This window comes from Patiria miniata, unplaced genomic scaffold (genome assembly GCF_015706575.1).
Source record: "Patiria miniata isolate m_02_andy unplaced genomic scaffold, ASM1570657v1 HiC_scaffold_1, whole genome shotgun sequence".
Lineage (NCBI taxonomy): Eukaryota > Metazoa > Echinodermata > Asteroidea > Valvatida > Asterinidae > Patiria > Patiria miniata.
This window is the reverse complement of record NW_024037047.1, coordinates 14,765,725-14,826,672: the sequence shown is the minus strand read 5'-3', so window position 1 is coordinate 14,826,672 and position 60,948 is coordinate 14,765,725. Positions and strand designations below refer to the sequence as shown.

Here is a 60,948-nt window from a genome sequence, read left to right as displayed (position 1 = left end):
TTTGAAGTGCGAAATATCACGCCATGAGAAATCATCCTTAACGCAAGACGTTATTTTTTGTTTATTGTAAAGGGAAGTCATTTTTTGAAAATTTAGATTTAACAATCAGTAGTCTACAAAATGTGTATTCAAGCCTAAATTAGTAAGAATCAAGTGATTTAACACTTCAGTATTACGTGGTGAGTCAGAATGATCTGGACCCAAGTTCACGATTTTTTTGGTGGCAAATAGAGAACCGGTTTACTGAGAAAAATACTGAATGTTTCATATGAGTAGTCACCACGACTAGTGTTTTTAAGCGTGTGTTCTTTGCTAGCGCTTTTCTTCAAAAAGGTACAATGGATATACATGAAACGTGCACCAAATATCATGTCCAAAATACCAGCCTATATATGTATCTCATTTGCACTTGTTTTGATAATTGCTACATATTTATAATATTTTCTTTAATTTGGGTCCAGATCATTCTGATTCACCCTGTATATCCAATAACGTGTAGGCGATTTTGAGAGATTTTTGTTTCCTAATTATTATTTTGAACATCGAAAGTTATATGGTCACGTCCTTGCATGTAAATTAACTACCTTGTTGATAGGATTGGTAAAATTAAGACTACAACAAATATGCCTTCGGCATGCAATGAACTTATCAAGAAAGGAATGTTGTTTATGACAGAACGAAGAACATTTGTGGTTTCAAATCCTTATTAGAATTCGTGATTACTAAAATAATAATTAACTGAAACAGGATACGACTAATAACCATTACAATCTGGGTAAATATAGGCTCATTGTCATCAACAAGTATCCTCTGTTGTGTATTGAATCAAAACGTGATGGGTGTTTTTGTTTACTTGAAATTGTTTTGTCCTATCCAAACATAAATACCAAAAATTCATAACCGCTCGAGGCATTTGTTTAAGTGGGTGTCTCCAGATGAAGCGCGTATGACCTTTTTCTCTTGTGTAAAAAATACGGCTGCAATGTCGTCACAGTTACGTCAAAGCGTCCCAAAAGTTGGTCTCCTGTACAAATGAAATAAAACGAGAGAGAAAAAAAAAATAAGTCATGATTATAGAAATTCATTTCAAAACAAGTTTCGCCGGTTTTATTTCGCTGCATTATCTGAAGCGGCATTTGAGCGACGCATGTGTTTCTTTTCTTTTTCTTCCCCCTTTTTTTTCTTTTTTAGATCCTCGCTGCTCTTTTCATACAACACTTTGGGGAATAACTCATAACTCTAGACAGTGAAAGACAGACTGTCTGATCTTTTAGAAGCCTTTGATACTTCGTGAAACAAAAACTCTTGTGAACTGTCGTTTTTGAAATGGTACAATCTAAAGCTGTCTTCACACGTACAGACTATGTTTTTCAATGAATAATGTATTCCGTCCTTCACGTCATGTTGAGACATAAGTTCAAACAACGCCCGATTTTGATGGTTTGAAACATATTCCAAGAACCATACCCAAAAGGCAAATGTGTAATTAACGCACCACTACGGATCGTGGCGTCAAAAGGCACCGCTGGTACCCTAAAAGTGTCGATTATTGTGGCCTACGGAACTAGAACATTAACAACGAGAAAACTGAGTGTTTAATTCAGCCTTCCACTGGCCATCTATTACACACTACGGCCCCGAGCCATCAAACTTCCAGTATGTTCACAGATTAGGCCTCAGTATGATTGATTAATAATGAAAATCTCATTTATGCGTAAAATCGTGACGGTTAGAGGGAGTTTGTAAAAGTCCTTTGCAGCGCAATATAATTTTACACTACGTTGGATTGAGGGGAAATTTACCGTCAAAATTTGAATTCCTGGATGAAAGGAGCATGAACAATATGAGAGTAAATTGTCTTATCTACATGGACATCTATTCTACAATTGGTTAATTTGATCACCCCTCATTACAGTCCGTGGTACTTAAAAGTAACATCATTAAAAAAAAAACCCAGGATGTCCCACACACAAAAAACAGTCAAACAAAAATCGGGCATGTTTTCAGAAAAGTGGAGGTAGTATACAAAATCGTGTCTAATGTTTTGCTGAGTAGAACAATTGGTCTTCCAAAAGCTTTTTAGTTGGTTTCATTGGGATGTTTTGTTCAAAAGATACAGCAATCACAATTCGGGACTTAAAAAACCACTTGGGCCTCTTTTTTTTATTTATCAACTTTACAGATCGAGACCGTTAGACTAAGTAACATGTACTTATTGAACAAAGGAAATACATCCTTTGTGTGTTTCTCTAACTGCGCTTTCTCTTTTTCAAGGAAAGTGGCTCACGACGATTTTGAGTTCTATGACTTGAGTTCGATGAAGCATAGCGTTTGATCCAATGCATCGACTTGAATGAACTAAAGTTTGTATGGTAGATTGGTTATCTGACTTCAAGAGGTAATTTGAAAATATTCCCAAACCCACATGCAATATACCTTTATTAATTGGTTTTTGACGGTTAGGTACAAACTATTTCTTCGCGTGTTTAGGTTAAAAAAAAAACTGGTCTTCAGAAACCTTTCCGAGATGCTACTCAAAAGTTGTTAGTGAATTGGAAACAAAGGTGGTCTGTTTTCACATGTGTTTTCGACAGAGCAATTAAAACAATAGCATTTGCATTGGAAATTTGAAAACAAAATACATCCAATATTTTTCGCAAAATTTGGTGTTCTTGATCATATGTTCTACGGGTAAATGTGCTGTGTCCGCCTTAGGCGGAATATTGGATATGGCGTGGGAAACTGGAAAGGGGGGGGGGGGTTGAAAATTGAAACGTTAAGCAATCAAGATTCATTATTGCAATCACTGGATTAAGACGAATAAAAGGCTAAATTCATCAGTGTAAGATACAGAAGCATTCTGGTAACCTGAAGTCCTTAAATTCCCAATTCCTTTACACGATCAACAAAGTACGACATTAACGCAAACACGTCAGTGCAGATATTTCACAAACATAAAGCAGCAGTTTTGTTTGAAATTGTTACCAAAACACAAACAGTGGCAGATCCTGAGGCCGACAAACTTCAGTTCTATACCAACAATAAAGTGTCACAGTTCCACAAAAGATTTTTTTGAGACGTTATCAAAATACCAGTGCAGGTCCTGACGTCAAGAAACTTCTGTACGAACAATGAAGTACTACATTTCCAAAAATAGGCCTAGAGCGCAAAGTTGTTACCACATAATACTTTCGGAAATTATTGTTATGAGAAACTACAGTGGTAGGTCCAGATAAACAAACACATTTAATTTCAAGTCAGCTCCGGAAATATATTTCGCCTACCTACAGCGCGTCCCAAAATACCCGTGACATTTTTTTTTTGCGAGGCGCTGGCATCGCCGCGGAAACATGTACCGCCATTGTTGTTACATCATTTTAAAGCTTGGAATCTTAACTGTATCCCTGGTAAGTTTTGGTTTGATTTTTAAAATGGCATTGAAATGCTTCAAATAAAGGCATGTAAAAAAACAAACCCGACCGACCGATTGCAAGGAAAATCAATCATGCACATTTCTTTTTCTAATGTGGAAATGCTTCATCATGATGTGACGATCTTGTTGCCTTTTACTTTCTGTGTTTCCTATTCTTTTCGATCCACGTTGACTGTTGACTAAATGAATTCACAATATTGTTCTTCGTTTCAAGTTCAAGTTTGAAATTCACGTATGTACCTATTCAAAAAGCGCGCTCAAAGTGTGGCTCAAGTTTGCATCTGATGTACCGCAACATAGACTTTCCTTGACATCGGTTGAGTGTTTTATTGGAACACGAATATTTTTAAACTCTGTTAAAGATCAAACTAAAACTCGCCAGGGATAAAGTTCAGATTCCAAGCTTTAACATTGTATAAAACTGGCGGTATGTGTTTCGGCGCCGACGCCAGAGGCTCGCAAAAAAAGAAAGAAAAATAATGCGGGTGTTTTGGGACGCGCTGTACACCAGCCGGATGAATAAGGATGCAAGTATTTGCAACTTCGTTATAGATTGACACATCAAAAAAGTGCACCATATTTGGAAAAGCACCACTGTATGTTTTGGCTTGACTAAACAAATAAGGGAACAATATCAATACGGTATTGTGGACTTTTGAACGGATAATATATTTCTGGTGCCCCTCTGTCCGACTGGCAAGACCAAAATCAACCATGAAAGTCAACGGTTTTGGAGTAGAGGGAATTGCTGGTAAGCATGGGAAATAATGTCAGTCCCACGGTTCATGCCTCCCTGGGGTTTGATGGAGAGGCGAAGTATCTGTGTATCCCACTGCATTTAATGAGGTGTATCAAGGCTATACGAGGCGATCAGTGAGCTATTTTCTAGGCGCGGTGATTAAACCTGCAGTGAAAGGCTCTCTGTCCTTACAGGCCACCGAACCGCCGCCTCGACATTGCCCATGCAGTGCTGGACTTGTCCCGTGCTGAAGTTACCTCCAGGGCAAAATGTGCGCGAATGAATAGATTTCCAAACCTTTTTTTTAAACAAAAATACTGACGCTAGTTTTACAGTGCACATTTTCATAGGGGAGTGTGGCCTAGTGGTTAGGGTTCGTAACGCATGATTAGAGGGTCAGGGGTTCGAATACAGCTGCGGTCATATGCTGTGTCCTTGGGCAAGCCACTACATCCAAATTACTTGCCTCTCTCCACGCAGGAGTATAAATGGGTACCGGTATTAGCTAGAGAGTAACCTGCGATGGACTGACATCCTATCCATTGGCTCGTGACAGACTTTACTTTTTATAGGCAAATCGCAGAACTTGCGCATAAATAAAGTGGACCACTGTCCGCAGCCCATACTAGCTTCACCAACATATGAAAACTCAAACTTAAAAACAAATATTGAGCTTGAACCTTTTCAGACATTCTTGTGCCGCTCCCACAAATTATCGCCAATGAACCGCGCCAAGCTAGCGTGCATTTTCCCAAGCGCATGCGTATGTGCTACATGCGTCAATCGATCAAACGACAAACCCAGCACGGCTCGTCTTCTGTTATGTCCACCGCACCTAACAACCACTAATTGCCTACTAGTGATGCGTCGTCACGGGTCGGAATCCAGACTCAACACTGGCACCGTTTGCTCTCTGTGTAAATGCACACCAAACTGTTTGATTATCGGTAAATATGATACCTGATTGTCGCTGCGCGCTTTGCTAATAACGTGTCAACGCACGGTTCAGTAGCTGCACTTCCACGCAAACATAGCCTCAGATATATCGCTTCCTCGTAAAGCATCGCACATTCATGACGGTCGACAAGACATCGGATATTAGTGGTCTCAGAAATGTGATACGGTAACAGTGCAATCCAAACAATTCTTGGATGGTGTAGCATATTCAGCTTGTTGTGTGACAACTTTTTAAGATTCATTCAGTGATAATTTCTCGTTTTAAACTGAACGGAAGCACTTATTGCAATATTGAGAGGTCCAGTTAATACCAGTTTTTGTGAAAGAGTTTGGTTGCGTCATTGATACGGGTATGAACGACACAAAAAGGCGTTAGCAGCACACGAGCATCTGCTGGGTTGCCGTTCGGAACGCCTATGTCTGACTGGCGTTTCTTGTAACGCACGGGAAGGCTGAAAGGGGAAAAGGTTCCCTTTTCTCACGCACTCAAAAATGTTAAATATTGATGAATTTTGTAGGAGGTTTTATATTATTTTGTCATAATCAATAGAGGGAGATTATCTCGTTAAACACATGGAGTTTTTAGTGTTTTAAAAAAAGGTTCCTTGTTGAGACAATTGTGCTGGATTCTTTAAAACGGCACTTAAAGTTGGTGTATATGTGCTTTTTGGCTGTGACACCTTGAAAAATAGATTTTTCAAATTGAATTGTTAATTTTCTAGCATGAAACATCGCACGAGAAAAATCGGCCCACGACAAGTAAGCAATTAATTAAACTCAACGTTTGTGTTAAAAGCGGGAAGCCCCAAACTGGAGCACGCCATCTAAAACCACATTTTAAAACCGTATAAAGGCCTACAAAAACAAGCAAATGTTACAGGACATTATTATTCCTTTAAATTTCGTTCGGAAAAGAAAAATCGAAATTTTGAAAATACACAAATGTATCAACTTCAACAAAATATGCGTTTATTAAAACTCGTGCCGTAGGCGTTTAGTTAAACTCGTCAATTAAACCCTGCATTATCGACCCAGAAGAAATGTGTTGGAGTATAACGCCGTTAAGTGCTTCCCACTATTCGACTGCATATCAAAATATGATTTCGGCGCAAGAAAGAGAGTTTTTAACGAAGTTACACATATGTGTCTCTGCAGTAAGCTGCCATAGGAAAGCCTATTAGTTTCCTGATACTTGTTATAAAAATTGAATCATGTGAAATGTATGTAAAAGCTTGTTATAAAATGTTTCATAGTTTCGCCAAATATAAGGTATCGTGCTAGCGTTGACTTTTTCAACTGATTTACTTCAGAAACTTCAAATAGCAAAAACATATCTAAAAATGTGTTCTTAAAGTGTGTCTGTTAAAGACTGGTTTTGTTTTTATATTTCACCGTATAATGCTGCATTTCCGTGACCTGGTTGAAATGTTTTCTTGATTATGAACAAAATCTAATTTGAGTATTATCCCACAATTATCTGCACGATTTTCACCAGGTTTCTTTACAATAGTCCTGGACTTTCACGTTGGCTATTTCGTCTTTATCTTTAAGATTTGTGTGTTTTAATTCACTGCAGCTTTTCAATTAATTATATTATTATTATTATTTACTTGACCTCAACAAGAATTCCAAACAGTGATACAAAACAAAACAAAAATTACTCAAAAAGTGGTTGAAAAAGCACAACAAAAGGAACGTGTAAACATGTAATTTAAATGTAAACAAAACAAAACGAAAATCATGAAGTTGAGGGCATGCACTTTAAATGACAGCTAAGCTTCCCTATTGTGAGGTGAACAATAACCAATAAGGCACAACAAATCGCAATGAAAACGATAATGTGGGTCGGAAACCGCAAAAGCGAATCTAATCACTGTTGCTCGGAAGCATGCGGACCCGCACACGACAAACGAACAGGACAATTAAAGAAGGACCCACGTAATGAAATATGTGTTAAATGCAATCCTTGAAACGTACCTCTGTGTTCCATTTAACTTTATTTTTAAACTTCTATTGTAAATATAAGGGCGTTTTGGTGTCTGCCTGCTGTTTATGCTCAAGCAAATTTCCTTATTCATGAGCAAAACTGTGATGTCATTCAAGGCAGAAACTTCAGTTTTACATCTGCTTCAGCATAACAAGCCACCAGAATTTTAGGAGTTTGCTGTGGTTATTTTTCTGTTTTCAGTAGTTCATTGTTGTTTCAGTATTATGACAGTAGAACAATGAGAAAACTGTATGCGCAGATTTGTTTTCAATAGGTTTACAGTTTGAAAAGAAAATCCCTTAATCCAAAGAGTGTGTTCCTAAAGCGATATCTCAGTGACATCGCCCTCAGTGGTCAGGAAAAGCAAGAAACATTTGAAATGTTTAAAAAAGTGCACTTTGCAAACATTTTTACCAAATAGGATGTCTTATAGTTTTTATACATTTCAGAGGAATGGATATTTGCTACAAATATACTCCAGTTTAAAGTTCATTTCATGAATCCTTTAATTTCCTAATAATTGTACACATTATATAAGATACGTGCCAATATTGAAATAAATATACATGTATGGCTTTACGATATAGGACAGACACACAAAGGGAGAACAAACGATCCTTTCAGTCCTCGAGCGTTGGGTCTTTTGTTGAAAACAGTCCTCAATCGTACGGTTATGTGTTTAGTCTATGGGAAAGTGTTATATTACAGGGACAAAGGGAAACACAAAGCATTGTCCTCCGGCGTATAGAACTTCACGACTGTATGTCTACCCCAACCCCCGCCCCAAACATACAAAATAAACAAACAAAAAAGTCTGATGGGCCGAAACAACGGTCATTGTTTACCCATCAGGCACATCTTCGTCATTCGTATACCCAAGCGTTGTCCTGGACTCAGAAATAATATCAAAATAAACAAAAGCCAATTAATATGTCAAATCTGTCCAAAAAAAAAGCAAACTTAACAGCCACTCAGCCGGACACATCCATCTTTTAATTTACAAACATGAATGTTTCCTGCTCTCGCTGAAAATCACTTCACCATACACACGTTCTTTGCGACTCCTACTGACAGCTGATGCGTGTGTGTGTGGTTAAGCGAACTACGAATTTCTTTTTTAAAACAAACACACTTTATTGCGGTAATCTTCCAATACTGCATGTATGCTTGATGGTTTGAGAGTAGATAATAAAATTATAGCTCAATATGGCCATTGAGATAATAGATAAGTCAATGCATTATACACGTACACACAGTGACATCGAAAGGTAGTGCCTCGTGTTTAGATAACATTGTACATGCTTCAGCAGGCTCTTGTGTACAGAATATTATTGTGATTGATGCAATATCGAATTTAACTGTTCGTGTGTTGCATTTCATTTTTATTTTTGCGGATCCCGGGGTAGCCTAAAAACATGTTCCCCCTACCTCACTGATTGACCGACTGACAGACTGACTCACTGTCACTTGTGAATAGACTTGCTTAAGTCCATCTTGGCTCGAAAGCTTGAAAATAGGAATACCCCGTTAAAGGCAATGTGGTTAGCAGACAACTAAATCTGTAAATTCCTGCGCGCGAGCTCATTAATATTTTGTGATTCCACAGGTAATTTTGCGTAAGAAGTCATTGCGGCCTATAATTGGGATAGATTGTAGACATATTTGTGGAGATTAAGAATGTGTGGCTTGTGGCTTCCAACTGGGGGGGGGGGGATTTTGCTCACAAACAAAAACACCTTGTGGGTCTATTTCGCTTAGAGGCCTTTAGACCTGGCCCAGAGATTGGCAACCGTTCTAGAGGTCGTTATCTTTAATTTCCAGTGAAAACCCATTGCTGCCTAGCTCTTGGGCGTCACCAGGTGTTTCTTTTGCTGTCCGACTTTGTGTTTATTTATTAATTACATTTCTTTACCAAGGGTTTGCCCAAACAGTTTAAAACTGGTGTCCATTGGGGGCCTGTATACCATACAAATGACTACACACATGTCCAAATACAATACACAAATATAATTCAATTAAATAAAAGCAAATGGGATTAATGCACAAGCAACTATTTTAAATATTGTAAAACTATAACAACTACATGTACATGTACAGTAGAAACAACATCGCTATCAGGCTTTTACTATAATGTGAATTAAGTGAACACAAAGAATTGTGGGTTTTTTTATGAGCCCATAATTTGGTGGAGTGGAACATGAATGGGCTAAACCACCACATTGTGTAGACCAGATGCATGAAAAGTGAATAGCCACTTTGAATCCACTGAATTTAATTCTGTCCGTTCTGGGATTGGCTTTGCCAGGCTTGCCTTGTCTTGGTTTTCAGGAGAAACGACATGAATTCATGCGATGCGACCAACCACCATCGGTATGAATGGCTCACAATCACAGTACAATGGATCCAACTAAAATGTAATCTTGTCCTCGGAGGATATTACTTAAAACAATCATCGCTTCCGCTCAACCACAAGCTTAATTGATTCCCCTGACAATGAAGACCACAAAGAAAACACTAACGAGAAAAACCAACCAACCATCACGTCCATAACTCGGTTGCTGTCAGCGTTACTTAAGAGCTTCATCAATAGTGATATTATTCAATGGACATTTTGGCGTTTACGAGACGAAGTCAGCCAATGAGGCACTCCATTAGCACTTGACTACAAAAGGCGCCGACGACGTTGCATTACTGTGCCTCTAAAGGGGTAATTAAACCCACAAATTGATGAACAACCAAACAAGGAAGATGGAACGACAAGCGGGCGATGGGCAGCCAGACCCTTGCCTCCATTTAAATAAGGAAGTGTTTAGAAAGATTTGTAGTCATGTGAATCTACGAGCTGCAATTTTCCAAGGCTAAGTTAAAGCAAATACTCGCTTTACTATACCAGATTTAACCTACACTTATCTTTATCCACCCATGAGTACAAAATGGGTACCGGCATTAGCTGGGGAGTAACCTGCAATTTGACTAGCATCCCATCCTGGGGGAATAGAAATGTTTACAGTCGTTTCATGCCAAGGAAACCAGAGATAAACGCCGGCCTGATGGGCCACATTGGCTCGTGACAGATTTTTGGCTTACTGTCTCCATCGTTTTGGAGAGTCGTTTCAGAACGGATTGTATTCTATTTTGGCTAGATGACTGGGTTTACGGAAGTTATTTGAAAGTTAGCAGAAATTTGAGGGGGAAATTCCGGAAAATATTTGGCAATGTTTACTTGATGTTAAGGAGCAGCCCTTTGATATGTGTTCAAATTCATTAAAAAGTCTAGACTCGATCTGATGTCGCTTGCGATGATACAAACAATAGCCGATCGCAAACGATTGATGAAAATTAGCCACACAAAAATACATTTGCGAATTAATTATACAAGTTATACAAGAAAAGGGTGTTTTAGCTTGATATTTCGCTACATCGTCATTAATTGTCTTTCAGGATAAACCTGCCCCGTCTGAAGTAAAGGAGATAACCATTAGTATATGACATCCTGATTTTGCCTAGTGAGCCAGTTTCACGTACGCAATGTTAAACAAACTCTCTGGAGTGTTTGAAATCGTCTCATGTTTGAGGAACATTACAGATTACCAAAGTGACAGGACTCATGTTTGAGCTAGAATAACATGTGACTGTCTCTCACATACAAGATACGTGGAAGACACCACATTGAGAGTTTGCCAAACTCACTTGAAACACTTGTTTGGCGATGATAAAGTAGACACTATGTGTTTAAGTATCATGTACTTCTGTGTTGTGAAGTACATGTATTTGAAATGTAAAACACCTGTGAATGAACGCGTAGTACATGTACATCGACATAATTCAAATCAGTTTATACTATTTTGCTCGAATGTGTTTTATCTCCCCCCCCCCAGTTTATCATGCACTAAACTACATTCTCCAACTAGGCCTACTTGATTATCTTCGATTTGGTTTAATTATGTCTATATAGACCTATATCTAACTATGACAGCGGTGTTATGACAAGGACGGGTGCAATGGCAAATCTAACTAGAAGTAGACTTGTTTCTGTTTTTGGAAATTGTCAAAAGTTATTTTTCCCAGGAAATTAAGAAATTAAGGAAAGTGGGGGACATTCTTTTCGTAATATTAACCGACGTCATCAGCCGCAAAGATTGTTTGTTACATAAAATAAACTTCTACACGAAATTGACCACGTACAGCTTTCGAACAACAGTGTTACTATAGTGATTATGAGATCAAGCCGTCCAAAACGTCTAAAAAGTGCGTAAATTGTATGAAAACCGTCTATTGGCCTGTAGTTTCGATTTAGCAAGAGGAAAAAACAGACACCCTACCGGGACCAACTGCGGTGAAGCAAAATCGGGATGCATTCGTTGTGTTATTAACGATCTATATTTAAAGGAACATTGGCATCATCTATAATTCGAGACAATAAAATTGACGTTAAGTATGTGGGGGAAATTTCAACCGAAACAACACACGTTATTTTCGAGTCTGTCTCTGTGTACATAAATATAAGGCAATATTCATTTGTAAAGCGCAAATTCCGTAACATATGTCAACGTGCGCTTAAGTAAATAACATTATTAAGTTCTTAACTCGATGCACCCAAAAGTAAATTATGAAAAAAGATACAGTTAAAATGCACAGGAATAAAATAAATAAATCATCGAAAGAAATCAAAAATAAAAGAGTAGTAAAAATTAATCATTGACATTTGTCAAAATAGAGATCTATTTCAGGATTAAATGTTAAAATAGCACGCATACGTTTAATACAAACGGTTTGTATCATTCGTCAAGTCGGAGGAAATATGTCGAAAAGGGGCTACATCGGCACCGTGGTGAACGTTTCGACGCGGTTCGTTTGGTTTAACAAATCTCTGTGGAGTGGCCGTGAAAAGTGTGCCATTGGTCTCAGTAGAGAGTTCTATACATCCTGTCAATGAGATTAAAATTTGACAACGGTCTGTACATTTGGGAACGCCTTCTCCGAGATTTAAAATTCATTAAAAAGATTCTGTTTAGTCTCTGGGCAAGTCCTTAAAAAGATTGCCGTTTTTATAAAAAAAAAATCCCAAAAATCCTTAGATAACCACATCAAATTAGCCTAAAAAAAACACGGAATATTTTGCCCCAGAGGCATGGATAGTTCTCAATACCGATGACCCTGCTGACGATCCACGTCGGTAATTTCAAAATAAATTGGGATTGAATTATTTCATGCATCCGTTAACCTAATTTCAAATTAAAGGCCAAAGTGTGTATTTCACATCACCATCTTTTTTTTCTTTTCTTTTCAAACTTTTATTGGTGATTATTTTCAGTGTTTGTTTAGTTCATTGAAAGGGTCGTCTTTTATGGGTTCTGTTCCTATAATAACTCCCAAAAAGGGGGAGTTGGAGGTTCTTAGTAATACTGTTTTTCTCCAACGGGAAGCGGCTTTGGCGGAGCGGAACCTTTCGTTTTATTGGGGATTATGATGATACGTCCTACTGGCGGAGATCGATAAATCTTCGCGGTCGTGCCCCGGGCGTATTATCTTTCACTGCGTGAAATTTCGAGTAAGCCTTCCAATGACGGAGGGTAATTTTTGATGCAAAAAATACATGCAGTATGCATGAAATATTATTAATGATCAGAGAATCCTTTCAGTGCCCGCTTCCAACGCCCCAAATTTGAGTCAGTATCTTCGTCCGCCGCACCTAAATGGACTTCAGTGTTTATTGTCTATGCCGTGCATCTAAATTAACGACAAGTTGCCGTGCACTTAGCTTAAATAAGCACTAGACTCCTTTTTGAGGATGTCGTTTCTGCCGTCTGCTATTCAACGAAGTAATTCTTCTATCCTGTTCGGCTTGGTTTACCTTCTTGTTTAATATCATCTCTATAACCTTACTTCTTCTGTTCGTTTCCTTGATGATTATTGTTTTTGCAATTATGGTATTGGGTTGTGCAATACTAAACTGAAGAGATGCGAATGAACTTGTTTTGACTAACAAAACAACGGAGCGCAGCATTCTACTCAATGGATTCCGAATGGCTATTTACTGGAAGTCTTTTAATGCATCGGGTTTGCACAATGGATTAAGCCCAATTATTGGTGTTAAAGGGTCAGCCCATATTCATAAATACCTAAGACAGTTTACCCATTCCCATTGGTCGGGAGCCCGTCACGTGGCAGGTCTTAACGGATGATTAAGACCAGCATGTGTTTGCACACAAATCAAATTAAAGCTGTTTAATTTTTTTGGGTTGGCCTATGACTTTTGGGACTTTATGATCACCCTAAAAGTAGTCCTGAAGCCCATCGGCATTTTGAAAAATAATGCGTACGCTCCATTGCAAAATTGAGCAACTGTAGGGCCCAATTTCATACGAATTTCACAGAAATACTAGCTCGCAGTCTAGTTCACGGCTTCCGCCGTTCTTTGTTTACAAACCCTCCAGTTCATAGCCCATAAAATGCTCTAATAGCCAAGAAATGAGGGCATTTGTGCCGGCATTGGCAATTTCGGGCTATTTACTGGTCTGTAACCTCAAGACAGATAGAAACAGAACACTTAGCTGGCCCTCTAGGACCACCCAGAATAATGTTTCCCGCCTATCATGTGATATCCTGTACAAAACCGATTGCCTGGAAAACGGGAATGAAACAGAAACTATGAACGTCGTTCGTAGTCAACCGAGTAGTTTTCCTTCAAATCTCATGACGCATGCTAATAGCGCACGCCTTTACCAGCCAAATAAAATGCCCGGGGATTAAAATAAGCAATTTTGCTTTCCCATCTTGCGGAAATTGTGGTAACAAGCGATCTTTACACGCACACCCCGCGCGAGAGCAAAAACGGTAGCGGTCGACATTGTCACCAAAGCACATTAAAGTGATGGGTTAGCCCCTGGGGTAGTCATTCAATCGGACGGCAGAACGTCCTGGAATGACACTTAGGGAGGAAACCAATTCGAGGGCGATACTTCAGTCCCGACACACGCGACATGAAAAAAAATCGATGTGACTGGAATACACATATTTACTCAATTGTCAAAGCGCAGACTTTGGCATCCGTTGAGAAACACGTCAACGGCGTTGGTTTTGAGTTAACAAGTTTCGAGTTAACAAGTAATGGTAGTTTGCAAAATGCACAGTCGGTTGTGCATGGCTCTTCTGTAAATGGGTGATCATAATGCCTCAGAATTGATACCTTCGAGCAAATTAAAGTATTCATTTTGTTCAAAGACACCGCATTGCTGCTCGTTTAAGGACGATTTTGATAGTTGCACATTCCGCCTCTAACTGCCCCAAAAGAGGCGCGTGTGGCTTGAATGGCAACTAAGATTCCGTCAGACTTTCAGCGGGATAAGAAAAGGCTGAAGGGAACAGAACATTTGAATATTATGCAGTTTGAATTGTTGATGGCACTGCTGGCCTCCTACGTGACTTAAATCAATGATATGTGCAATAAATGCTCCATTAATCAGTTGTCTGTGTCAGACCTGCGCGCCCCTTTCATTGGACACGCGTACGGCAGTCGATATTTAGTTCATTCTGTCAAAATGACAGAAAGGCCTCACTTTTGCCAGTTCCTGAGGGTAGCCTAGTGTTCCCTTTGTACTATCTTACCGGCAAAAACAGTAAGACCGATGCACGGGCTGAATATCGGCCCATTGTGTCGACCACATGCGCGTAAAGACTTCCAGTGAACAGCCATTCTGCATCAACTGAATACCATTTTGTGCGCTCTGAGTCAAGCTTTCCTATCTTGCCTTGTCTTGTTTTATCGCAGTTTACAAAACGGACAGCTAAAGCCAAGAGACAAAGCAACTTAAGTGCTGTAATAACTGAAGTCGTATACTCTTTAATAGTGAAGTCATCTAACACTAGAAGAGTCTTAAAATTTAGCGCATTAATGTTGACGATTTGTCTGCGACAACATGTTCTCAAACGTACACGAGTGGACCATATCAAATTGAAAGCGAGGTAAATTCTTCAATTTTGGTTCTTGCGAGTTGAAATTAAAGCAACGAAATTATAGTTAATAACAAATTAATACCAGTCTGCTCTGATGAATAATTTAAAGATTTTGATAACGACATAACCTAATGTTTTAAGCCACGATAAACAGAAATGAAAGTGAGGCATGGAACGCACGCCAATCATAGTCTGGCACCTTCCCATTCAACAGTTTACAGTAAAAATAGATGCAGGGAACACGATCGAAAATGGCTACCTTGTGAATAAGGTCTATACAGGGTGAGTTAAAAAAGGAAACCCACATAGCAACCCCTATTTGTAAAATAAGTTCTGCATGTAGCGCGTTCAAGACCTATGATATGAAAGTCAACATTCTGGAACCATAATTTTCGTAGAGTCATAAAGGGGCTAATCCGCGAAATGTCATGCCAATGCCCCCATCTCCGCTTTCTAATTTGTTCCAGGGTCGGAACAAAAATAGCGGCGGAATTTCAATTTGTGATGACACTCACTATTTGAAATTGTGACAGCGGCGACCGTTATCATGCAAGGTCATACTTAAAATTTGTATCAGGTCAAAGAATCGGAGATTAACAATTTAACTACAATGTCAGATTGTGATATCTCAGGTATAAGATCTGTATGTTCTTCCGTAAGAATCGATAGCAATCAATTTTTTTCATACGGGCAACTGTGAAAAATACCCTTCAAATTGACAAGACAATCACTAGAGTGAATTAAACACATACAGTGAGATTGTAAACTACAGACTAGTCTAGTGGTGTCTCAAGGCCAGTGTTGCAGAGTGAATTATTTTCGCACCGTTGATTTTGAAATGAGAAAATAAAACAGTTAGTTTAACCCCCAGCTGTCATGGATGATGATTTCAGGCGATACACCGAAGCTTTTAGTTAGAAAGATTAAATAACTGACGCGATCGAAAACAGAGTTCATAAAACTCGCAATTCTGTTAAAGGACTGTTTCTTGTAAAACTTTTTGAGCACTAAACCTTTTGAAATGAAGTTGTGAAAGTGAGGACTCTCCACAATCAGTGAATAATTTTACACAAATCTGTCCTGTGACTTTTGAAAAGCTTTGTTATATCGTGTTGTAGATACTGTAATTCGACTGGACGAAAATGGTCACGTTGCGAGTTGAACAATAAGCAATAAATATTCTTATTTTGATAATTGACATCTTTGCATGACTGCTTGAATACGATTTGAAACTTTGCATGACGGTAGTGTGAACTAGTATGGGTTGGCGGTAACACCACGTCGAAGAATCTCTTTTGATATGTGATTTTATTTGAATGTATTTTTTTACAGATATCATTTCTAAAGCATGAACCGCTCAAAATTGTGGTCATTACATGAAGTATTGGATAGCGTAAGCCAGGGGCAATGGGTGTAAAATGACGCCACTGTGGGCAAGTCCAGTCTCTCCATGCGCGAAAAATTTAATCGCATTAAATTATGGCGCGCCTAACGATTCAATAAACTCTCGAATAAGCATTAAGCTGGAATGGTTTATATTAAAACTACCGGATACGTATATTACCCCGCAGTAGTAGTGTTCATTGCGTGCACGACCAATTGCGTATACAGTATACATGACTTGCGTGCATAGGCTTTTGTGCTATTGGCGATAATTCCTCATGCTAGAGGAAAAGTATTTGCTATTTACAAACATTTTATAAGACCAAGTGGAATAAAGTAAAATGTTAGTTATTATTCAATTCAATGGATTTCCATTGAACGCAACCATTTTGACTGCATAAACGCTCTCTTTTAACGCGTCTATATAACGTCCGCATATTTTCCACATTGACGTCAAGACAATAACTTGTTGTTGGGCTTTTGTTAACATCGTGATGTAGACGCATTACACAAGATATCGTTTTAGTAACATTTCGTCTAAATGGAATTGCGTTCCCGATCCCTCTCGTAATTGACGACATGTCGTATCATTCGCAATTATAACTTCTCACGGAGAAAATCAGACGAATTAATCCTTTATCATGAAAGGTTTGCAAAAACACCATATGCGAATCATTTCTCAACTAAGAGAATGGTTCTGAAAGGAATCAGAGGTATAAACTCGACGTTCCGGTCAGTATGTTCTGACCGTCTTCAGGAGAACGTCAAGTTTATACCTCTGGTTCTTTTCAAAACCATTCTCTTAGTTGAGAAATTATTCGCACATGGTGTTTCCGCAAACCTTTTATTATTTAGAATTAATCCTCGTTTGCAACATTTCTATACGAATATTTTCTACCACTTTGGGATTACCGTGGTACTGCATGTTAATAACTAGTCCGAGTAACTAGGACTCTACGAATCGCCTTTTTTAACATTTGGCATTGGCGGCCTCCAGGAAAACGGGGATCGGTTTCCCAACTGAAGGTGAAATTTCTCTTTTCTTCCCAAAGGTATGTGAACCTAACCACCACAATTTATATTCTCAATTCCCACTGAAGCCTACAGGGCGCATCAGTCAGTTTGAGGACTGTTTGGGGGTGAAATCTGACGTTTTTGATTGAGGTTATGATGAAAATGATTGGAATTTGATTAATGGTACTCGCGATAGAGATATGATCCTAGGACCCATCTATTGCCCGACCATGTCTAAATGTTAAAAAAAAGCGATTCGTAGAGTCCTAGTTACTCGGAGTAGTTAATAACAGGATTAACTGACAGATGATTGGGTCTAGTATGTTCCATATTGTAGAACTAAGACGATACTTTAAACGGCAAATGACGTCAATGGTTTTTTTGTGTTGGCTGATTGCCTAGTTTAAAATTAATTGCCTTTTTCTAAATATCTATTTAAGTGACTTTGCATCGCGTTATCAATGGCCATATTTTTCAGCGTTTATGTTTGTGCCTTTACAGACCCTTCGCATGTCTTTCTAAATGGGAATCTTTCATCACAAGGCCGGAAGGCCACTCAGTGTGGGGTCTATCCGATGTTCCCCAATACCTATGTTCCCCAATACCCATGTTCCCCAATACCTATGCCTATATTCCCCAAAATCCTTAGGGTTAGGGTAAGGGTTAAGGTTGGGGAACAATGGTATTGGGGAGCATAGGTATGCACCCACTCAAGGTGCGGGCTACAATGGAAAGTATAGAGCAACAAATACAGGGAGAAAAATTGTCGATTCACATTGCTTCTGAACAGTGATAGATTATAATTTGGTGGCAAACAGGATTCAGGTACGGAGTTCCAAAGTGCAGCAGTTCGAGGAAAAAAGCTGGAAGTATATCTCACAGTATAATGACCTTTGGAACGGGGTCCGCTCATAAGTCCGACGCCTCATGGGTCCGACGCCTCATGAGTCCGACAAAATGGCATCCACTAACCAAATAAAGGCCCATAAGTCCGACGCCTCATAGGTCCGACGCCTCATAAGTCCGACGCTTCATAGGTCCGACGCCTCAAAGCTCCGACGCCTCGTACGTCCGACAAATTAAACGCGTCGTTTTTCCGTTGTCGGACTTGTGAGGCGTCGGACATATGAGGCGGAATAAATAAATGTTATGCCTCATAAGTCCGACGCCTCATAAGTCCGACATTTCGGACTTATGAGGCGTCGGACCTATGAGGCGTCGGACTTATGATACGGCCCCTTTGGAACAGATACAGTGAAGGGATGAGAGGAGTTTGCAAAACGTGTGCTGCGAGTGAAGGTGTGAACAGAAGGGACAACATGTGAGAGACCTTCTGAGCACGTACCATGATAATATCCATAGTACAGGCTATGAGAAACAACAGAACGTCTAACAGAAATAGGTTCTACACCCTGCTACACCCTGAAGAAGAACAAGTGTCCGAACATTTGGAAAAGCAATCACTGGTGAGCACTACTTTAATTTATATTGTCTTTTACTAGGTTCTAGAGATGATGCCAGGTCCAGTCCTACCAAATAATTAGCCCGCTGTTGGAATTTCTGTCAAGAAGGGACAAGTATAGCAGACCGGAGCATCATCTCGTTTGAGCCAAATGTGAGTTTCCTACTCTTGTTCCGCAGGAGTACGCACGAGTAGTCTTGTGCATTGGTAATCATTGATAACATCTTTTAAAATCAACCAAAACACACCGAAAATGGTGGCTGCTTATTGCAAAGCGTCCATTAATTAATTTCTCGGATCACAAGAAAACAGTATTGAGGGGATCTGGAAATTTCCTAGTCAGGTAACCTTTGAACTTTATTTGCATATGGCATTTTGACCCACACGGGTTGAATTACAAAAAGTTTTCTCTCGACGACACTCCCGTCGGCCGGAACCGGCCGGAAGTGGCTTACATTGTATACATTTGTATACATTTTGTATACACTGCCCTTGCAAACTGAAGTCGCGTTTGTACGGAGACGCCTAGATCCCACGCTTGACATGCAGCTCGGAAACAAGGCCTGTTTGCTGTTATGGCTCCTTGTGGAATAACATAGAGCTATCTGATGTTTCTCGTACTTTGTGTACCAACTGTAAGACGTCAGGGTAAGATCAAACTAGAAAGTTAATTCATGTGTTTATTGTAAACTCATACTAAAAGTCTTGCTTTCTGTTGTATAAATTATAGCCTTTCAACGTGTGAAATGTACACGCTGAGGAAAACTCAATATAGTATTTTTCTGTTTCTTTTTTTTTTTTTTTTTGGTTTACTTGCGATTGTAAGTTTTGCCTCATTCTTGATATCTTGGTAATAAATCATCAACTAATTTAGAGCAAATCAAGGAGAAGTGTCCCTTTCAATTATTGCCGTGTTAAATGGAGCCTCTCATCCTGCTGGTGGACGGATCTCCTCCCTGTGCCTAATACAGCAGGACCGAGCACAACAGCATCATTGCCTATGTTGTAAATGAAACAGGGAAATGGTGCCACTTAATATTAAGACCTCTTCTATACAGATCGTCGTGTTAAAATATAGACATACGCGGACAGCGCAAATGTGACCTCGATTTTCGCGAGGCAAAACATGGCCAGGTCTTGCAGAGGCATGGCTCATCTTTGTTCCGCTATTGAGGCAGAAGCAATGCAATAAGAGGAATTAAATGGACAGTCTGGTAAAAAAAAATCTCACAATTTTAGCTGAGAACTATATAAACTGTTGGGTGTAGGATATTATTTTGTTATCGGTATTCTTAAACTCTTAATTTATATAATAAAAAACGGAGGAACGGACCGCACTCTCGAAAAGCACATTACTGAAGTGACAAACACAACAAACTAAATCCCAAAGAAATAAACGCTGAATATTAAAATAACATTGAAATATTAAAATGTTGATATTGAAGTGGCTTAATATTGAAGTTCATTGAAGTAGCTCATATTCCAGTCTCCACACGGAATTGGGTCAACCCTTTTTTAGATGTAAATCTTAAAATTAATGTGGCCTGACGTTGCGAACTTAGCAAGTTCTTCTTCAGAGGCTAAAACAGAAATGACAGAGGTACATACATTAACATGGGGGTGCACACAAACATGCAGGGCTGAAAGAAGAAACACAAAAGGAGGATTAAGTGGGAAAGGTGTAGAAAGATGCAGGGGAGGGTGGATGAGAGAACAAAGAAACAAAGGGAGATGGCAAACCACAAGGGGTCTGGTGTGAACAGGGGAGGGACCAGAAGTGTCAGATGTGTCAAAAACTTTAAGTCGGTCTCCATGACTACGTTTTTATTTATTAGACTGCTTCACATCAGTACGCGATTTCAACTAATTTGTTGAACAATGGAACCATGGTCATGTGTGTTTTAGTGTGAAATCTTTGCTAGGACTTTTCTTCAAAATGGATATGTTGTACTTGAAACCACCAAATGTGTCCAAAATAACAACTTATAAAATGCGTCATTTGCGCTTGTTTTGATAATTGCTACATATTTTTTTAAATTTTGTCTTTAATTTGGGTCTAGATCATTCTGACTCAACATGTAGTGCCTTTGTTTATCGGGGTTTTTTTTCTGCATCTGCCGTATAGCCCCAAGGGCAGTGACAAAATCTACTCATCAGCCCTAATGACGAGTCTCTGTGGAATCATGCAGGCATATATTTCTGGCCACTCATTGAAGCCCTGACCTTAAATCTTCGTAATTGCTAAAAGAAAATAGGTACAGGCCTCAAAGCGTTGCGATATTAGGTTAGAACTGCGCGCTGAAATTAAATTGGTTCCACTTCAATAGCTGAGTACGGGATAACGTGGACATTCTCAAAACAAGAATTTCAGCATATTTTGAAGTATTGGATTGAATGGTAATCCTCGGCTCTACATAAGGTTTGTTTACTCAATTCTTTCTTTTCAACTTAGGATCACGGTAGGTTTCGTAGGGTACCCTTTTTGCTACCCCAATGAAACAATCGAAAGTCTTTGATTCAACTAGTCGAAACTGCACAAATAAAAATGAATGGAGTACAGGCAATGTACTTTAGTGTAGCCTGTATTACGTGCTATTTTCATTAACTCGAACATTTGTTGGGCAAACTATTTTATATTCTACAAGTTTCTCATTCTAACCTAACCAAAAACTTTAAATTTCCGTGAACCTTTTGCTAAATAAATAATCTGTAGTAGACAAACAGATAAACAAAAGCAAAATTCAGGTTTGCAACGACAACCCTGCAGAATAGAAAAGCAATCCCGCCCCCATAAAAAACAAAACTATTCAATTTCATTCCTTGAAATTATTACTTTCGGCAAATAACTTTCAGGAAAACGACAAAAGTCAGTAACTGATACAAATGATATCGTTCAGGGCTAAAAGTGATTCCTAAAATAATAACACCCAAAACCAAGGCAGGTGTTCCGAAAATATGACCGTTGTGAACATTTAAGAAAAGCTTGCTGGTGTAAAATAATCTGCAGTGAAAACAAAAGACGAATTTTGTTACATATCGGCATTAATGTGAAATCAATTCCTGAATGGATAGGCTCTAAAACTAAAGACGACTCTTGATCGAGAAAAGATGGAATATAATGTAAATAAACACCTAGATACAGTCGTAACACCCGTTCCAACTAAAAGTGTTTATACGGCATTAAGACTCCAGCCCAGTAAAAACAAACTAATACGAAGGATGAAACAACCTGCCGCGTTTGTGCATAAAATAATGACCCGCAAACTATCAAAGGACTTAAAAACCAACGTCAGAATAACAGGCTGGTATTTACGGAAAGCTTCCGACCGTAATTGAAGGTTTTAAGCGACTGCACGCAAGAGCCTTTCTGTTTAGTTACCACGCACTACCGTGTTTTGATACAAAAGATGCATGTTTGTATCGAGGTAACTTTAGCTAAGTTGATTTGTTGGTTGGGAGCAACGCAAACAGGCCGCTAACCATTGCAAAACATAATCTTGGGAAGAGTTATCAACCGAGTAAATACATTACTCCCTTGCCTTTTCGTCGCGAACGCCAGACTTTTTTGAGTTAGGAATTCAAATTTATACTATTAATAGCGATCAATTCACGTCAAATCCCTACAACTTTTGACTGTCGCCAATTTCAATGTTGTTGCTCCTACGTAATTACAACCCAAACAAATGTCTCGCCAGGCCATCGCTTTAAACAGCCGTCGGGTACAGCTCAGCGTTTAATCCGTTAAGTGTTACGCCGCGGGAACATTGAATGTGCTCTTCAATCCGATAAAGTTGTGTTGTGACATGAGAATGCATTGACACATACCCCACATTAGTGTCACACTGAGGAACGCACACCCAATCCACCGCTACGGTTTAAAACTATGCTTAGAAAGCTGAAACTAATTTAACTCTTCTCATCAAACTGACATTTTCCGTAATGAGACAGTGCACTGTTAAACTGGGGATTTATAACGATTTGGGTGAAAATCAAATTGATTTAAAGTAAAACGAAACCCACTGATTCAATTTAGTTGAACTCGAGTACAAAATCGATCTTTTCGATTCAGTGATTTCACTCTGAAGCGTTTTGTCCCTAGTTTAAGCCAAAGGGAGTGAATTTTGTCCCAAACGGATTTAGAACATGGGCGTCGACAGGATTTATTTTTCTAGAGGGGGCAAAGTACATTATTTCCCAAAATCCTTGTACTTCATCTGGAATTTTCTCAATTTATAATTTTTCGAGGGTGGGAGGGGGGACATTTGCCGACCCCACGCCATTCACATCTCTGCGGACGCCCATGTCTTTAAATGTGCATTAAATAAACAGCAATATTTGTTCCTCCTTTTTTTGTTGCTTTTCTAGAGGGAAGGGGGGGGGGTGCCCCCCTCGCGACCCCCATGATTTAGAGAGAGCATGTACTTGTAGAAAAAAAAAATGGTGAAAAGTGAAAGTATCCATATTGACACATTTACACTAAATTACCGGACAAATGTGTCATGGAGGTGAAAACGCCGACAGAATTTTCACGAAAACATGTAAAGGTGTGTAGATTTGGCGTTTCATTTAAAATAGACTGCGTTGTAAGGGGAAATTAGAGGTATATAATTTGCTGGTAGGCCTACATGTAAAAAAGAAAGTGAAGTTTGTAGTCAACACCCTTTTTTCGTTGAAAATATGTCCTCGAAAACAAAACCATGTCATGAAAATCCGTCCATAACTTTTTGAGTTGTCTTGTTAACAGACAAACCAACGCCGGTGAAAACCTTAATTGACATTAAGGTATGCCAAACAAGGGACTTGCAATTTTTTAATATTGAATTAAAACAGTAATAAACAATCTATATCCTCTTAAACCTAACTTATAACACTTGTAGTTTTTATAATTGATACGATCAATGGTGTTTTAAAAATATATCCTTAAAAAAACAATTCTGATAAAAGCCTACCAGCAAGCCCACAAATAAGACAAAATGTACTGTTGTTCGTGTAGCTTAGAAGCTTGGTAAGGTGGATTTATATAATATAGGCCCATGCATACAGCAAACGCATACATGGAATATTTGTTACGCGAAGCAGGTTTGTCATCTAATGATAATCCTCATTTTGAGAATATCTCATTACAATCTTAGAATGTACGGGATCACTTCACCTTGCGAGTTCTTCGCGAGTGCGTTGGTCCATCAAGCATAATTATTAAGTACGTTCCTTGGGATGGGCTCATGATGACATTTTCATGGTCAAAAGCTTGTTATGTCTGAGTTTTTGATTAGTTTGTCAGCGTTTTTAGCAGTAAACAAATACAGACTACAAGGCAAGCCTTATAGAACTGATCCCAGCGCCCAACAAAATTCAACTCGACTAAAAAGGCTAATCTGGAAATCATGGAAGTTTTGGAAGCCCTTAAATTTTTTACCGTGCACTTCTGTTATACAGCTGTGCCAATTGAGGCCATCAAGGATTACCATATACAAGGGTACTGCCCGGTTTTCTTCACCAGCCAACAGCCAGGCTAAGTCACAAATGAAAGTGAGCGAGTCCGTCAGTCAGTCACTTTATCAGTCAGGTACAAATATGACTAAAGGCACACCGCTCTGTGAGCAGCAACAATAATTACCACAGCTAGATTTCAAGCAGGTAAAATCGATGTCACGAAAGTGGCATTTAGTGATAGCCATATATTGATGTCGTGACTGCAAGTTTTTATCGGCTTAATTGGGACCAGTAGGAACCATGCCTCCTAAAATTATATCGATTTAAGTGCCTGCGACTTGTCATTGTACTCTTTTATATCAAAAGAGTGGGAGTTCATGCACTCCATTCGACTGAAAGTATAGGGATCACTAGCCTTAGCTAATATTCAGTCAAATTGATAGAGTTTTCACTCGCGGCTCCACCGGGTTTATTCGTTTTGGTTGACCAGCTGATCCCGACTAACGGTCTGGTCCCTAGTTTCAATGGTAGTGCTTATACACAGAATTTAACCAGCATTCTAAGTGAAGCCAACGCCTAACACAGATGATATGCTTTTGACAAACATTCGTACTTCTCAGATAACTTGAAATTCAAATCACACCCGCGAGTTGTCCTTGTTGACCAAGATTTCCGTGTGCACTCAAATTTCAATTTTTAAGTGAATTGGCAATGGCAGAGAACATTGTGGAAACGAAATCTTAAAGGAAACAAAATTCGTGCACCGGGTTTCAGCCAATGTAACGCTGGAACTTCGGCGCTCAGGTTAGATAAACCACTTATTGTCTATTGTGGCAGACTTTTGACCTGGGCATTGTATACATAGGGGATGTTTTCTATTGGTGAAAATACCTTGAGGTGTTTGAAACAACACTAGTAGAGTAAAGCGTTAGTTTCTGTGCCATAGGTGGTGACCGTTTATACACCATGTAGCTCATTATGTCTAAAATTAGCATGTAACCTGGAAAGTCGGTGCATTATTATCATATATTGAGGTGCGTTTTGATGGACTCGCTACATTAATTATACCTGTTAATGGTACCTTTCGGATACATTTTGATGGAGCAATTTTGCGCACAAGGCTATGAGAATGTCTCCGTAATATGAACAAATATATCAATAGTATAGGTTTAATTTAATCCATATTACATGGAGCAAAGACATTGTACTATATCGGCATTTGAACTTTACATGGCTGTAAAACTCAGCCAGCTAACTCCGGTACGGAGTTATGATGGTCGCCGGCTATAATCTCACCACAGGCAATTTCTTCGCTCAACCGTTTGATGAATCTTGAACTATTTGAAGATTTAAAAGCCTTTAACACGGCCAATGTGAGCAGATTGACTCCGTGCAGGAAGCCAGAATGAATAGAAAGATTGTTCGATGCTTACCTGTTTTATTATAAGGTCTTTGGTTTCGTTTCGATACTCGTAGTTAACAAAGAGAACCCGTTCGAATATTTTCACCACCCAAGTGCGAGTGCACAATATACTCTGGCCGTGTTGCCAAAAGTCTTGCATGAAATCGATCTAATCGATCCTTGGCAGAGCTTAAAAATGCGACGCCGATGGCAGATATGGAACATCATACTTTTGGTAAATGTTCTGGGGACAGACAGACTGACCAACCGACCACCAAGTGACATATAGAAGCTTCTGCCCGAGCTTAAAAAGTGGACCTCTTAAGTAAAAGTGGACTTCTTTTGGTATTAAAAAGAGGACGGTAAATGTCGTAAGTGCTAGAAATCCAAACATGCGTACGAGACATAGACCCGAGCCATCCACATCATTTCAGTACACATCTTCAGCCTTAATCGCATGGTATTGCATTTGACTTCAGCATCACATCACACGCTGCATTTAACATCATTTCGTGATAGCACACCTGACTGAGAATCGACCTGCATGGAGCGCAGCACGGCCAAATTTGCCTGAACTACTCTTCTGTCACTAAAGCGTCATTTTACTATCATACTTTCACTCAATCTAGAATATAGGATACCTTACAATTTTTTTCACGTAGAGGGGAAACCTTTTTTTGCTGATCCAGATGGTACAGGATCCTCTTTGTACGTATCTCACTGACTGACTATCTGTTACTTGAGAATTGGGCAGAGCTATTGTGAAGGATTACCCCGTAACGCCAATTACCGAATGAGCTAAATCCTGCCTATTGTGTATAGACCATTTTATAGAGTTCGCGCGCTCTCGAGCCAGGTTTATATGTCTAGTCCTTGTGCTTTGTGCATTAGCTTTTTTATACTGATGTGACGGGTTTCTATGCTCTTATGTTGCCATCTCGCCACGAAGGGTGAACCGTCTCTTTAAAAGAATAGTTTCATTCAGTAGCTTGTTAATTAGTTATCAGACTTTAATTTGAGAATGAACGTTAGGTATATGCGCTAAAAGTGATTCATATTAATTTTGACTTATTTTCAATGAATCGATTTCAATCAAGGAAGCACTAATTGCGTGGATGCCTTCGCTTGTTTGGCGTATTGAATATAATATATTTCATAAGTAAAACGAAGTCACTCGATTTATTTCAAACCAGGCACATTTGAAAGTCGAAGGTATACCTTGTTGGTATTAAATGTCACAATTTAAACATGATCAAATGTCTACTCGTTTAAAGGGTAAACTCTATACCAAGCAAAAGTAGCCTATATTTCAAGAGTGTATTTTTAATTTAAATGTACCTCAACCAATTACTGTTGTTCACTTCTGGGGTCCTATTTACATTTTCCACTATTATAAGCTTTTCAGAATTCAAAATGAAATTCCAAATCGTTGCAAATTTTTATAAAAGATAAATCTGACAAAAAATTGCGCCTTTGACATGTTTTGAAAGTGGCATAAGGGGCCTGACATATTTTCAAAACAAATAATGGTGAGCACGAAATACAAAATTAGAAAAACAATGACACAAATTGATAAAATGTTTCCAAACATAACAGTCAGTGTTCATTCATGTTAAAGCCCTAAGCTTCCAGACAAGTTGCAGCGTGATCTATTACAGACAACGCAGATTCATCAAAATGATAATGGTTTCTATTTACTTCGTTGATTGGATTCCCAATAAAGTCGTTACGTGGTCGTCTTGTGCGTCAGGTCTTTAATGATGTTGGAAACATGAACCATTCATCTCGATGGTATTTTATTTGCTACTCAATCTTGCCAGAAGTCAGCAAGGCTGATTGTCGGTAGGAGAAATCGTGGTCCCGTGATTATCCACTGAACGTTTTAAAGGGAATATACATCATTTGCTTTTGCTGTAATTTTCAGAAATGGATGGAATTGGGGGGTTGGAAATATATAGCAAATATAGTTACACTTACTTTTTTGAGGTTTTGGGTTCGAAAATGCTATAAAAACCAAGAAAAACAATCATTTTCATGTAGTCTGGTTCCCTGACTCAATTTAAGAAGAAACAGAGCAGTTTACATATATTGGGGAATTGTAAGGTCAGGGAACCAGTCTAGCTGGCTTGTACCCGTTCATAGGTGTGTAATCAATTGCAAACAAGTGCGATGGTCAACTGGGGCCAGTATTTGAAAAAAAAGCCAGTTTTTTCCAACGCTGATCGGCCGATCAGCGTTGGAAATTGATACAAAAATACCACTTTTCTTGAAAATGACAGTATACCAGGTGCCATGATTTTACAGGATGCTTTACACTGTCATTCACTAACAGTCCAGCAAGGTATTTCAAAATGATTTGGTAGTTTTATTTTTTGATGTTTGCAAATGTTGTATTTTCCCTTTAATTGCTTTTTGGCTATGCAAAATAGGACCTACTAAGGCAATGGTTTGAAAATGAAGGGCGGTATCATTGTTTCGTAATGTCAGGCGGAGGAGGGATGTGTGTTTATGATCGGTTCCTTTAAATTATAATTCGGTGTAACTTTTGCATGTTAAAGTTTTTACCTCAATAGAAGTAAATCTTACATTAAGGCAAACATCTGTATGTTTTCAAAGAGTGAAACTATGGGGATGGGACTAGACAATTTACAGGGAAATCACACTAATGTTTGATTGAAACACGTTGAAAAAGAATCACTCCCATAGATACTCGAATAAATGAATTTTTAACAATCTTTTAGTTTGTATAGTTTCGTTCCGATGGAGTGATTTTCAATCGAACGGGGTGAATTGTTACCCAAACAGGGTAACCTTCGAACAGGGTAAATTCTCACTCGAACAGGATGAGTCTTCACCCGAACAGGGTTAATTTTCACTCGGCCGATGGGTGAATCTCCACTCGAACAGGGTTAATGTTCACTCAAACAGGGTAAATTTTCATTCGAATAGGGTACATTTCACTCGAACAGGGTAACTTTTTGCTCGAACAGGGAATTTTCTCTCGAACAGGATGAGTCTTTACCCGAACAGGGTTAATTTTCACTCGGCCGATGGGTGAATCTCCATTCGAACCCTGTGAATTTTTACGCAAACAGGACGACTCTTCACTCGAACAGGGTACATTTTTACTCGGCCCCGGGTGAATTTTCGTTACTTCAGCATTTTAACAGACGCTATGGGCGCTGTTGGTATATTCCACAAGTGGGATTTTACAAAAATGGTTTGAACTTTAGTGTGAATGGATACGTACCTATAGCAAACTGCAGAGTTACTGGAATCTCGTCTACCAATTTTCGGCTGATCGTTTGCCAAAGATACCCCCGCTCTGAAAGACGTGGGGGACGCCTCCCTTGCGTCTCTGCCGGCCGAACTCGCTCTCCTCCGCTGACCGCTTCACGGTCCATCTCGGAGGTGTCTGTCCCCTGCCATCCTCCCGCTTCCCGAAGAGACCCGACTGCTGATTGGCCCAGAGTTGCCGCTTCTCTGGGCTCATCCAATGGCTGCCGCGCTTACCATACAATCCAGTTTTTGTGCCTGGTAGCCAGGCTCTCTTGCTAGCGGACGAGTATTTGGACTGTAGGCTGTGTTTGAGGGCGGCCAAACCGGCGTGCAGCTGTTGGTCATTCCAGTTCGGAATGTCTCCATCCTTGTCTCCATCTACCAATGCTGTTTCGTCGTCATTGGCCTCCCCTTGAGGTTGGTACTCCGCTAACCCTTCTAGGCCCGGTTTCGTCTCATCCCCGCTACTGAAATACACGTGAGCCCGGCTTGATGAAACTCCAAGTACCAAAAAACATACGATGAAGAGCATTCTTGTCAACTGTCCATTCGATGCCATTATTCTTGCGTTTTACAAAATTTGCGCTCGACTAAAACTTGGAAACCGACTTGTGGTAAATTTACCGCTAACTTCGCCCTCCCGCTGGTTATATACACTTTTTACGCGTGGGTTTATTGGCCGCACTCGACGTCATCACCAAAAGCAACGGCACAGATATAAGCTCCGCCCATGAGAAGTATCATCCAATGGGATGATGAGTCTTTGCTACCGCGTTGTGACTTTGAGTGACGTCTTTGAGCGTGGTTTGCCATTGGCGGACGGTGATCCCTGCGCGTGTATGCACACTGATTTTGATTCCCAATTCACCACCTACGACCTTGTTATACGATTCACGCCATCAATACATTGGTGTCTTTCTCTGTTGCATTACGTGTGAAACAGTTCCGGGTTTTATCGTTGCTTACATGACTAGAATGATTACGCAATGTTTGCCGTCATTATTTTAAAGACTACGTATTTTTTTGTTCTCTGACTCCTAAATTGCGTAAACTTTATTGATGATTACAAATCTTCTTGGAATTCTGCTTTAGTGGCTTTCTTGACAAAAGTCATCGTTTTCTCCACAAAATACATTTTCTTTGCGTGAAAAATGTTTGTTTTTATAAAAAAAAGAGGTATACTTTCATTTCATTATTTTTCGTCGGTAACTGCTGATTTTAAGTATTGCGTCAGTCCGTCAGAAGAAAACGTACCCTTCTTTCAGCTTATCCTAGCCAACTTAGCTCTCAGACTGTTTTTGTTTGGTTCACTCAGGGTTTTTTAATTATCGAACAAATTATATTTCTACAGTGTGAGTTAGAAGGATCTCGACCCAAATTAAAGACAATATTAACAAATATTTAGCATTTATCGAAACAAGTGCAAATGAGATATTTGTTATAGGCTGGTAGTTTGGAAATATTTGGTGAAAGTTTCATGTATACCCTGTCTAAATTCCAAAGAGTGAAAATTCACTACATTCGCGCGAACATTCACTCCAACAGTCGGAAACTAGGGACAAGACGTATTAGAGTGAAATGTCTTCAATCGTTAAGATCGAGTTTTCACTCGAGCTTCGACTGAAGTGGTTCTTTTTTCAGACTATTTCAATCAAAAATGAGAGTGATTTTCACTCTAAAACGTCTAGTCCCTTATTTCACTCTTTGGTATTTAGAGAGTCCATTGTACCATTTTGAAGAAAAGCGCTACCAAAGAACACGCACTAAAAAAACACTCTGACCACGTTGCATGGTTCAACAAATTGATTGAAATCGCCTACTGATGTGATGCAGTGTAATAACAAAATAAAAACCCAGGCATGGGAATGACTCACAACAGGCAAAACCAATTTCGTGTTCAGACTACAAAATGAGCCACTTCAATGAAAATGGCATAACACCTCACCACAGTCACTAATTTGAAACATTCAAAATTCCTGAAGCAGACAAGGTAATAACCATTCACATGAAACATTCATTTTTTTCCCAATATACTCTATTTGCCACAAAAAAATGGTGAACCTGGGTCCAGTTCACTCTGACTAGCCCTGTAAGTGACCACAATAAACAATCGACTTTACAGAGGAATTTCAAATTGGAACTATAACCGAAGGCCCGAGTGTTGCCTTTCGTTGAGAGCATCAACAAAAATCATGTCATACAACGGCTTAGCATTACTAGTGATTTCAGTTCAGCGACGGCGTATTCACGAAAGACACAAGGGACACTATTTCAGACCTTTATTGTCTTTTGTCTTAAATTGTAAACAGTGGGTTGGGCAGGGCACACTATCCATAAGTGCCTATTACAGTATTTAAAACCGGTGTCATAATTTGTATGAGGTTTGGACTGATACTATAATTATGTGGTCTCCTTTTCCTTATTTGGATTTTAATCGTCACACAACTTGTCGCTTGCCTGATTATCTTCACTTAGGCATGCGCAATACAACCAAGGAGTAAGTATGCCATGGAGTCAAAACTTTCATACCACACTGAATCACATACATGCATCTCCCACTCTGTGTTGTAGAGAGATCTACAGTGGATAGGCAGTTTTTCTTCATTTTAAATATGTCCATAAAAAAAAACTCGCCTTTAAGACAAAAAAGGAGACTGAATTTAAGAATTGCCGTTCATCAACTTTCAATTTAAATTAGGGTAATTGTATGAGTGCGTGTGGGTGCCTTTTTATGATTTAAATCGAGGACACACATGTGAAGCATCATCGAGTAATTAAAGCTATAGTCCATCATTTGCAGCCATCCGAAAAGTAACTGGCGTAATTATTGTTGAAAAACAAACTTGGTTGAAAGATAGTAAGGGAACTAAACTCCCTGTGAAATTATTCTTTCTGGGAAGCTGTCATTTTGAAGTAATCAACGAAAGAAGGCGTAGGAAAATTTAAATTAGTAGTTCGCTTTGTTATTCGGCGAAGCGCGCGCAAACATTGTCACGACGCACACACGCGCGCGGTTGCTATAATTCGTCGGATCAGTGCGCGACGTCACGTATCCGCTCCGTTCACAAGCACCCCCTCACCGGCAAAGGAAGTACAGTTGGGGGTGACCGACCGACGCCATCTTGCCTGACTGCAATTCATTTGCCGCGAAGCGCGGCCACTGCGTGTAAATAGAACAAATCCCCTGGTGTACGTGCGTCACACACAAGGAACGGTTCGCGTCAACCAGCGAACGGGACGCCGTTGTTAGGTAAAAGGGCGCCCTCTTTTGGTAGCGCACGGAGCTCATACCTGCAATTCAAAACAATTCAAAACATGATATAAGTTTTGATTTGAAATTGAGATCCTAGAATGCTGTTTTTCTCGGAATATACAGCTGAAGCTGAGCTGAAACTTCATCAGGTTAATTGTTCAGTTTCCTTCATTAGATTTTGAACACTTTTGTTGCTTCAAACGAACAAAATGCACAAATTACAAATGATGGACTATATCTTTAAGGACAGGAATCATAGCGAGAACGACTTCGATAAGAAAACGCAAAAAACAAATCTGAGATGTTGCAAAACAGTTAAGCGTGTAAACAAAAGAGCGATGGTGAGGAACAATAGAAAAATCATCGATTTACACCATAAACATCCTAGTGTGTGAGTATGTTTTTACATTCAATATGGGGACGTTGAACAATAGAGGGCAATAGTGTCCACAATCCCCGAAGGTCCACAATTGACGATCGTGTACAAGACATATAAGAGGTTTTCTTAAAAAGTTGGGGTACAAACAAAAGAGGGACAATAGGGGTCCACGATTGAAGGTGTTTATACAATATGTGACCACCCCTTTACACAATTTGTGACCACAGGGAGCCTACCAGGGATTGTGAAGTTTCAAGATGATGACACCATATCAATTCGGCAAGACACCTGTGCTCTTAGTTATTAGCGCGCTGACAAAATGTACGTCACACTAGTTAACCAACAACGGTTGTTTCTTTGCAGAGCGCCCTCTCTTGGAATAGCTATGACTACTCGTGCTACCAGTCTGTAAATTGGTCTCCAGACCTGACAATTCAGACTATTCTGAGAAATCTTAGGTCTGTAGCCATCAATATAATGCGAGCAAACAGGGCAGGATTCTAATCCGTAATTAAAATTTAACACAAACCCAAAAATATAGTGTGGTGAGCGCGAAAAATGCAATCCGAATTTGATAATGTCAACTTTAATGGAACAAAAACAACATACTCGTTGTCCAACAATAGCTCTATAAATACCTCATGTATCGAGCTGAAATAACATCGGGTGTTTTAACACGATATATAACAAGCCTGTTGAATGTCCAGAGAAATTGCCAAACATTACAAACAATATAAGCGAAACAATGTAGTGTGCTTAGGACGAAAAATGCAATTCAAATTGAAGTCGACTTTCATGGAACAAAAACAACACACTCGTTGTCCAACAATAGCTCTATAAATAACTCATGTATCGAAATGAAATTACATCTGGTGATTTAACACGATATATAACACAAGCCTGTTGAATGTCCAGAGAAATTGCCAAACAATAAAAACAAAATAAGCGAAACAATGAAGTGTGCTTGAAATTGAAGTCGACTTTCATGGAACAAAAACAACAAACTCGTTTTCTGGACGAAAACTCATAAAGCACAGGATGTGTTGAATTGAAATTTCCTCTAGTGATTGATCGTAACATATTATAGAAATCTGTTAAATATAGAGAAAAAAGTCATAAAATGCAAATAATATAACCAAAACAATGCAGTGTGTTAAGCGCGAAAAATACAAGCCGAATTGAAGCCATCTAAAATGTTATTTCAAATGAGGGCGCGCTACACAAACAGTGGTGACAGCTGTAATGACTTTTTGTCAACATGAAGAAAAAACTGCCCAGCTGACGTCAAAATCTAATGAAAACCTGCCTAACAAAACCAACAAGGAAATCTGTCGAGTATTGAGAGTAATTTTCGAATACTACAAATAATATAACCAAACAAATCCAGTGTGTTCAGCGCGAAAAATGCAATTCTAATATGCTTCGTTTGGGCAGATCGTGATCGGCGTTGACAGAAGTCTTTACGGTGGTGACCAGTATTTGTGTAGCGCGCCCTCTTTTGGAAGAAATTGATGTTGATAAAATTACGGAAGTCCCTTACACACTGTAGTTTTTTTTTTATCTTGTTCTTCAACGGTTTCTGTCGAATTTCAGGTTTATTGTGTCGTATATAACGACCAATTAGTGGACGTAATTTGAATTCAATGCAATGTGTTTTTCTTGAGTTATCGTCTCCACAAAGAGTGCTTTTTTGTTCAATTAGAAGTGACTTTTAATTCGGATTGATTTTTTTGCGATTAGTACACTGTTTTTCTTAAATTATATTAAATTTATTCTTCAAGGGTTCTCGTCAATTTTTGACAGTTTTGTGTCCTATATCCCGAGCAATTAGAGAACAAACTTTCAATTCAGTGCAATGTATTTTTCTTGAGTTATCGTCTCCACAAAGTGTGTTTTATTTTTGTTCACTTAAAGTCGACTTCGTTTGGGCTGATCGTGATCTGCGTTGACAGAATTAGTCTTTACGGTTGCAGACCAGTAAGTAAATTCCCAGAGTCCCCACTAATAAAGGCCCCCACTTCAGAAATCCAAGAAAAAGACAACTCTCTGGGGTGTTCAAAATGTTCATCAACTTAAAGCTTATTTCATCATCTGCAAACAAGATGACTCAAAAAACGTTATGGACGGATTTTCACGATTTTTTGTTTAGGGTACAAGTACAAATCGATTAGATTTCGGCATATGTTGCATAAACCCCAAGAACGTTTATATGCTCCGTCCAAATCCCCATTGAAGTCTATCGATACTGAATGTATCTTTGAGTACTCGACGTGCAGCACCAGCAATGCGCTTCAAACGTTGGAGCATGTTTTCCAGGAGCGTAAATCGGGGGGGGGGGGGAGATGGGGGTATATAGCCCCCACTATTTGACAGGGGGATGGGCTATTGGATCCTCCCCCATTTTTTGTGGTGAAAAAAAACCCCGGATTTTGAGGGATTTTTCGAACTTCCCTACAACAAAAATGTGTTCAATAGTACTGAAAAGGGAGACAAAGTACAAAAGCTTTAAATCCGCAGTTTTAATATAATGCTAATACATCATAAACAGCGCCCCCTTTTTGTCATGTGGTGTCTATCGAGCCCGACCCCCCCCCCCCCCCCCCGGTCGAATTTTCACGGCCGGGCAATTTTTTGGAATTTAGTCATCACCCCCCCCACTGTTCCCGGCACAGATTTACGCCCCTGAATGATCCAGGAATTTTTGCAGGTGGGGGGGGGGGGGGGGGGGGGGGTCATCAACAAACATTCTGAAATGTGGACAGGGACACGTGGCCTCCGAAAATCAACAGGTGGGTGGGGGTGGTTTGGGGGCTCGTACCATACTTTGATTATGAAGTTCGAAAAAAAAGTAAAAGTTTTGATAAAGAATATTGTTTTACATCATTTTCAATGAAATTCGTCTGATAGGAAAGAGAATATGGCCGAATAATAAAAGGTTGCAAGGAAATTTCGCCTGCTCGCGCTGGCACCGCCCACTAGCTCATGCACGAGATGAACGTGATGCAGCTACCACGTACCACCTCAGTCCAAGTACACACAATTCACCGACTCGTTAGCTCAAAGCAGAATTGTATTATGCCCATGCAAAGACAGAAAAGCTAGAAAAGCTTTATTTGTTTCAGTCAATTTTATTTTGAGATGTTGCATAATCGCCAAGAACATCGAAGGCTCCGTCAAACTCCACATTATTGTCTATCGATACTGAGTCTATCTTGAGTACCCATACGTGACTGTTGCACCAGGAATGCGCTAAACAAAATTAGACCTTGTCTTCTATTGGATATGCCTACATCGGCCGAGGCAGCAGCAAAGTCCGAAGCTTGTTTTTTGAAAGAAAAGTCTTCAATAAGGGAATAGCAGTGTTAGGAGCCGGTCTTCACCGGGTTTGGGTGGTGACCGCTGTTAATGGACCGAGACGAAGTCGAGGTCCATTAACAGCGGTCACCCCCAAACCCGGTCATTATCACGCAGTGAAGACCGGATCCTCACACTGTTATTCCCATTAATAAATACCTTTTTAACGAAATAAACAGTTAAAATGCTCCAATTTTGTGACTTTTTCCGGCGATATTTCCAGACTGTTTTGTGTTCATGTTCATGGGCCATATTTTAGCTTATGCGTGGTACCCTGTCTCTTCAATAAGCGTTGTTATATACACCACAGCCGGGCCCAGGCTGCGCTGGACAATTGCAACGTCTTCATTGCGTACGCGTACGACTTCTGCTGCCGTCGCGTAGCCAAACAAAATAACAATGTGTTCATATTTTTACCTTATGGAGGAAGCTGAAATTTTGTTAACACATTCCTTGTGTCCAGAATTACAAAGATGCTTGGTTTACGAAAGGTAAATATGTCGTTGGGCGAAGTATTTACAGAAAATAAATCGTAGAACTTCGCTTTCGTCGTAACATCCTCAGTATAGTGCACTGCCGCTGTACGATGTCGTTTCAAAACTTCTTTACGCGCGCACACCCATAGCAACTGTGTTGCGTACGCACGCGTCAGTCTCACGCGAATGTGGTTGAGCGCATGTGCAGTGCTGTATTTTTACAAGCTGCCGTATGACTGTTGTAATTTTGGCCAATCATTGCCTTCCATGGGGCTGGCTCAATGCTGGTTCAGGGGCCATTTATTCGCTTGTTCTTTGAAGCCGGTCATTATCACTGTTAATGCCCGCGCCACGTAATCGAGTCTCGACCAATCAGAAATCATCAACTCTCCAAGGTATTTATTAATGCAAATTAATATTCACGACTACGCAGCAGAAAGAACACTGTCCGCCTCCTAGGAGTCTGTCCCCTGTCATCTGCTAGCTTCCCGAGGAGAACAGTTTGTTAATTGTGGCAGAGATCCCGCTTCTTTGGGCTCATGATTTAATAAGTGGCTTTCTTGACAAAAGTCCATTTATTCTCGATAAAATACTTTTAAATATGGGTTCGCATGAAAGACATTTTGCTTGTGCTTTTTCGTTCATAATAAAATGATAAAATCTTTACTTTTTTATCACTGTATTTTGGGGGATAACTGCTGATATTAATATATTATATATATTCGTTGGGACAATGTTGGAACAAATCACACGGATTTCCTCTCATAGTAAAGGGCCCATGCAGTGTATTTTTTATGCAATCTTTGGAAATGCACACATTTGTATCCCATTTTACCTTGTTTTCAATTTTTCCCTTTGACCATTTTCAAGGGTATGGTGTGCCCTTTTAAAATTTTATGCAAATGCAAGTTTCCATATAAATGAGCAAAAGCTTGATGTGTTTTCAGGCAGAAGCCTCAATGTTACAGTTATTTCAGCACCAAAAGTTGCTAGAATTTGGGATATTTTTCTGTTTTTTGCTGATTCCTTGAGTCAGTGCCTAGCAGTAAGACAGTGAACAAACTTGTCGCACAAATGTTTTCAATGAGTAATTTTATTGGTTCACAATTTGAACAGCAAAAAGCTATGAACTGAACGGTGTCTTCCTGAAATGACATCACAGCAACGGCGCCCTCAGCTGTCCGGATAAGCATGTACAATTTTAAATGTTGATAAATCTGCACTTTTCAATAAAATTAACCGAAAAAGGGATGTCAAATAGTTTCCAAACATATTTTAAGTGGAGTAGAAAGTTGCACAAAATATGTATCTCAGAAAAATTTATTTCATGGACCTTTAATTTAGAAAAAAATATTGTGCACAGTTCAGCAACGCATTCTTTCGATAGAACAGAGCAGAAGTGTATTATGCCCATGAAAAGACAAAACAGGTAAAAAACATCTATTTTTAGATAAACTATTTTGCCTTAACTACAGGGATGTTACAGACGCCGTCACGATCCATATGGAAATTTTGATATTGATTCTATTTTCAAGTACTCGTACGTGCAGGACCAAAAATTCATATGTATAGGCAGGAACAAGGTCGAACTAGGGTGATCAGCGATCATTTTATTTTTTTTACATAATTATTTTGGTTTGACTGCATGTCTTTTGAGAAAAATCTGTAATGCAAATTCATAATAATGGAGTCTTAGCGCACGTATCTACCAACAATTAGGTACTCAAGGCGCTGGAAATTATGTATACTAGTAAAGAAAGGTAAATAAAGTTTATTAGAAATATGAGACCCATTATGTAGCACCTTATAAGGGTTTTATACAAGGTGCTGCGGCGCATATTGCAGCCACTGCCAGGCCGGGGCAAAGCCCTTCTCTTAAGTGTTACTTAAGAGTGTTACTGGGTTCTTTAACGTGCATTACACAACACACGGGACCTACGGCTTTACGTCCCATCCGAAGGACGAAGCAATAATGGTGAAGTGCCTTGCTCAAGAGCACAAGTACCATGTTCCCACGGTCAGTGTTGGATTCCATGTACCACGGCACACGAGTTGAACACCGTAACCATTGTGTATTTTTTTTCATCTGGACAATAATTCACCGTACCAATTCTTTCCAATGGATCAACACATAAACTTGAAACGTAGTATGAATACAAGTCCTGTTGCCAAAATGGAAATAAAAAGTGAGACACCATGATGGCGTCATTAATACAATTATAAGTGGTTTTACTTCCAAAAGTTACCGATTTGTTCCGACAAAATGAAAAACAATTTCCACATTTTGGGATCTAAAAACCATGCCTTGATTGACATTCTTGTTCAGGGTATGAATATCAACCCTTGTACACACATGTGTCTTTCCCCCAAAAAACCCCGGGTTTTGTTACGTAATTACGACTTGGAGGTTAAACATTTACAAAGTACTTTTGTCTATAACTTTGGATATGAAGTGAGTACTCTTTCATTTTGGTGAGATGGTGTATATTTAATAGTTGCCTTTGGACAAGATTATTAATTTGAGAGATCAAAACTGTTTGACCCTTTTCTTTCGGTACGAGGCGTGCCATAATACATGAACAAAGATAATATTGAAATGTTAAGTTGGCTTCACTCAAAAGAAACGGGAAAGAAATCTGACTTTTGTAATTTGAAAACCACTTCCCAAAATTTCGCTCGGACTGCCCATCAACATTTTTTTTGGGTTGACAATGACAAATAATTGTGCTGCTTCCAAATGATTACCTCACCAAACCGGAAGTTACTTTTGGGAGGATTTCAAAATGACCATACTTCTCTTGTATTTATTGTAATCCCTCATTTAGTGTTTATAATTAAATGATATCTTCCTGTTACAGTTAAAGTCTTCGGTCAAATGAAACCTTGCTTAAACTGAGCCATTTGAATTTTATTAAACAATCGGATATTTCTACAAAATAATTAGAATATGTGGGTGACACTGTGTATCAAACTGTGATCCAGAAAGCGTTATATTTTCGTCAACAGAACTCTTCGTAGAAACACCTGAATGCATTTTTCCCTTTTACTAAATCACACTGAAAATTGAGTAATAATATTCTGGTCATTTTTCTAATTTTTGTTTCGCAATAGTTGATTGCAATCGTACCGCATTTGTTTTTCCTTTCATATGCATGAAGAAAATAAATATCTCGTACAGTGTATATTCTTTCATTTTCTCGGAGCAGAATTTTATTATGCCCATGCAAAGACCAAAAGCAATAAAGAATTTATTTTTAGATAAGCATATGTTGTATAGACTTGAAGGCTCGGTCAAAATCCACATTGAATTCTATCGATACTGAATTTAGCTTTATACCATATGTTCAGCACAAGAAATGCTCTTCACAAAATATGATCAATATGGTTATAATGCAGAGGCAGAAACAAAGCGCAAAACAGAGTGATTGGCGATCAAACTTTTTGTTTGCTCTACATAATTTTGGTCCTACATAATTTTGGTCCGACAATTTCTACTTCTGCTTTACACACGAATTCAGGTAGGGACTGAATAGCCAATCCACATGTTGACAAGATGCAAACGCACGTAACATAAAGATCCCTTTTTTCTTTGATTGTACCCTGAATAGTATAACTGTATTTAATTCAAATGCGTGTACACTTATACAAATCACGGTTCTTTTTGTTTAGTCTGGGTAGAATATAAACATTTTTAATGCACATGTATGTATAAAGAGTCTTTTGAGTCTAGAATATCTCAATGTTTAACATTTTGCATAACAAATTAAAAGTCTTTTTAGAATATTTCAATGTCTAACATATGTATAAATGGTCCTTTTAGAATGATTTCTGTTATATTGCAAATTGTAAACCATCGCAATTCAGTCTTTGAACTGCGAGAATGGTATGAACAATAAAAACCTTCAATTCATTCAATTCACTAAGCATTTGAAGCAGTAGATTCAAAGCAAGCAAAGAAAAACACAATGAAAATATCATTTTGCAGGATTACATATTTTAATACTTTCTTAAGCTATAATCTTAATTCTCTATACACGGGGCAAAAAAGCAACCGAATACAGTCGTCACAATATAAACAGGCCTACTTGTCCAGTTGTAGATGTGTATCGAATGGCAAACCGTAATGGGTATACCCATATAGCTTCAAATGCGGTCATACAGGTTGTCCCACAAAACAACCTAACAGTCAAAAACCAATTAATAAAGGTATATTGCATGTGGGTTTTGGAATATTTTCAAATTACCTCTTTAAGTCAGATAACCAATCTACCATACAAACTTCGTTTCATTCAAATCGATGCATTGGAATGAACGCTCTGCTTCATGGAAGTCAAGGGTTGAAAATCGTCTCGGGCCATTTACTTTAAAAGTGAGAATGCGAAGTTAGAGAAACACACACAAATAATATTTTTTTTTTGTTCAAGAGTAGACAGGGGCGGATCCAGGAAAGTTTTCGCAGGAGGGGGGGGGGCTGTTTCATCATCAAAAAAAATTGAAAATGTACACAGGTTTTTTTCTCCGGACACTTGGCCTCCGTAATGTCAAAAACGGGGGGGGGGGGGGGGGGGGGCGCTGTTCAAATTGGACGATCATTAACACTAGATTACAGAATGGTGTACCGTTTTTTGAACAGGCGGACATTATACCAGTATAATTTTTTGGTGGGGGGGGGGGGGTGTCGGGGGGTTCGACTTATTTTTAAGGAATTTGTATGATACTTTTTTTTTTGGACAGAGCTGGGGGGGGGGGTTGGTAAAATGTGACTTATTCTATCGGCTTCGATCTGTAAACTTGATAACTACAAAAGGGGCACAAGTGGTTTTTCAAGTCCCGTATTGTGATTGCTGTATCGTTTGAGCAAACATCCCAATGAAACCAACTCAAAAGCATTTGCAAGACCAATTATTCTACACAGCATATACATAAGACTCGATTTTGAATACTACCCCCCACTTTTCTGAAACATGCCGGGTTACATTTTTCTAGGACAACCTTTATTGTATTTCGTTAAGTTTGGCGTCACAAGGTATATAAATTTAGTAAAAGTTTGAATAAGTTCAATTTAATCTGTTGACGGAAAATTCTCTCTGTCCTTTTTGGGATTTACAAATAGGATTATGTTTCATTTTAGTATTAGACAAACCATCTAATATAAATGTGTAACTTGATGAATAGCCTAAACAAATTCTCATTTCAGCATTTTATTTTGTAAATGCAGTAACAAAATGTTCTAATATTTCAGTAAATTCCCAGACTGTTTTAAAACCAGCGTCTACAAAACACGTATTTTCCTCAATGGCATTGATGACAAGTTTGTTTGTTATCGATCTATTTTCCCCTACAAATGGTAACCCCTACTAGGCTATATTTATTAGCTTTTCGATGCATACTTGGCGGTTCTCCATAATGTCTTTCTGTACATCTGTTATGTTGATGACAGTGTTGTGTGAACTCCGAGCTCAAAGTCTAGGCAGGTGATCGACGTTGAGGGCGCTTTTCACAGGTTGATGAGTACGCTGGGTTCTGTGTATAGATTGGAAGGGAGACTTTTCAGATACTTGGTTGCAGCAAACACACTCATTTTAAATTGTTTGTGTCATGTTTAAACTAAGGGCAAGTTCGAGCAAGGACCAGTGGTTAATTGGTGGTTGGTTCGTGACGTATCTAGCGCATGCGCACTGAAGTTGAAGTGCGAACGACTCTATATATAGTCGATCCATTGTCATGTCAATGACCGTCAGTCGGAAAAAATGGTGGTTGCACAATTATTCAACTCTTGTTGTTTCTCTTTATTTACACAATAATACAGATTGTGTATAGTTTAGGACATTTAAAATAATCGCCAATACACAGTGGTTTAAAAACATGCATGACCCAGACATCATCGATTTTCTTGAATCATCGTCAAAAATATTATTGAAAACAAATTCAAATGCGATCGATTACCATGTAGAATATGCTGCACGTTCCTCAGCACATGCATTTTTGTCAAAACGATGTAGATTTTGCCATTCGGGAGTTTTACTCGCCGTTGGTGAGTAGCGCCCTCTGTTGACCAATAGTGTACAGTGTGACAACAATTTTTTTTGTGGGCGAAACATTGCAGATCTGGGACAACGTACGTACATTGCACTGTTTTGTGAAATTAAAAGTAAGACTTACCCATGTTTTTATTCAGTCTACACAAATGGGACATCAATTTACTGGAGAATGTCCATTTTCGAAGGAATGCAGAGTAATTTGTAATCTTTTCCCTCGAAATGTGGGAAATAAAATTAATGATGTGGGCGACACAGGTGAAGTAATGTACGTTTTATTCAGATTATTTTTTTTTATTTTCTCGGCTGTTTGGTTTTGAGGAAAAGAGGGCGATCATGGAACATCAGCAAAATGTTAATTCTAGTACTTTTTTTATCAAAAAAAAAATGATAATTAAATACCTGGGAGTGATGATAAACAAGCAATTAAACTGGAACGACCAGTGAAATGAAGTATACAATAAGTGCAATAAACTGTTAGGCTTTATTAGAAGGTCCTTCGCAAACTGCTCTGGCCAAACAAAAACACGGCTCTACGAATCACTAATCCGACCTCATCTTGACTTTTGTAGCGTGGCTTGGGACTCTTATAGAAGTTCCCACTGTGCCACGCTTGAGCGCGTTCAAAAACGTTGTGCCAGAATGGTTTGCAGGGACTGGGAATCTGGATACAATAACTTATTACAACAGTTAGGATGGACGTCACTAGAACACAGACGAAAGTACTTGAGACTTGTAATGGCCTATAAAATAATGAACAACCTTATTGATGCAGACAGCCTTTGTAAATTCAGTCCTCCTAACAGAATTTCCCGATATGACCATGCTTTGAAAATCCAGGTTCCCTTCGCTAAAACTGACTATTTTATGAATTCATATTTTGTTCGCACTGCCAATGATTGGAATGCTACTCACGGTGATATCACGCATTGTTCACTATTTTATAATATATCTCTTAACTAATGGTATTTCTTAGTTTTTGATTTACACATATTTTTTACATTTGCTGTTTGATTTTTTAAGTTTTATTTCAATTTTTTTTGTGTATTCTTTTGTGGCTTTTATTTTTTGAAGTAGGCCTATGTTTTAATTCGTTTTTACTATATTCTACCCAAATGTTTTTTATTGCCCACCCGAAGTTATCCGTTTCACGGTGTAAGGTGTTCCTTGCTCATGCGATCGCGAAATCTGCCTGGTCTGACCGACCGAGAAACTCATCAAGTCACACTTTTTTGTTTGTCACTGGGCCGCGTTTGTGAATTTGTTTCCATTTACTGTTTAATAATCTGATTTGATGTTGAATTGTCTCGGTGCATTGGGGTCCAGGTTATCAATGGGCAACATATGTGAAGCTAGTAGTAGATCGGTGTCCACGTTTTACTTTGAGATCCCTCTTAAAAAATCCACATTTTGTAGCTTCGGCCATTTTGTTTCTTAAGAAAAAAAAAACAGTAAAAAAGACCTTACAATTTACAGTTAATGTGCAAACCAGGTTTTGATGTTAGTGAAAGTCATACAGAATCGGACTGAACGCTTTCCCCCACTTTATAATGAAATAGAAAGGACCTATTCCCAAATAAACTGTGCTACATTATACTCCAAAGTGGTAATTAAACACATGACATTTCGAATACAAGTTAATGTCTGGCACGTGCAAATACCGGTAGGTAACAAAAATAATATTTTCTTTTTTAAAACTTTACTAAACAGTTTCGGACATTAGCTGCTCTACATGACATCAAAAGCCTACAAAGAACCTGCATGTGCAACATTTTCACCTTTATTTTATGCCAAGGACACTCAGTAAAATGTAACATCGATGTACCTGCGGCATGTACAGGCGCGCTCACTACAGTGCAATCGGATCACAAAAGGGAATTCCCCTCTTCATAGCTTGTCAACATAGGACGCTGTTTTTCTTGCTCAGCCGCTGTAATCTGATCAACGGGCCGGCGAAAATGATCGATTTTTGAAGGCGGGATTTTTGCGCTATTTTATTTTTACAGTCAGATAGTTGGTCTATCGATTCATGAAGAAAAAAGTGCAAAATACGTTGGCCGTTGGTGGCCGATTGCAAAAATGTGTCAAGTTTTGGTTTTGTAAATATTTTTCTTAAAATAGCGATTTACTCTTTATGTCTCCCCTCATTTTACTGACCTCTTGCTATAGCTATCGATACAAATTATATATCAAACAAAAGACTGATAAAGTTGCTTCCGAAAAAAATGGGTTACGGAAAACAACAAATTAAGGCCCTGGACACAGCAACTTCTTAAATCTCATGAGGCCAAATTATAATCTGCAATTATTGAATAAAGTGGCGTGGTAATAAAATGGAAATCAAAAAAACTTTTTGGTGATTTGAATTATCTCTTTAGACATGTCAGGTAAAAGCAATAACAAAAACGAGTGAAAAAATCGGTGAAATGTCTGGGTCTTAAACCACTGTGCAATAATTGTTTTGTACAATGGTGACAAAAGGGACATAATCGTAAACTAACATATAACTGTGCAATGGAAATTAATTAAATGTAGCTTTCACGGTTTCGTTTTCCGTCAATTTTGTTTATAGTTGGTCCCCTCTGCACTATGCTATGGAAATTGCTATTGATAACCAGCTAAAAATCGTTGCGCAACCAGCCGCGGTAGGCTGGTTCCAAATAGTCGACTAGCGTAGTCAACCATTGTCGACTGGACAGTGTTCAGGCTAACTTAAGAAGAATTATAGTTAACCATTAGTCAACAATATAAATAATGAAAGGTTTGCGGAAACACCATGTGCGAATAATTTCTCAAATAAGATAATGGTTCTGAAAAGAACCAGAGGTATGAACTCGACGTTCCGGTCAGTATGCTCTGACCGTCTACAGGAGAGTGCCTAAACTCTAAGAAAGTTAACACTTAACTAGCAAAAGCGAAATCGATGAAGTGTGAAGTTGCATCCTGAGACTGCAACCCTACTGTTCCACTTCGGTGGGCACCAAGCTTGCTCTAGGATCCCAGCAACTTGGCCTACACACAGGATGCAACTGCACACTTCATCGATTTCGCTTTTGCTACTTTAAGTGTTTACTTTCTTAGAGTTACTCTCCTGAAGACGGTCAGAGCATACTGACCGGAACGTCTAGTTTATACCTCTGGTTCTTTTCAATACCATTCTCTTAATTGAGAAATTATTCGCACATGGTGTTTCCGCAAACCTTTTATTATTTATTATCTCCACCATGCAAAGCCTCAAATTCGTGCGCGAACTTCTCCTAATGTGCGCATGCTCAAAATGACACAAACAAGAGAAAACATTTCGTCCTCGGTAAAACCTCTGTTGTTTGACGTACGCAGACTCTGGAATTAGTTTCTTTATACTTGAACTGTAGGAAATGACCCACATGATGCTGTGAACAAGGGCCAAGATCACGGAACTGCTTAGCACACAATCCTGCTTAATGCACAAGATGCTTGCTATAAACATTTTGATAACCAAAACGCATTGCTGTTATTTTAGTGCGATAATAAGCTAAGCGGTATTTTTGAGCTCAATTGCTTTTTGGTGCCTGGACTCGGCGGTAAAACAATTTCTTGGCATGTCTGAAAAGCTAACATTGGGCATAATATTTCTAACAATTATATTTGGCAAGTTATACAATGTATCATGTGAAGCAGTGGCGTATCCAGCTGATGTTGTCAGGGGGCAACCGCACGAGCACATGTGTAGTCATGTTTTTTTCTCCGGTCACTTGGCCTCCGTAAAATCAAAAAAAGCGGGGGGGGGGGAGGGAGGGGGGGGGGGTGGTACCCATCTTCCTAATGGGGGCGCTCTTCAAAACTTACCATTATTGTGCATATAGGAAAATATATACCGATTTTCACGGCGCATTTTTGTTCCCATGTCATAACTTTCTAAGCCTTTATGAAAATAGTAACTGAAAACAAGTCTTTCAAAAAAAATCCGCTGGGGCGGGGGGGGGGGCTAGGTCTCACCCCCTACCCCCCGCTGGATACGCCGCTGAGTTATTTTTCGTGCATGCGTGACTCTGGAACGGGAGATGTCGTAGGAGCACAATACATACCTTATAGGGGTGTTGTCTGTGTAGGGTATATAGCCTCTCGCTGGCATCACGCTAGTCATCACGCTTCACGTACTCGTCGTTGGACCTCTTCTTTATCTTTTGTTTGCCGAAATCGCCACCGTTGCCGCAGAGAGCCGGGGGCCAGGGGCAATCAGTAGGATCGTTACGTTTACTCTCAGGAAGTTTCGCTGCAGGCTGAGCGACAGGAGCGAACCGCTTGCCGAAATCACCGCCTAAGCCGCAGAGAGCCGGGGGCCATGGGCATCCTTCATCTCGTTTACTCTGTACAAACGCCGCTTCTTCCTCATCAGCATACACTGATACCGTAGAAGCAGCTAGAAACAGCTGTAGTGCAAGAAAGAGATGGACACTCTTTGCCATGCTGGATATTATAACTGTGTGTTCTAGCAGAACGAATGAGAAGCGAAGGAAGATATCTCCCTTTTATAGATTTTATGACAGCTCAATTAAAAATAGATTTTTAAGGTTTTTAAAAAGAGTAAATGTCCAAGTAAGAGAGAACCAGTCGCAGTTGATGTTGACATACTTTGTGTTGACTTATCTGTAAGAGGCGTACTTCAACAGTGAAAAAAGGATTAATTGGTGGGAGATTCTGTTCCCTAAATTTGAACAGAAAAACAAACATGCAGGATTTTGTTACACTGTCTTTCATTTCATCGGTGATTCATGTGTGTATGTTCTTCGTGCCTGATGACGTACAGCTACATCTAGAAATAGATCGGTATAAACCATTATTTGTCGTTTTCTTTGAGCAATTACCTATGCAATATTCCCTTTACAATTGACCATAATTTGCAAGTTAGAACTTGCTATAAAGTTGAGGGGAAATTCTTCAAATTACCGCCCTTTATAAATTTACAAAATCGGGAAAGCTGGTAGCGGGACTGGACACTGTCTGACGATAGGGGACGCTGTTTGTGACAGAACATTATACAATATGTCCCCAAAAAGTGTCCGCGTGACTTTTTTTGAAATATCTACACAAAAACTGTGTTTCATTTTGAAAAAGTTTGTTTGTTCTAAGTGAGTTGTTTCACATCATTCATGTTGTGAAAAGGGCTGCAGTTGAGATTGGAATCATTTGCCTGGCTATCAGTCATCATGGCAAGACCTCAGTTTAATGCTCAAGGGCGAATGATTCCAAATTCAAACCACATCAGCCTTTTTTTTACAACATGTAGAATTGTATGCAGCTTACAAAAACAACACTGAAATTTGTTAAGGCAAGGAACTTGGTCACAAGGTCCAAACATGTTGTGATCAATTGACGATCGTGAGGTGATGCATGCCTGAAATTAAATGAAACTCATAGGGGTTGAGATCAAGGCTTATGAGTATCTGCACAACTTAAAAAAATAGTATGACAACAGTCGACGGACACTTTTTTTGGAGGGGGACACACTGTACATTGGATACGAGTTTGTTTATGTACACAGAAGTATTTTGCCTTTCCCTGCCATTGTTTTCCATGTTTGACTAATACATTAAGTATCGTGTCTTATGTAGTCTATGGTGGTATTAAACTTAGGCTAGTTTTGGACTAGTTAACAGAGCTCGATATTGACATCATAGAGGATCAGTTCAGGGGTGCTTCGTTTGGAAACGCACGAGATCTGGTAGGGGCTGGAAAACCAACCCACATGCGGACCATATCGGGAGTGGAACACGGGACATAAAAGTGGAAGACAATGAGAGAAACACATCCAAATTGTTGCAAAACAAAAGAAAGGGTCTGATTTTTAAAACTTCTTAATAAGTGCCCTTTTGGTTAACGTGACTAATACTGAAAACGAAATTATGAAACTGGGTATTTTTTTTATAGGGCAACGAAAACTGATGAGGCGCCCTACTATTCATTGTAGACCAATTCGTAACGGACGTCAATTGAAGACTAGTGCCATTATAATATAGTGAATGTCATCATAGGGCCGTATTCTCTCTTTATGGTAACCAACCATGTTTGCCTTTGTACAATCATTGTCTGCTTAAAATAAAATAAAAAGGGAATTGTCCAACGCCGTCTGATGCTTGGATAGTTTCTGGTCGTTTCGAGTGATTTGAAATGAGCTTGAGACAATGCATTGCATTGAAAAGATGAATTTGATGGCGGGCTTTTGACAGAAAATTTGAACAACAAAATAATGAGTACACAATCCAGTGCACTATTCAGGACCAGTAAACTGTATCCTTAATGTGTTGTCATTGCGAGTTGTCTTTTGGGGAAAAAATGAGTAAGTTTCATTGGGACTACTGATATTTCCCAGCGTTTGTTCATTTGTAGAGGTATGACGTAAAATAAAGTTTAGTTTTAAATCGGTGTAGTAAGTTGGATACTCTTGAAGCCGTCGCTCTTTCTATCGGCATTTGTTTTAGGAGAACTTTCTCGAAATCACGTACCTTTATTTGCGTTCTCGTGCCGCGATCGTGCTCAATGAATGACATCCAGAAGAATGTATTAAAATTCAAAGTAAACTATTTCTTACGCACGACCACAAACCTCGATATCTATCAATTAGGGTCTTTAATTGTGATGTTTTCCACACGCCGCGAGATTTATTACTATCTGGGTGAAAGAAAGGGGACAAATGCTGTATGTGTCGTATAATTACTTTTTATTTGCATAAAATAATTGCGGTTGAAATCCACCTGCGTCAGCACAGCCGCTGTTACCATCTCCAAATTAGGTCTAATTTAGTAATGATAACTATCTCTCGAAAGATTTAAGTTAACTTACTCGGAAAATATTTTTGTAGATCAGAAACATGGAGATCGTATAGACGGTAAACCAAACACCTGCTAAATTGGGATATGACACCCTTATGAGAATGTTTCAGGAGTGTTTGCCCGTTGAAGCACGGACAATAATCATTGTGAAGTGATTTGATATACCACGTTGCGGCGTAAAAGCGCTACTTAAGTGCCTGCTTTTTTATTATTTTAATTATACCATTGCAAGTGTGTAGACATTTAGCAAAAAAAAGGAATAACATAACCTATTTTAATAACTAAACCTATGGTGTACGCTTCTTATTCTGCAAATATTGTAAGAAAACTCTGGCACTTAATTAAAAAACAGGTCTGTGTGATGTGGACCTGTTTTCCGCTGAAAGGCCTGTTCGTACCTCCGTTTGCTGTTTGCTTGACCTACATCAAATGAAACTCAAAATGCATGTCTTATTTATGGAAACCGTAATAAAACGCATATAAAGGGGAGTTGTTTCAATTTTCTTCCAATTCGTTCTGCCCTAGCGCTCTACCTGTTTTTCTAGAATGGCGAAGGGTGTGATGTTCGTGATTGCTACGCAACTGTTTCTGGCTGTTTTGCTGCTATCCGTGTCGGCTGATGACGAAGCAGCGAAACGCGACCTAAACAAACGGAATGAGGAAGATTGCCCCTGGCCCCCGTCTATGTGCGGCAGGGGCAGCGATTTCGGCAAAAGGTCGGAGCAACTCCAAGAGATAAAGAAGTGGTCTAACTCCCTTGAAGACGACTCGGACCGGTTCGAGAAGCGTGCGGAAGACTGCCCCTGGCCTCCAGCTCTCTGCGGCAGCGGAAGCACTTTTGGGAAAAGAAGGATTCGTGATGCTAATGAGAAACGATAAACTGTATACAGACTGCAGAGAATATCTCAGGTAGGTGGTACGAAGACTTTTTTCAAGCCCAGACACTTCTGTTTCCTCCAAGACGGAGATTGGTTGATATTGATGATTTATTTGTTAGGGTGTTTGATGTTTGTTGTATTTAGCGTTATAGCAAACATCTTACAACGCAGAATGGGTACGTAGGCAAGAGGTCTTTGTTATAAACGCATTTTTGCTTCCTTAGTGAAGAACTTCTCGCTACTTTAACAAACACTGTTTTGTCTCAATCGTTAACAACGTCATTGCGATACTTCAAGAACGCAATGATGGTCAGAAGTTCCAGAATTCTGCTAAACCGACAACTTCTGGCTGTACCGAGATCTTACCGATCATGGGGGAAGGATCCTAGCTTTCGTATGTAGTCTCCCCATTATAACACCAGATCTAGTACATCTCTCAGCTCATTCAAAATTACTCTCAAAGCACACTACAATTTAGCCTACGACACAATAGCATCAGTTCTCCTGCCATAGTAGTTGTTCGTTTGTTGATTATTTTTTGTTGTAGTGCATAAGCGCCTATTAGGTGGATGTGTGCGCATTATTTATAACTAATATTGCCTGTTGCGATTCCAAACAAAAAATTCAGAACAGAGTATGCCAATGTATAACAGTAACTCGCATGCAGAGCCTGCGTCAAAGACATAATTTGATGAATGCGATTTAAAACAAAAATCCTCTTTTCCTGGCACCTGTCAGCACTTTCGCGCTATGAAAGTCAAAAGGGAGGGTAGTTTTTACCACGAAGTTGACCTTTACATGTCTAATAAAAAGTTGATTACGCATGGAAATCGATAACTTTGATACGTCAAATAACAATCGCCAGCAAAAAGTAGACTTGCGTGGTTGATTTTTCCCCGAACCCCGCACCCATCCAATACCTATGGGTCGGCATATCTGTGAACTCTATCCATCAATACATCGCAAATCTCCAGTATTTTCTTTAGATGGTTCTTCCTCCACCGACGTCTTAAAGGTATCTTTCAATCAAAGGTTTACAAAGGCAAAATATGTCTGCTGTTACCCAGCGTTTGTGAAAAGTATACTATAAGTTTGTCTTTTATTTTGTTCTGTCGTACCCTACAGGAGCTTGAACGTTCATCACATCTAGCAATTGCAAGTCGACATCGCCCACCTGATGTGACTCGTCAAGAACACTTTCGCATCTCAAGAGGCGTTCGACAGTTACACTACACTGTTATACCAGCCAATAAGAACATTTACTATAATTGTTAAAAGTAGGAATCTTTGCTTACAAAATGGTGTTGTGTAAATTATTTTTAAGTTTTGAGTTCTTCTCTTGATAAAACAAACATCTGAATGTTTAAAACTAAAATTTAATGAAAAAAAAAGAAGAAAAAATATTTATGAAAACGGTAAAAATATAATTAAAACTAACCTAATCCCTGTGTAATCATCGAGACAGATTCGATTTTGGTTGGTCTGATAAAAGAGGTTTATGTAGCTTTTTCAAGTATGTATCAATGTATCCGTACCCTTAAAAAAATGCCCTTTCGACAATGAGTATAAACCTTTGAATTTACATTCATTACAAATAACGCTGTGAAAACAAATATATAAAATCGTCAGATTATTTTCGAAAGTTTAACATAAATTGGTATTTGTCCTTAATTATGTGCCGAACAATAGTGAATTTTGAATTAATATCGTAAGAATGCTGTACCATTAAACTTCTACAAATCCGACGTATTCAGTATTTTTCCCTTGGCCGCAATGTTGCTGGTAAAATAATTGGATGCGTAATGAGTCAATGGCTCATTTAGCGTTGAATCAGGGCCCTCGTTTTTTTTAGCAACTACTTTTTTAAAGCATGTAATCCTTACAAACATTCTAAGATTGAAACGCCCTTGAACCACGTCCTTGGACCAAGCTCCGCTTTCTGAAAAAAAAAAAAAAAAACGTTTCAGTGATCTTTAAACTATCTAAGTATTATAAACTTCCAAACACTGCTAGGAGTTGATATGCTTGTCAAATCATTTACTGGTCTTCCGTTATATTAATGTATATGAATAAAAAACTGCAGATGAATTAAAAAAAAAATAATGCGGTTCTTTAGTGTTTTTCTTCAGAAACAAAAGTGGTGAGTAAGGCTATTGGCACCTATGGTTTGACATATGCCTTGTCCTATTTGAAATGATTATATAAATATATTTTTACAATCTATAAACAGCATTTCGCTTCAGACCATATTCCTTTTCGCATTTACTGTTGTAACCGTTTATATGTCTTCACGGCACTCCATTTCTCGTCATGACGTCCTGTATCGATTTGACCGAGATTCGAGATGTTATGTTCACCTGTTGCAAAAGGAAAAAAAAAAGCCTGTTTCGCGTCATTTCAAAAACGCTGAAAACCTAGAGTCTTCGTTTGGTTTCGTGTTTAATATCTACCTTTCTGTACGATTTGGTTACGCTGACAATTTCCAAAGATTCACTGTCCATATATAATCTACCCTTTCATCAACTAGGCAACAGTTGCTACCCGTGCTGTCTTATTGATTGTTGGCTATGTACTCGCTTGGTCAAGGTTGTCGTTGAATGTAGAAGCAATTTGATAAATTACCACCTGCAAGGAACAACTGATAGGGCCTACACAACTTGGCTAGCATACACAAAGTCCCCCCCCCCCCCACAAGGAATGTCTCTATACAATCACACAGCTTTGGATCCTTGCAAGACGCTCGCGCTCTTTCGTGATGTTGTGATTTTGTAACACTTATTTCGTCGCAGAGCGAATCAGCCAGTTTGTCAGATTGGCGCACCGTGCGCGCGCGATCCGACAAACTGACGAATAGCATACAAACATTTCGCTGGGAGCCAGCTTATGTAAGATGTGCGTTCAAAGTGCCAACAAATGTTATTCGTCATGTTGTAAGATTTCGCGCGCGTGTGCGCGCAATCCGACAAACTAACGAATAGCATACAAACAGTGTGAAGATTAACCAGCTATTAGAGATTTTTGTCATTTGACAAACTGACGAATACGTTTACAATCAAGTGAAATCATATCGCACAATTTTTTTCTGATTAAATAAGTGAAAAATGGATACTATGTTTCCTGTTTTATTTCGAATATACGCTAAAAGGGCTTTTATCGAAACATTATGGGTAAAATACGACGCCCAGAAAATTTAGATGTCCAACTTCAAACGCAAATTACTCGAAACAGGGTTTTCGTTTATTCGTCGGTATGTCAGCTCTGCAACGATTTGTGCGTTATTCCTGGTGTAAATTGGAACAACGAATCGCGACATTGGTTTATCATGTTGGACACATCACGCTTTATCGAGAATTAGATGACCCTGTAATTTCTTGAATAGTAAACTGTTCATTATTCCAAAGCTCATCTTTATCTATTCGATGAAAACAGTGACTGTGAGCCATTTCAATACTAGCCTTTTGCCAAGGCTATCGTGGCTTTAACCGGTGCTATTAGACGGAGCGGCGTAGCCGCGAAGTGACTGGAGCGGAGACCATACGCTTCTTGATTTCGAAGCTTCGCCGCTCTAAGCCATGGTGGCCTTGGTGGAAGGCTATCTCAATACCTGTCTTGTACTCATCGCGTTATAGTCCTATAATCAAGTATGCGCGTGTTAGTAATTAAGATTCAAGTGTACGTTTGAATTGAAATTTACTACAAACCCGTAAGCCATTTGCGAGTTAAATTTGAATAAAATCTGGAACGCGGATTAAATCCAATGCTCTACACGTTGTAACTTTGCATTCTCCAGACCAGAGAGACTGTTACTATATCACGTGATTCGGGGCAAGCCCTACGCTAGCAATCCGGAATGGGCTGGTGTCTTTGTGTCATTCTCACCCTTTGTGAACAATGTATTGATGCTGATCGTCTCTTACGTAACTATGCAAGAGCTTCCCCCAAATTATGTGATTAGTAACAGTGTCTTTGGTCTGGAGAATTCACAGTTAAAATGTGCCAAGCATTCTGAGCAAGTCCGTTACCAGATGTTTTTCAAATGTAAATCCCAAAGGGCAAAGGTCAGTCGCAAATAACTTATTACAGGCACCTATAGCTTTTCATATTAATAAAGCTACATGAAGTAAATAAGAAAATTAGAGGTTTTATATTTTATGTCAAGACTGCATTTGAATGTAATGTGAGGACTCTATGGATTATGCGAGAAGAGGCACACGTTGCGAGTCGGTGTAGCGTCGTGTCCTATCAGTTCCTATCAATGCGTTGAAGGCTGTTTATGTTTTTGAAAAGGATTCACAATTATTATGCATGGCTTCTCGTCGTTCCATAGACGAGGAGTATGATGAGTAATTTTCATCCGATGAAATAACCGTAAAAGGTTTCCACACCTACTTTTGGAGACAAAAGCATTATTTGTTTAGTGATTTGTGTCCCGAGTTGTTGTTTCCTATATTATTTTTTTTCAGTTCTCCTCTTGAAACGTTAAAGGAAACGTTATTATTCATTATTCATAAATACCTCAGACAGTTTAGCTATTCCTATTGGTCGAGAGCCCGTCACGTGGCCGGTCTTAAACGATGATAAAGACATGGCTAGCTGGTCTTAAACACTTTTCCAGTGTCACAATAAAATGTGGACTCCTAAACATCCAGTGCCTCTTACCGTTTCATTGGTTGAACGTTCACAATCCTCACGTAGGCATGCGCAACACTACAAGCGAGTCAGAATTTTATAGTTCTAAATTCAAAACGCAACGCCCCAGGTGCGTTCTGCGTGACATCGCGCAGAACATGTTACGCGCGCGTCAATCTCCATAAAAGGGTTGTTTACATCTTACTCGCCAGCTGAACACTCCATTATTTTGCTAGAGGGATGTTTCAAAAAGCATGAAGTGAACTTGTTGAACAAAATCGGGATTTTTTGAACGAATTATTTGATATTTTTTTACGGATAAGGTATTTATGAATGGGAATAAATATGTGCTCGGTCGGTATTTATCACTCTGTTTAATACTAACGAAATTCAAACTTACTTCAATTGCAGTCACGCTACAACAGTCCTAACAGGTTCCCACTCAGTTCCCACAGGTAGGCCAACACCGAATACGTGCGGTTTTGACAGATTATGTCGACTGTTCATATACACAACTCTATTTTTGTTCAATCAAATAATATTTTACGACCAATAGCAGAATTGTCTCCGGATCACGTGGTGATTTGTGCTTATCTCATCAATTCATCACAGATGAGTTGACAATCGATTGTTAAATAAAAAGAAAACAAATCTAAAGAATATGTTTCATGAGTGAGACAGGTTTCTTAAGCGGCATGATACCTATGTGCGTTTTTATACCTTTTTTCGTCGTTGCATAAACGTCTAGGACTATTACAACTTGTAGGCCAACGATGCAATTACGGATTGAAAATTGAGTATTATTATAGAAAAGAGACTTTCTATCGACGTATTTCGCAGTATTGGAAGAAATACTATGTTGTCTGCTGATTTGTGTTTACCATACGTTTTGGGGACACAATAAACCAATGTAGACTTTTGTATTGGTGTCCAGCCTTCCAATATAGACAAGGGCATGAAACGAATAAGTAATTCCAATTTTGTCATGTTTTGATGTCAGTAGTTGAGTGTTCGAGCCCGGAGCCCCTCGGTCTTGAAGACGGTACCATCACTGACGACCACATCACAGCATCAAGCGAGAAACCAGGCTGGCCTATAAGTGACGGACGGCTGAACGCCGACAAAGCATGGATACCTAATGTGTAGGGATTAATTACGAAGCAGAATTATAGAGAAAATAATTGGAACATGTGCATTAAAGAACGGAATGTACTTTCGACAATCGAACGTGTATTTCAATCTGATGCATTTTAGAACAGAATGTATTTCGAAGCATCAAAAAGTTGTTTTTCCACCCAAATTTCGAAAACTACATGAATTTTCACAAACCGATCTTCACGACTTGCTGAAACATGTTGAAACACGTTATACACTTTGCAAAAAAAACAAAACAAAACAAAAACACAGGTATCAAAGTACACTTCATGCTACTACGGGATCAAATCAGAATACATGTACAGGAAGTAATACTCACTGACAGTGTTTTCTACTGGCGCGAGGTAGAAAATAGACCCTGGGATTAAACTTATCAAAGCTGAATCACTATCAGTCTCAGCCACTCCCTGTAATCAATCATCTCATTCTGCCTTCTCTCTTCGTACAGGGGCGATGAAGATCCCTGGATCAAGGTATACCTCGTTGAGAGTAAAGTGGTGGCTGGAATCATTACGCAAGGCTATGGGCCTAATGGTTTGTATATGAAACAGTACAAGGTGGCCTATAAGAAGCAGCCCTCGTCCGACTTTGAATATGTAACAGATGGACATGGAAATATGAACGTAAATATTATATGTTTCTTCCGAAATATTTGTTTTTCACGGTAGTAGTTTCGTCAAGATCTCATTAAAAAGAGCAAAGGAAACAAACAAAATATACAAAGATGAGGCGACGTAATTTAATTAGCACCGTGCTTAAGTTGAAACAAACTGACATTTGTGATTCCGACAAAACGAAATTTTGAATTGAATTGAATACTCTCTAACAAGTGTGAAATTAGACAAAAGGTACCTATTAAAACAGTGGAGAAAAAAATCCACATCTACGAATGTATTATTCTAAAATATACATTTCCCGTCTATAAGAAAGTGTGGAATCTTTATCCACATGTCAGGTATTCACCGGTAACACTAATGCCTGGAGGCCGGTCACTAACCTTTTTGATGAGCGTGTGGTGGCGACAGAAGTGCGCATTGAGCCGCTTGAATGGGTGGCTGGAGAGGCACTGCGATTGGAGTTGCTCGGATGTCATCTTAATTAAGTCGCTTATACTATTTGATACGGGAGTCCTGCATCGTCATCGGGTCATCACACGGAGATGTGCGCTGAAACTTCGGACCGCTCTGACCGTATACCGGGCGACCGGATTAAATCATTTTTTTTTTTTAATTCTATTTCGCACCCGATTTTACCGGATCCGATTTCACAAGACGCAACATGGATGTTGACCAATCAATTCACGAAGGAAGTCACATGGTCATCGTATGAGTGATAATCATGTAACCGATTTTAGGAAGGAATCAGGCATGTACGAGGGTAACGTAACGGTATAACCGCAAAGAAGTAAACACCGTAGCGGTGATGTAGTTATAACCGGGAAACTGGTGAAATCAGGCAGGTGTGTGCCGGGCTTTAGATTGGACAACTTTGAAAAGCAATTTCCCAGTGGAAACTCGATCTATTCGATTGAATGATTTGCACTTTAAATCGAACTGTCCCTTGTTTTAATCGAATGGAGTGATTTTGAAACAGGACCTATTTCAAACTAGATATTCGTGTTTGTTGAGTTACAATCGCAGGGTAATCGGACCGAAATCATTTTCATTGGACATAACCCTGTTGTGAATATTGTAAGGTCAGAACAGAAATAGAATCTTGAGGAACCTTTCAAGTAAAACCACTCGTTTTAATTTAAAAAAAAAAAACCCACATGTTTTAGGTTTTGATGCAATTCAGTACATTGCATATACATGTACGTGCATGTTATCTCCGGTTGGAATGACGTCAGCAGTAAAAACGCGCAAGCTAAATATTGATTTATTTCCGAGAAGATACGTGTTCATCATAAGATGAAAAGAGCTTCTGAAAATATGGAATTTATAATGTTTAAAAGTATGTATTAACAATACCTAACTTTCGGTTTGATGACGCCTCAGCATTTTACAGCCGAAGGACAACATTGTACTGGGTATCATTATTCCCCGGTACGAGCATACTCATAAGACATGGTTCATATTGATTTGAATTTAAAAAAAGAAGAACAGTAATCATTCAAATTTTCCCTACAATAACTTCCAGCCTGATAACGTCAGGATTTTGAAACCTTGCAGATTCAATTGAGTTTTTCGCAAAGAATATCTAGGGGCATGATTGGCGTCATTGTTCTGATAGTTTTGTTTTTTGAATTCCACACTAAAATTTTCAAAAAATTGTTTGTAGTAAAATGCTTTAGTTTTCAAGTTATATTTATACTTGTATTTACCGTAACACCAGAAGTATAGATCAAACGGCTTTGTGCGCTGCAAAATGTTTGCCCGAGGCAATAGAGAGGTTTCGCATGCGAACGGATACGTTTAGTGTGACGGATACGTCATCAGTTAGGATGTCATACGCCACTCACTAGCCGCTAAACGTGCAGACGACACGCATATCTCGCTCGCTACAAGTAAGTAAAAAACGGATACGGATAGCTAAAAGTATGTGTTAGCGTATCCGTTGGCTTGTGAAACTTCCCTCTTGTCTAATTAATGACAAGTAAATATTCAAATTTTGATCCTAATTCACTTTTATACCTGACGTCACAAAATTGTTCACATCTTTGAACCAGTTTTCCATTTCATTCATAAGTAGGATTTGAGGCTTTGCATGGTGGAGATACTAAATAATGGAAGGTTTGCGGAAACACCATGTGTGCATAATTTCTCAACTGACCGGAACGTCAAGTTTATACCTCTGGTTCTTCTCAGAACCATTCTCTTAGTTGAGAAATTATGCACACATGGTGTTTCCGCAAATCTTTCATTATCATTTCGTTCATGGTTTTACCATGAGCCCGTTGGCCGTTTGAATACATACGTAACAAGAAATGTTTATCAATGGTCTATATCTGGAAAGTAAGAACATGATCAATCATTTTGTAAAAGAGTTGTAAGTGAAAGAAGTATATCACTTTTTCAACTGAAATCGTCTGTGATTTGATACCTGATGACGTCACAGCAATATGAACAATTTCAGACAAAGACAAGGGAGAATCGAAGGGGGGGGGGTCAGAAGTGGTCAGAAATTGCCTCAGATCGCACCACAGAGCATCTAGAATCCAAACATTTTTCGGGTCCCTAAAGCGGGTCCCGAACCCCACGCCGTAATTCTTTTACCCAATTGTTTGGGGTACCAAAATTGTGTTCTGGATCCGCCCTTGGACCAAGATTGATGTTGGTCTCAACTTCCATGTTTACGCATTATTCCCTTTGGGGGGAAAGTCGTAGAGATCTATTGACAAGAAAAATAACAACAGAAACACTTAAGCAAGCAGATTAATAATTGTAAGAACTTTACAAGCCAAATAGTTTTGAACACCATCACCTAATAACCGTGAAATAGCCTCAAAATACATATAAATAAATATTAAAATTGTTCAGCTTGATTTAAAATTTGTGTTAAGTTTATATACGTATAGGTTTAGATGTAATGTCTGCTTGTATAAAGATACTTGGCTTTAATGAATTTCGATTTCTCAATTAAGAAATTTGCTGTCTAATTCGGTTTAATTATAATTCGGCGTATTGAACAAACTCATAATCTAAGAGTGAATGAGCCACAAGAGAATGATTTAGTGACAGTATTCTTGTTCTTTTCATAATTTACCAACTAAACCTGTTTGAAAATATAGTTAAATTGTCATTTTCAGTGTTGAATTAATATACATTATATGTTTGAATTTTAATGAGGTGATCAATATCAGAAATCGTAGTGGAAAACTTTTTTTCATTCTAGCTATCAAAATTGTTTCAGTCGAAAGTTTTTTTAAACGTTATGCGACATGAAGAATTACCATCCTTAGCAATTAACCATTTTCATTTATAATGAAAAGACATTGACAGTTCTAGAAAAGTCACTTTACCATGTTTAATAATGAATAAAACAAAAAATCGTATTAGTAATAATATAGAAAATCGTTTAAGATGTAATTTGATTGTGTGCTACTTTATAACTAATGAATACAGCTTTTCAAATAGATGCTATTGTTTAGATTTTGTTTATATTGCATGCACATTCAAACAAAATACTAAATATTTACAGAGTTTATTCATCTATTTTACATGATTGTGTAACATTTTTAGGGGTGTTATTCCTGGTTTATTTCTCAGCATATCCGAATTGCACATAACAGTTCATGAACTGGACAAGTCACGCCATAAATTATTATCAAGAAATCAGGATAATTTGATGACCCTGTAACGTCGTGACTAGGTAACAGTCTATTATTTCAGATCACATCTTTATCTCTGAAATGAAAGCAATTACTAAGAGCAGTTCAGATAATTGATGTAGACATTTACTCCAAAGCCGACTTGGAGCCCAAGTTTTAATATGTACAAACCAAGATTACACATAAGCAAAACAAAATAACTAAGGACCGTTTAGGTGTTGTAAACGAGAACATGGCATGTTTTCTTTTTCATATGACTGCACAGCTAAGATCATTAGAGCATGCCTGCACAGCAAGATTTTGGTTGGTCTGAAAAACGAGGTTAATGTTCCAACAATAATATCTTTTTTTCCTTGATATATGTATATATATTTATGTACCACAAAAAAATACTTTTCCGACAATGAGTATGAATCTTTGTAATTAAACATTTATGTTGTAAAATAATTATTGAAAGTTTAGTTTATTTTGGTATGCGCCGATTTTTAGATCTTTACTGGCAAAGTGTGCTTACGATATCATTTCAAAAATCAAGTACTGATGGACATACAATGACAACCAATTTTGCCGGTAAAATATTTCGATGTGTAATCCGCCCATGGCTTTATATGCGATGAAGTATGGCTCACAGAAAATAAAACGCAGGACGGCAAAATGTA

The 60,948-nt window shown here is 38.8% G+C and overlaps 1 protein-coding gene across 1 annotated transcript; it reads right to left on the bottom strand.

Annotated features, from left to right (window-relative positions):
- Nucleotides 1–398: 398 nt before the first annotated feature.
- Nucleotides 399–29,678, bottom strand: LOC119723581. Its single transcript, XM_038194307.1, has 2 exons — nt 29,017–29,678; nt 399–1,024 (listed from the first exon to the last, which is right to left on the bottom strand). Exon 1 carries the CDS (start codon nt 29,602–29,604, stop codon nt 29,050–29,052), a length of 555 nt encoding a protein of 184 aa, XP_038050235.1. The 5' UTR covers nt 29,605–29,678; the 3' UTR covers nt 399–1,024; nt 29,017–29,049.
- Between the last annotated feature and the right edge of the window lie 31,270 nt (nt 29,679–60,948).

What these genes read in the sequence shown, in the direction of transcription:
- LOC119723581 (XM_038194307.1), bottom strand. Translation starts at nt 29,604, where the DNA reads ATGGCATCGAATGGACAGTTGACAAGAATGCTCTTCATCGTATGTTTT.